General features: G+C 53.0%; 5 protein-coding genes across 5 annotated transcripts; 2 read left to right on the plus strand and 3 right to left on the minus strand.

Moving 5' to 3' along the window:
* Positions 1-2,620: 2,620 nt before the first annotated feature.
* Positions 2,621-3,547, minus strand: LOC135999435 (olfactory receptor 14A16-like). The gene has a single exon (XM_065652990.1). The coding sequence runs from the start codon at positions 3,545-3,547 to the stop codon at positions 2,621-2,623; it is 927 nt and encodes a 308-aa protein (XP_065509062.1).
* Positions 3,548-28,232: 24,685 nt separating this feature from the next.
* On the minus strand, positions 28,233-37,556 carry LOC135999436 (SUN domain-containing protein 3-like). The gene is made up of 10 exons (XM_065652991.1): positions 37,514-37,556; positions 37,214-37,422; positions 36,606-36,690; positions 36,102-36,217; positions 35,106-35,273; positions 34,503-34,595; positions 33,681-33,803; positions 30,289-30,339; positions 29,236-29,610; positions 28,233-28,322 (listed from the first exon to the last, which is right to left on the minus strand). Exons 1-10 carry the CDS (start codon positions 37,554-37,556, stop codon positions 28,233-28,235), a joined length of 1,353 nt encoding a protein of 450 aa, XP_065509063.1.
* Positions 37,555-45,535, plus strand: LOC135999437 (olfactory receptor 6E1-like). Its single transcript, XM_065652992.1, has 3 exons — positions 37,555-37,559; positions 37,866-37,975; positions 44,511-45,535. The coding sequence occupies exons 1-3, from the start codon at positions 37,555-37,557 to the stop codon at positions 45,533-45,535; spliced, it is 1,140 nt and encodes a 379-aa protein (XP_065509064.1).
* A 3,714-nt stretch (positions 45,536-49,249) lies between these two features.
* Positions 49,250-50,215, minus strand: LOC135999514 (olfactory receptor 14A16-like). Its single transcript, XM_065653085.1, has one exon. The coding sequence runs from the start codon at positions 50,213-50,215 to the stop codon at positions 49,250-49,252; it is 966 nt and encodes a 321-aa protein (XP_065509157.1).
* A 12,471-nt stretch (positions 50,216-62,686) lies between these two features.
* On the plus strand, positions 62,687-63,604 carry LOC135999542 (olfactory receptor 14J1-like). The gene has a single exon (XM_065653112.1). It carries the CDS (start codon positions 62,687-62,689, stop codon positions 63,602-63,604), a length of 918 nt encoding a protein of 305 aa, XP_065509184.1.
* The last annotated feature ends 5,804 nt before the right edge of the window (positions 63,605-69,408 follow it).

Consider the following 69,408-nt stretch of genomic DNA (forward strand, 5'->3'; position numbering starts at 1 on the left):
TGTGTGGGAGGTTGGCTGGGAGGTGACCCCTGGTGCCAGAAGAGGATGATGCAAGGTGGGGCATCATGGGAGGGAGGTGCATTTTGAGGTCACATCTTTGGAAACAACCCAACTGGGCATGTGGTGAGACAGGCCTAGTGATGTCACCTGGATGCTGGGAAACACCCCCAGCAGTGCTGAGAGCTTGGGAGACGGGAGATGCAGGAGAAGGGGAAGATGACACGGCTGGAGGTGGGTTGTGATGCCACTTCTATTGCAGTTACCTGGGGTAGACGTAGGCAAAGCCAACATGCCTGGATTATTACTTGTGAGGTCACCTCATGACAGCAATGTGATTGGCCAGAGGTAGGCAGGTATCATGAGGTCATCAAGGACACCAGACGGGAAGGCTGCAGAAAGATGAGTGAGCCCCTGGTAAGGCCCTGCCCTGGGCTGAAACCACCTGTACGTGCCACGGGAAACTGTGGGACATGCATGAGAAGCTGAGGGATGTGAGAAGGGACCAGCAGTATGGGCAGCTCCGTGTGTCCCAGCTGGGCCTCACAGGTGGCTGCAGATGTGACCAGGTTGGCCAGACTGCACAGAGGGGAGCACTGGGGACTGTCTGGGCAGTCAAGTCTTGCAAGGCCATCAGTGCCTGGAGGAGCCACCAGTGATGCCACTGAAGTCCCAGAGGACCAAGGCAATGGGATGCAAACTATCAAATTTGAGTGCAAATGGAGAAAACCTGAGCCCACTGGGGAAAAAGTAACTGATGATGGTTATGAATTGTGAGGAGATCGGGGCAGAGAAATTTGGATCGTGGAAGAAGCAGCCTGTGGAAGAGTGGGGAGGAGGGGGATTCAAGGGACCAGCTGCCCGTGGGGAGGTGGCTGGTCAGTGCTGTTCTGGCCAAACCCCCTGCCTGATCACCATGGTCTGTCCTGCTTATTAGGCTGGTTTCAGTTGGGGTAGAGTTACTTATCTTCATAGTCACTTGTATGGGGCTGTGTTTTAAATCTGTGATGGAAACAGTGTTGATCACACCCCAATGTTTCAATCGTTGCTGAGCAGTGTTTGCACAGAGTCAAGGCCTTTTCTGTAGGCTGGGGGTGCCCAAGAAATTGAGAGGCGACACAGCTGAGACAGCTGACTCCAGCTGACCAAAGGGGTCTTCTGTACCATATGAAGTCATGCTCATCAGTAACATCTGGGAGATGAAGGAAGAGGAGAACTTCCAGAGTGATGGCGTTTGTCTTCCCTAGTAACTGCTGCGTGTGATGGAGCCCTGGTTTTCTGGAGATGGCTGAACACTCTCTTGCCAATGCAAAACAGGAGATAAATTCCTTATTTTTCTTTGATTGCACACACAGCTTTTACTTTACCTATTAAACTGTCTTTATCTCAACCCATGAGTTTTCTTTTACTTTTCTGATCCTCCCCTCACCCTGCCACACCAACCGTGTGGTGTTGAGATGATGACCAGGGTTAAACTACAATATTTCTTAAACACTGCTCCTGGCTATTTACTGTGCGAGTGGGTTCACTGTTGTGTGTGTGTTTGGGTGTAAATGTATGCACATACTTTCTTGGTCAGTTCTAAGTGAGGCTAGCAAGAAGGAGGAAGACCCTGGGATCTGGAGAAACCCAGGGTTGGAATGTCCAAGTGGGTAATATCTCTGAGTCTGGGCTGACCCAAACCCCAGGTCCACACGGGAGGGACCACAGGGGTGTGTGAAACTGCAGGTAGGTTCTACCCAGGATGTACAGACCACTCGTGCAACCTTCACACCAGATCAGTCTGAGAGGGGGAACAGGACAGGGTCAGATGTGTTGCTCATGGTTGTGTAAGTGCTGCTGTTGGTGTGGTGGCTGTGAGGGCGCTGTTGCCTGTTGGAGCTGGTCTGTGTCAGATGGTCTGTGCCCATCTTTGTTTCCCTGCAGATACCTGCATTTAGTGCTTTCCCTTTGATGACTCCGCCTTGGGCCATGTCTCACTCTGTGGGGTCCTGTCACTGCCCACCTCAGGCACAGCCGGTCCGTGTGTATCTCACGGGCTCTCGGGGCAGCTCCAGATTCCTCTCCTGGAGGATTGTCCTCTGCCTCATCATGCACTGGGACGGTGCATATCTCCGTGACCATTCACCATCTCCACTGTCAACAGACAACAAGGGATGTGTCCTGCTGCGTCCTGCTGTTGCCCTTGGCCATGGATCCAGCGAAGCAGCAGCCCGAATTCGCAGGTTCAGAGAGGGAGCGACCACTGAGTTGCCCATGGGCAGCCCCAAGGCCACCAGGGCTGCTCCTCCATGGGGCAGCATTTGCCTCCTGGACTCTCCTGCATCCTGGGGCTGCTCCCCCAGCTCCAGAGGATTGTGAAGAGGTGGGACCTGAGACAAATTGGTTTCTCCTGATTCATTTATTGAGTTTATCAAAAACTAAGGAGCGTATATACATATGTACATGAGGTTTTTGGTTCAAGAAAAGACACGCAGGAGGCCAAGAATTATATTATTACAGCCATGAACCAAAAAACAAAGCCCAGCAAAAGCACTATGGAAAAATATAGACACATAAGAAGAAAAGTTAGTCCTGGCTATTTCTCTTGCAGCACTAGTGACATAGTGTGAACCTTAGTAACCTAAAGCAGTGAGTATTGAAATAGTTTCCTCAGGGCATCCTTGAGCTCCTGGTTCCTCATGCTGTAGATGAGGGGGTTCACTGCTGGAGGCACCACTGAGTACAGAACAGACACCACCAGGTCCAGGGATGGGGAGGAGATGGAGGGGGGCTTCAGGTAGGCAAATATGCCAGTGCTGACAAACAGGGAGACCACGGCCAGGTGAGGGAGGCACGTGGCAAAGGCTTTGTGCCGTCCCTGCTCAGAGGGGATCCTCAGTACGGCCCTGAAGATCTGCACATAGGACAGCACAATGAACACAAAGCAGCCAAAAGTTAAACAGACAGTACCTACAAGAAGCCAAACTTCCCTGAGGGAGGCATCTGAGCAGGAGAGCTTGAGGATCTGGGGGATTTCACAGAAGAACTGGTCCAGGGCATTGCCCTTGCACAGTGGCAGTGAAAATGTATTGGCCGTGTGCAGCAGAGCGTGGAGAAACCCAGTGGCCCAGGCAGCTGCTGCCATGTGGACACAAGCTCTGCTGCCCAGGAGGGTCCCATAGTGCAGGGGTTTGCAGATGGCAACGTAGCGGTCGTACGACATGACGGTGAGCAGATACAACTCTGCTGTAGCGGAGAAAAAATAAAAAAAGACCTGGGCAGCACATCCTGGGTAGGAGATGGCCCTTGTGTCCCAGAGGGAATTGGCCATGGACTTGGGGACGGTGGTGGAGATGCAGCCCAGGTCGAGGAGGGCGAGATTGAGCAGGAAGAAGTACATGGGGGTGTGGAGGTGCTGGTCACAGGCTATGGTGGTGATGATGAGGCCGTTGCCCAGGAGGGCAGCCAGGTAGATGCCCAGGAAGAGCCAGAAGTGCAAGAGCTGCAGCTCCCGTGTGTCTGTGAACGCCAGGAGGAGGAACTGGGTGATGGAGCTGCTGTTGGACATTTGCTCTGCCTGTGAACATGAGGACCTGTCATAGGAGGAAAAGACCGTGACAAGTTAGGGGAGACTTCTCTGAGCAAAATAACGATGCCATTTCTCATGGAAAACCTCATACTTGAAGGAGGCATGTGTCAGCTAATTCTCCTTTCCTACCAAATGATAAACACAGGTCATCACAGCTTAAAATGCAGCTTGGGCACCTAGTTTCCATGAACACACCTCCGGGGTAAGACCCCCTGGTTTGGTGTCAGAACTGAAACGGACCCACATTCCCACCCCAAGTCCAGAGAGTCAGAGCACCAGGGGCAGGTGGAGAAACAGGGAAGAACACTGCAGTGCTCCTGAAAAATAAAGCAAGGACAGAAAGGCAGATTGGCATGATGTGAAACCTTCTCCTTACCCGGCGGTGCTGCTGCCACTCACATGATGACACTGTAGATCAAGTACTTTTAACACCTTTTTTGTGTACCACATTCCAGAAACCCTTCACCTGGAGGTCCAGCTGCTGAGGTGGAGACTCGTGACCTGGACCCCATGGCTTTGGGGCAGAGGCTCTGCTGGGGAGGGGAGGAGACCAGGGGGTTGCACTGGGAAATGTGTCTGCACTGCAGGGGATGGCAGGGGGGTTCCTGAATCCTCCCCAGCATTTCTGGTTGCAGCTCCCAGCCCCTGCCCATGTCTCTGCTGCCTGGACCTACCCCTGCTGGGAGCTGTTTCTCTGTCCTGTGTCTGCTCCCTGTCAGTGTCCCAGAGCCCGTCCCCCATGCTCAGCTCTGTCCTGCTCACACCTCCTGGCACTGGGCACTGCCCAGGGGCAGCTCTGTGTGCTCAGGGGCTCAGGAGCAGCTCTGACAAGTCCTAACGAGAACTGGGGTCTCAGCACCTTCTCCAGGGCAGAGAAATAAATTCCCATGTCCCACTGCCCACCCAGCCAACCAAGAGTGGAAAAAACTCAAAACTTAAAATCATCCCTATGAGATAAATGCTTCCTCAGTGTCCTTCATAAGGAACATCTGCAAATGTCCTGGGGGTGAGCTGGAGCTGTGAGCTGCCCTGATCCACACAGTTCCCTCTCAACAGCAGAAGGACCCTGATCTGCTGAGGGTCGCTCCTTCCCCCCACAGCTTCTCCCATCAGTGTTGTTGGGATCTCCCCGGGCAGGCTGAGCGCTGACCCTGGCAGGCGGCAGAGTCCCTGCCCCGGCACAGCCCTGGGGTGCAGGGACCCTGCTCTGCAGGACAGCCCTGGGCACCCCTGGGTTCTCACCCAGCTTCACACCCTGCAGCTGGGAGAAGGCAGCTGTCGTGCCCTGTCCGTCCAGGGAATCCCTGCTGAGGAGCAGATCCTTCTCCTCCACACCAGCCATGGGACGTGCCAGCTCTGCGAGATAATTGCAGGATCCTCATCTGCACCACCCTGCACCCAGAGACTTACTGTGTTAAGGACTGTGAAGATTTCCCTTCGAGTGATCTCTCAGCATCCTTCCACCCCAGACTGCATTTCCCCTCTCTCCCTGGCTCCTCTCCCCTCGGTGCTGCAGGCATAGCCCTCAGCCCTGCTGCGCTTTGCAGAGGAGCTGCTCCTGGGCAGAGCTGTCTCTCTGCAGCGCTGCCGCTTGCCATGAGCTCCCTCTGTCCCAGGAGCCCAGCCCAGCTCAGCAGCACAGGAGCAGCCCATGATGTCCCTTTCTCTGTCCCCTCTGGGCTCCCTCCAGGTGTCCCTGGGGCTCCAGGGGCACATCCTTTGAAACAACCTCAAGTAATCAGTGATGTTGATTCTCTCTCTTCAGCAGTGACACTTCTTGCCAGCATTGTGTTCTTTGTATTAAAAAGTAAATTGGTATGAGAATCACCTTTCTTGTCCCATCAATAAGCAGGACACCAGGAATGTTACAGCAAAGGATCTAATATTTCCAAATTGGGGGAGGAATATGTTCCCCAGAATGAATTTAGGCATTATATTCTGGTTTTATACTCCTAGGTCTAGAGAGACATTCAGCAATCTTCTGGCCATGTCATGTTAGTGCTCTAAAGCAAAGCCTTTGCATGCATGGAGTCTTGGACACTTGGTACCAGGTTTCCATGGGGCGACTCAGAGGTTTCCTGGTGCCACAGCTGGGGTGGTTCAGCCCAGATGTGAGGCAATGGCCTCAGCCAGGGACCTGACTGGCTGAGCTGGAGCTGTCAGTGTTGCAGACAGAGCTGTGACACGGATGGAATAAACTGCCAAGGCAGGGTGGCAGAAGTTAGTTCATCTGGTCTGCAAGGACAGCAGCCTCCAAGCACAGCAATGGTCCAGATCAAAACTCAGTCTAGATCTGTAAGGCAATTCAAGAGCCCTATAATGAGCTGTTACTACTGTAGGAACAGTTAAAGGAGAAACAAACAACTTGTAGTTACTGATGAATTTAATAAGGGAAAGAAGTGATATTCTCTGTGTCTCTGGTCCTCCATCTTCACCAGCAAGGTCTCCCAGGCCTCTGTCACTGGAGGCAGAACAACCAGCAGTGGATGGGGATCAAGTCAGGGGTCGCTGGAACTAACACAATCCTTTCCAGTCTATGGGACAGGAGGGGCAGCATCCCAGGAGCTGAGACAGCAGGACCATGTCACAGTGAGGCCACTCTCCACCTTCTTGGAAAGCTCATGGAGACTGGGGGGACTCCCTGACCACTGGCAGCTCTCACACATTGGGTGCACTTTTCAAAAATGGCCAATGGGTGAGCAGGGGAACTAAGGGCTGTGCCCCAGAGCATGGCCACTGGGACCCCAATTCTGGGTGTCTGAAGGTGACAGGGTTTACCCAGGGCAGGTTGTGCCTGTCCATCCTCTTTGCTTTCTGTGAGCAAAGGACAGGGTTGCTGGACGTGGGGAGAGCAGTGGTGGTCTGTTACCTGGAAGTCAGCAAGGCATTCAGCATCATCCCCCACAATATTCTTGTGTCCAAGGTAGGCTATTATGATCTGTGTCAGTGTGTAAGTAGATGGGTAAAAACCAATCTGGATGGTCAGGCTTGGAAAGCTGCTATAGAAAGGGAGAAACTTTCCAATCCTGAGGACAGTCAAGCCCTGGAAGCTGTTTCCCAGGGGTGCGCATCCACTCTGTCCCAGAAAGTGACCAAGATGTGTTTGGATAAAGCCCTGAGTAATCTGGTCTGACCCTGCATTGAGCAGGAGGTTGGTCAAGACACCTCCCGAGGTCCCATCCAGCCTGAATGATGCTGTCCTTTCATCCCCTTCATGTTTTCAATTTAGGGACAGTTCTCAGGTTCTCTCTGACCACAGAAATAATTCACATGAGGTGCAGGGCTGCTTTACAAGTGCCCCCAAACAGCCCTGACCACATCTTGTGCATCCCTTTTCATTTGCCCCCACCCAGGTTGTTCTGTTTTGCTGTCCTCATGCCCACCTTGTTCATCCTTTCAGAGCAGGTTGCTCAACAGGTGTCAGCATCCATGTACAGAGTCTGCACACCAGCCAGGCAGCAAAGCCATCGTTACAGAAATGGAGACGACGCTCTTGACCAGCTCCTTGCACCCAGGAATCGGCACAACTTGTCTGCTGAGATTCTCGGGAACACCTGAACTTTAAGTGCAGAGCATGTGAGTCCTCGTTGGGTATCCTGGCTTGTCTCCTGACCCATGTGGTGCTTCAGGCTGTGAAGAGAATCAAAACCAACTCTTTGGCTGGGGTAGTTTCATTTTACATGTGTCACGAAGGGCAGATGAAGGGAGCTCAGAACTCCAGACTCTGCTGCACCATTGGAACTTCAGAGACTGGAAATGCAGGTGACGGTGTGTGTCAGTGCACACCACATAAACATTCTGGCTTCCTTTCTGCCGTTGCACTGACCTGGGATCTGTTCCTTGGTTTTCTTTGTCTAAAAAAGAAATAAAACTGCCCTATGTCACCTCCCCTCACACCAGAAAAAAAGGGGGAAAATTTATGAAAGAGGGGTGATTTAAGAGCAATTCTGTCCTAGGAAGTACTTTTTAAATTATAAATCTGGTAGAAGGGAGAGAAAAAGCTCTTAAAAAGAACTCCATGCAAGAGGTTAGCTACCGAGATGTAGCAGCTGTTTTGAGAAGCAAGAATGACTGATAGGAATGAAATTAAAAAACTTTAGTTCATCATCATCGTCATCAAGAATAAGGAACTCCCTGTTATTCTTATTAGTGATAGTACCACTTTTCAAAAACATCCTTGAGATTGTCTCTATTTTTCGCTGGCTCCAAAACTGAGCCTGCTCAGATTTTGAAAGGACTGCTTGAAATCTCTGCAACTCAGATCTCTACAACTGTCTCTCATCGAAGATCTTTTACCCCAGAAAGGGGAAAACTCCCAATGCAGGCACCAAACCAGTGTCCAACCTGCCTGGAGAGCCACGTGAGTGGTGCCACACAACAGCCAACCTCGGGGGCAGCTGGAGGTGATGGGAATTGAAATGGTTTTGACTCAAATCATAATTTAGGTTGGAAAAGACCCTTAAGGTCATAAAGTCCAATCGTAAATATGACACTGCCAAGTCCACCCATTACACCATATCCCTAAGCACCATGTCTACACATCTTTTCAATACCTTCAGGGATGGAAGCTCCAATCCTGAGCTGGCAGGACAACACTGTCTGCAGTTACACATAAGATACCTGTCATGGCTGTGACTTCAGAGTTTCTCACACCCTTCACTGAGCAGGGCAGGTGTTGGGAGATGGGCGCACACTTCAGTTTCCAGATGCCAGGACAGAGCCCAAGCCATCCTGCCCTTGGCCTCTGGCATCCCATTTCTAGAGATGCAAAGCTGCTGGGGCTTCTGTGGATAATCATGTTAAAATGCATCAATAATCATTCAAGTCTTTGTGTAATTTCCCTTAGAGTGTCAGTATTAAAAATAATAATAACTAAAAAAATAGAAAAGGGTTCATCTGCCTACATATAAATACCTGCAACACAGCAGTCTGCATCTGTGGTAGCCCCACTGGCAGGGCCAATCCAATAGGTATTTGCAGTATAAGGCACGACACCCCATCCATAAGTACATATCTAAGTGGTTCAGATGAAGGGTGGTCTGGCAAAAATCACCCTGTTCCCCCCCAGGTGCACAGACACTGCTCATGTGCCTCTCCAGGGAGTGGCAGAAGCTGGATGCCCTTCTTGGGACAGACTCCTTCCAGGAGAGACACAGCAATGGGAGTAACTCCTCAGGTCTTCATGGCATTTCACTCGGCATCAGTTTTTATGTATTAGGCGCTTTCCTCTGACTACTCTTTCTGCACAAATGCTCACAAAAAGACACCCATTTAGTAAAACATGGTCATAAAGGCGCTGTTATGGACAAGAAATCTCACCATGAGCTCTGGAGGGAGTGAGGCAGATGATAATGAGCACCAGGAAGAACCAAGAAGCTCAGGCCTCTTCTGAAGAGTGAGAGGCCCTGAGCAGCAGTGAGCGGCCATGTGTGGTGTGGGAGGGTCAGGGGATGTGAGGTAGAGAAGGGTGATGGCTGATGACTTCAGCAAATCCTTACAACCATGTCTGAGCCTGCAAGTGGGATGTGGCTGATGTCTGCGGGTGGAGGAGGAATAGGAGAAAGACTTTGGGGGATCCTGGAAAGCAGGCAGCCTTCTCTTGGACTAGTCATATATGGCAGTGACATTTGTATGCTGTGGGCATGGCTGTGCCTGGGAGATGGGAATGGCTGCTGCTGGGGGGGCTGTGCTCAGGCATGGCCCATGAGCTGACCTTGCTCTGCTCCTCTCTTGCACTCCCCATGCTTGGATGGTCCTCAGGAATCATCCATGAGCCCGGAGGAAGCACCAGCCTCCTGGAGTGTTGGCCCATCACTGGAGGACAAGAGTGAAAGGTCTGAGAGACACATGGGAGTGCAGGAATAGAGGGGTCTATGCGTAGCAGTAAGTGTGTTAAAGGCAAGAGGAAGACCTGAAGAGCATGAGCTGGTCATGCTAATGTGGAATAGATTGATTTTTCTTTTTTATTTTAGGGCAGCAGAAGAAGGAACGTGTGCTTTCAGTGCTGGGGCATGGATCCAAAGAGCAGATTCAAGCAAGTTTGGGACCGGGACAGCTCAGGTGATTGGTGACCATTGCAGGTCTATGAAAGAAGCTGCATGGGCTTGGGGAACCTCATAGGCATTGCCAAATCCTCAGAAAACCAGAGCCTTGTGGTAAAAGGAACAGCACTTGGCACCAAACCCACACCCAAACCACAAATACCCTCCCAGTGACCACGGGCAGAGCCTTGAGAAACATTTGACTGAAAGGGTCTCCTTTGCCAGGCCCTGGGGGTCAGGGCTTGGCCATTCTGATGCTAAACAACCATGAAGGGCTGACAGGGCACCAGAGCCACCTCCACATCGCCTTTACCACCTCTGACCATTGTCTCCAGGCTTTTCCTTCAGCAGCCTGCAGGGACAGGGACTGCTTGTGTCAGCGATGGCCCCTCGTGGGGTCCCAAACACCCTCAGAAACTTGGGGTTTGTTTCTGCCTTTCACTTCATTAGGGGTTTGTTCATTCTTTCAGTAGCTGCAGTTCAGGACCATGGCAGCAGAGGGCTCATTAACAGCCAAAACGCTCTTACAAGGCTCTCTGCAGCACTTCGCTAAAGGCTTCTGGTCTGGTGTGGATGATTAGAGAGATTTCAGAACTGTAGCCAAACAGTGAACATTTCCTTAATAAGTAGTCATAAAGCCAAATTTCTTATATTTCTGTCCCCCTCCCAATGCCCTCATTGCCAGAACAACTGGTATCAATGTCCACTAAATATTGATCTAGAGAATCTCCTGATAAAGACTGAATGTGTCAGAAAAGTGGGTGCCTAAAGCACCACTTGAGTGAGGAGACAGGATAGGACTCCTCAGGAGGAATCACACAACTCTGGACCCAGACGTGGGAGTTCCTGGGAATCTCAGGTGCCACAGCACAGCGATACTTGTGTTCAGGGAGCTGGTCAAGTGACCCATCTCCTTTTCTGTAATGGTGTCTGAGTTTGCTCAGGTAACCCCTGACTTCAGCCCCATCCACTCCTGGCTGTTCTCCAGACTCCTGCCTTCAGGAACAAAGTCCCAGGAAACCTTGCTGGTGAAGATGGAGGCAAAGAAGCCGTGAAGTACCTCAGTCCTGTCTGATACTACTCTTACGAAGTTCAGCAGCAGGCCCACGTTCGCCCTGTCTATTCTTTTACTGTAAGGAAGCAACATCAGCTCATCTTGCTGCCCTCAGCCTCCCCTGCAGGTATCAAGTCCAGGGCAGCTTTGGCATCATCCCCACATCCATGGACAAGGATTCTAAATTCCTCCTTTACAGCTTGACCTGCTTCCACCTCCCATGTGCTGCCTTTTTGCCCTGGAGCTCCATCTGGTCAGACAAGCAGCCTCATGACATAAAGTCTTCTTTTCATGGGTACTTGGAGAGATCATTCTTGTGCTTGGAGCAGGCTGTCCTGTTAGGCTTCTCGGATTTCCTGAGCTCCTTCACCCTTCAGACCTACTTCCATGTCACCACCTTTATTGGCCGCCGTCTCCCAGTATGTCAAAGTCTTCTCCTCTGGAGCCCACCAGCCTGTGCTCTGCTGCTGGCCTTCCTCCCTCCCCTCTGGTGCCTGGAATCCCACTGTTCCCTGGTCACCACAGCCAAGGTGGACACTGATGTGCACATCCCTCACCAGCTCTTCTTTGTCTCCCAGTTCCAGATCCATGTGAGCATCACTCTTGTTGGCCCAGCAGGCAGCCACGTTAAGAAGTTGGCCCAAGATCCTCTGGACCGTTGGCACCTGCCGCTTTGCCTGGCCAGTGAATGTCAGGGCAATGACAGTTCCCCATAGGAACCTACTCATTGACTTGTGACTTCCTCAGGTTACTAACAGAAGATCTTTTCCATTTCTTCTCCATGATCAAGAAGTTTGTGACATCCAAAATTTTATCACCCTGTATTGGGTTTACATGGCAAAGTCTTGGAACTGGGGTGAGTGTGGGTGTGCTACAGTTGTCACCTCTCTGAGAAGACAACAGGAGTTTGATGTCAGACAGAGCCGATATGAGCTGGCTCCAAGATGGACCCACTCCTTGCCAAATCTGAGCCACTCAGGGATGCTGGCAGCAGCTCTGTGATATTGTATTTGAGAAAGGGTAAAAAATGCTGCACAACAGCAGTTGGGAGAGAGGAGGGAGGAAATGTGAGAGAAAAATTGCTGCAAACACCAAGGTCATATCCCATGGGACCCAAGCAGGTCCCTCAGCAGGACAAAGCCTGCTCTCCTGAAATCCTGCTCGTTGCCTTGTTATCATCTTCCAGGAGCCTCAACTCCACTTTCCCACCCCTGACTGTTCCATCCCTGACCAACCCTTTCTGGTTTGTAAGTGTGAAGTCCCACAGGGCACCTCACCTCACTGACTCCTCAGTCACCCGTGTCAGGAAGATGTTGTCCATGAGCTCCAAACCCCTCCTGGATGGCTGGTACCTTGCAGCTATTGGGATATCTTAGGTCTGCCATGAGGACACGGCCCTGAAAACATGAGGCTTCTTTCATTTGTCTGAAGGAGGCCTCATCTAATTCCTCTTCCTCATCAGTGAGTCAGTAGCTGATGTCCAGTCACCACAACATTGCCCATGTGGTTCTGCCCTCTCATGCTGACTCCTCAGCCTTCAGCTGACATTGTCTGTCCCCAGACAGAGCTCCACACCTTCCTGATGTTCTCCCACATGAAGGGAAACTTCCCCTCTAAGTCCAGAGCTCTGGCATTATGAGAACCAGACCCCCAAGATGCCACAGTTTCTCCAGGAGGGGCTATTTGTAGTGTCCTGTAACTCCTCCTGCTGTTAACTTGGGAGAGACACCTTTATCAGGTTAAACCATCTGCATGCAAAGATTAACAGCTGAGCTAATTGTGCTTGAGGAACTTTGGAATTCACCCATCAAAGAGCTCTGAAGTTGTACAAGGAGAAGCGGCCAGTCCTGTATCGGGGCAGGAGAATAACCCCATCCATCAGGACAGAGCAGGACCTGACACACTGAGCAGGGACCCTGAGGAGAAGGGCCTGGGCACTACAAGGGCCGCCACACAAGCCCGTGCTGCACGCTCACCATGACCAAGGCAGCTGCACACGGGGCTGCATGAGGAGGAGCATGGGGACCCAGACACCTGGAGTTCTCATCCCATTCGGTTCAGCACTGGTGTGACCCCACACACACGGGTGTGTGCCAGTGTGCGGCTCCCAGTTTGGAGAAGCAGGGAGGAACTGGAGAGTGTAGGGCTCTGCCAAGGCAGGGTTCAGGACCTTGTGCACATGGTGTGGGATGCTGAGGGACCTGGGCTGCTCTGGCCCAGCAGCGCTGGGGAGGCTGCAGCAGTGTAGGAGTAGCCTGAGAGTGCTGGAAGGGTGGTTTCAGAGAGGGTGGAGGTTTTCTTCATAGTGGGAAAGAGCAAGAGAAAGAAATAATGGCACAAAATGCAGCTGGGGAGGACCAGGCTGGACATGAGGAGAAAGGAATGTGAGTGGAAGGGCAGTGCTGTGGTGGAGCAGGTCACCCAGAGGCAATCTGCATCAGCCCAAGGCTTTGTGCTTCAAGGAACAGCTGGGGAGGATGGAGAGAGATTAACAAAGGAAGGAAGATGCTCAGACAAGAGCAAGGTGGGCAGCAGGGGGGATGTGTCCAGCCTGCAGGGAAAGAGGTGCAGGGGATGCCACAGCATAGGACAGGCTGTCGTGGAGAGGATCAAGGGATGTAAAGAGGTTTAAAGCCCCCAACAGACATGAGCCCCTTCTCCCCTTGGCTATGGCTGTTGTCTCCACCTCTGATGCCTGTGAGGAGACACCTTGTCCTTACAGCACAGGGGCCTCATGGCCTCCTTGTCCCCAGCCAGGAACCTGGGAGGTGTGGGACCATAGTCCTGCCCTTGGCCTGGCACAGCCCCACATCACACTGTCCCAGGAAGGGCCCTGGACAACGTGGGAGGGACAGGATCTGCCTTCCCAGGGCTGGGGGTCAGGGCTTGGCCCTTTGATTAATGAAACACATCCAGGTTTACTCAGCATCAGAGAGACCTTCACCTTGCTTGTCCTGACCTGTCATCTCTGCCTCCAGTTTTCTTCTCTAACTAGATCCTGGAGTCATTTCCTCAATAGTGTTCCTCAGTGGGACCCATTAACACCAGAAGGAACTTTGGAGTTTGAATCTGACTTGGGCTTCTTGAGAGGTTTTATTGAATTTCCCCTCAGGGTTGATGTTCATGGTGTCAGCACCAAAGCCACCAGAGGGGTCATTAAAGCGCCTTGGGCTGCTCCAGTGCTGCTGAGCTGGGCTGGGCTCCTGGGACAGAGGGAGCTCATGGCAAGCGGCAGCGCTGCAGAGAGACAGCTCTGCCCAGGAGCAGCTCCTCTGCAAAGCGCAGCAGGGCTGAGGGCTCTGCCTGCAGCACCGAGGGGAGACGAGCCAGGGAGAGACAGGGCAATGCAGTCTGGGGTGGGAGGATGCTGAGAGATCACTGGAAATGAAATCTTCGCAGATATGATGCCTGTGGCTGCAGGGCATTGCATCTGCAGATCATGGTAGGATCTCAGAAAGCTGTCACATTGCAGAGCCTGCAAGAGACGTAAGTAAAACTCTCAGACATTCTCTGATGCAAAGGAAGAGGATGTGCTGCAGAGCAGGGATTGCCTTCTGCACCGTCAGAGAGACAGGACATGAATGCTGTGTTCTGCCAAGGATGGCTGTGGGGTGTAAATGTAAATGTGCAGGCAGGGGTGCCCAGGGCTGTCCTGCAGAGCAGGGTCCCTGCACCCCAGGGCTGTGCCAGGGCAGGGACTCTGCTGCCTGCCAGGGTCAGCGCTCAGCCTGCCCGGGGAGATCCCAACAACACTGAGGGGAGAAGCTGTGGGGGGAAGGAGCGACCCCCAGCAGGGCAGCGTCCTTCTGCTGCTGGCTTCTCCGTCGGTCAGGGCTGCTCTTCCAATAGGAGGTTTCTAGGAGAAGATCTATACAGGTATTACTACAAAGATAAGGAGTTTTCCCAAGTCTGTCCTTTCAGTTTCCTATTCCAAGACTTGGGGAGTGGGGGGATGGAGGAAAGGATAAATGAAAAAGGAGCTCTCCAGTTTTAACAAGTCACTGAGACTCCTGAACTGCAACTCTGAGTGATCAGCCGATCTGCCAGCGGCCTTGTAACATCCCTTCAGCCACCCCTCTGCCCATGGACAGCAGCAGCATCACCTTGGCTGGACACATCTGACTTAGTCTGACCCGTCCTTTTTTGCAGCCTGCAAACCTCTGCTCTCAGCAGTCCTGGTGGCTTTTCAGGGTAACATGGCAGTGTGATCAGCCTCCATCTCAGAAAGGTGCCAGCCCAGGGCAGCTGGAGCAAGACAGAGGGACAGAGCAGCTGCCCTCACTCTGCATGACCCACAGGCATCCTCTGGTCTCGCAGGACTTGCTCTGTTCTCCCTGAGTGCAGCAGAAATGCTGAGGGTTTCTGACACCCAACAACACTCTCCAGGGGAGTTGCAGGATTGGATTAGATGATCTTTCAAGGTCCCTTCCAATCCCTAACATTCTGTGATGCTGTGATTCTCTGAAGCTGTAAAAAAACCTTTCAAATTTCATTTTACCATCCTGTTTCATTCTCTGTCACTGTGCAGATGCTGACAGGCCCTTATGCACCAGCAGCAGTTTCAGATGACAACTTTGAACCCCAGGTGTGTCGCCTGCCCCCCGTTCCATGACCCCTGCTGCAGAGCAGGGCTGACTCCTGGGCAGCCAGCGGGCACAGGCCCTGCTCCTCACGGCACCTCCAGCCAGCACCACCCAGGGCTCAGCCACAGACCCGAAGGAAGGTCTGGAAAAGGACAAGGGGTGTGGAGCAGGGGAGGGTGTGTGAGAAACGGCTTTGATTTTGCTCAGAGAAGTCTCCCCTAACTTATCACTGTCTTTTGCTCCTGTGACAGTGCCCCATGCTCATCAGCAAATGTGCAACAGCAGCTCCATCACCCAGTTCCTCCTACTGGCGTTCACAGACACACGGGAGCTGCAGCTCTTGCACTTCTGGCTCTTCCTGGGCATCTACCTGGCTGCCCTCCTGGGCAACGGCCTCATCATCACCACCATAGCCTGTGACCAGCACCTCCACACCCCCATGTACTTCTTCCTGCTCAACCTCGCCCTCCTTGACCTCGGCTCCATCTCCAGCATTGTCCCCAAATCCATGGCAAATTCTTTATGGGACACCAGGGACATCTCATACTCGGGATGTGCTGCACAGCTCTTTTCGTTTGCCTTCTTGATACTAGCAGAGTATGCTATGCTCACCATCATGTCCTACGACCGCTACGTTGCCATCTGCAAACCCCTGCACTACGGGACCCTCCTGGGCAGCAGAGCTTGTGTCCACATGGCAGCAGCTGCCTGGGCCACTGGGTTTCTCGTTGCTCTGCTGCACACGGCCAATACATTTTCACTGCCACTGTGCAAGGGCAACGCCCTGGACCAGTTCTTCTGTGAAATCCCCCAGATCCTCAAGCTCTCCTGCTCAGATGCCTCCCTCAGGGAAGTTTGGCTTTCTGTGGTTACTCTCTTAGTAATATTTGGGTGTTTTGTGTTCATTGTGCTGTCCTATGTGCAGATCTTGAGGGCCGTGCTGAGGATCCCCTCTGAGCAGGGACGGCACAAAGCCTTTGCCACGTGCCTCCCTCACCTGGCCGTGGTCTCCCTGTTTGTCATCACTGCCATGTTTGCCTCTCTGAAGCCCCCCTCCATCTCATCCCCATCCCTGGACCTGGTGGTGTCTGTTCTGTACTCAGTGGTGCCTCCAGCAGTGAACCCCCTCATCTACAGCATGAGGAACCAGGAGCTCAAGGATGCCCTGTGGAAACTGATGACTGGATTTCTTCCGAAGCTATAAACTGTCTCTGTCTTCTTCTACATACGAGTTATAGTCTAACTCATTGCAGGTTCATCCTGTGTGCAGTATTTTTTGTCTCTAGTTGTGTTTTTCTCTTATGATAATACTGTAATTCCATTTTTAGTTCACTGCCTGCTTTTCTTTTCTCACTGAGTGTCTGTGTCCATGAGGAATCATGCTCCCTGTGTTTAAGCAAAATAAAGGGCTCTCTGGCAAACTGTTTTCTGCTGACATCCGAACTCCAAGACCTTTTTCAAGCTGCAGGGACAGTTCCTGTGTGCATGGGTGGAAGGGGAAAGAGCTCTCGCTTGGCAGCACTGCCAGGGAGCACCAGCGCTTGGCCTTCCAGAGCTGTTCTCGTTCCACTCCCACACTCTCCTTCTCATCCCTTCTGTTGGTGCAAGGCCTGAGTGCTCTGGCAGCCTGGTCACCGTCCTGCTGTGTGCCAGTCCTGTGAGTGCAGGCAGGGACAGGCAATGGGCACTGCTGTGACAGAGCTGGCCTCTGTAACAGTACTTCTATAAAGAAGAGTGATCTCCTCAGGGCAGTGCTGGAAGGCTTAGGTCTTCTTACAAACCTTCTCTCAAAAACTTGCCCACGAAAGTGGCCACAGATGCAAACACCAGTGTCCAGCTGCACAGTGTGTGTGTGCAGGGCTGGGCACTCAGCAGTGTCCTCTCACAGCCAGGCCTCCTGCCAGAGACCTGCAGGACCAGCAGAGCAGGGGCTGGGCTGTGCCCCTGTGCACTGGACACCCCACGGAAGCTGCCCCAGGGCATCGTCATGGACTGGCCCCTCACAACCACCATTTCCAGCACTGGCCTCCCTCCCCAGCTCACAGAGGTTGTTCTTCCCTCCATGGAGGGGCACTGAATGAGTAGGTCAGCAGTCCAAGTTTGTATTGTACACATGAGATGTGAGCACGCACATCGTGTACGTGAGGTGACACGAACGCAAGTGAGCTCAAACACCATCAACTATTCCTTGGGGTTCCCTGAAGGCCTGTGGCACAGACAAGGTCTTGAGGTCACTTCATATTGGGAGGAACATCCCGTGGGAAACCGCCTGAATGCAGCACTGGGATGTGCTTCCTTGAACTGAGGTTCCCGTGTCCATTCCTCATGATGTGGGACATCTCAGATGAGTGCAGAGCAGGGTGACACACCACAGGGCTGAGATGCCTCCCGTCCTTTGGGAGTGGCAACAGGAGGCCAGATGGACAGTGTGACTCCTGCCTCTGTGTGTAAAATGGAGAGACTCTGTCTCTGAACATCCCTGGGTGCAGAAGGAGCCCACGAGGCCAGCTCAGATGTCAATGCTTGACGGAACCCTGGTATTTCTGTGTGTGACTCCAGGAACAAACCCCAGTGAGATTGATCTCAGCTGCCTTGGACAGGCTCATTGCAAGTGCTCCAGTCTGCTATGTCGCCCTTACCCGTGATTCCAGATTGTGCTCTCAAAAGTGCCATAGACACCAGAATGGTTCTGGGGTCCTTAGGAAACGCAGACCTCAAACCCATCTTCAAGAAGAGCTGGACTAAGAACTGGGAGAATAACAGGCTGGCCACCCTACCTCCCTCTCTGGGAAGGGGATGGGACATGTCCTCCTGCAGCCATTTCCAGGAACGTGAAGGACAAGGAAGGGATTGCTGAGCCCCAATGGAGAGGGGCAAGAAAGGCATGTTGTGTGCAGGGCGTTTGCAAGGCCTCAGACATGGTGTGCTTCTGGGCAGAGTGGTGCTGATGGGGCTCAAGAAGTGGATGCTGGGTGGGAAGTTGGCTGAACCATCAAACCCAAATATCATGAGTGGTACAAAGTCCTCCGAGCAGACAGTTACCAGCGTCATCTCTCAGTGACCAGCATTTCGGCCAACACTGTTGAACGTCTTTATTCTCCAGCTCTATGATGTAACACAGTACACTTTCAGCGCCTTTGAGGATGATGCAAAGCTGGGTGGAGGCCTTGAGCAACCTCCCCTGGTTCACCCTGCCCTGAGCAGGAGAGCGAGACAAGATGAGTGAGACAAGGGCTCTCTTCAAACCTGAGCATTCTGTGATTTGGAATAATTCTTGCCTTGGAGAGGTTTCTGGAAAGAGAATAGCTAGAGAATAGGGAAAAAAAAGAAAGGCAGAGGAGGAGATATAGAAGGTGTTAACATAAATAGAGCAGTTCCAGTGAGGAGTGCTTTTCACCCATATTTATTGTCATTTGAGGAATTAATGCTCCCATTACTTTCTCGTTTGCTCCCATTTTTGCTACTGGATCAGCTTTGTGATTTCCTTTAACACTATCAGTTTGCCCAGATTGGTGTGCTTTACAATGCAGAATTGCTGCTTCTTTTGGTTTCATAACAATTAATTAATTACGGCCCCCTCCAATTAAATACAGCTCCCTAATTAAACACACCCTCCAATTAAACACAGCCCCCCCAGTTAAACAGAGCTCTCGATTAAATACATCCCCCACAATTAAATAAAGCTCCCTAATTAAACACACCCCCCCAAATTAAACACAGCCCCCCCAGTTAAACACAGACCACAATTAAATACGGCCCCCCACAATTAAATACAGCCACCTCCAATCAAATATAGCTCCCTAATTAAACACAGCCCCCCCAGTTAAACACAGACCACAATTAAATACAGCCCCCCACAATTAAATACAGCCCCCCACAATTAAATACAGCTCCCTAACTAAACACAACCCCCAAATTAAACACAGCCCCCCCAAGTAAACACAGACCACAATTAAATATGGCCCCCCACAATTAAATACGGCCCCCTCCAACTAAATACAGCTCTGGAATTAAACACACTCCCCCAAATTAAACTCACCCCCCAATTAGTCACAGCCCCCCCAGCATCGGGAGGGGACCAGGAGGCTGGGAGGGGGCAGATGGGGAACCCGCAGCCGCTCCCCGCCATGGGTGTGCAAGGGGGTGTGTGCACAGGGAGCGTGGGCACCAGGAGCAAACGTGCCAGCGGGTGTGTGGCCGGGGAGCACGTGGGGACACGGGGGTGCTGGGGACCGGCTCGGGGTCCCCCCCAGGCTCCCCCAGCTCCAGGCAGCGCCCCAGGGTCGGGCTGAGCCCGCAGGCCTCAGTGTCACGGCCGGGACAAGGGGGGACACTGGGGACCCCAGGGTGGGCGCCCTCCCCGGGCAGGGGACCCAGGCGTCCGGGACGGGACACCCCCCGCCATGGAAGCCAACGAGCTCTCCAGACTCGTGCCCACCCCTCAGGAGCACGAACGGCAGAGCCAGAGCAGCGCCCGCTCAGCGCCGCTGCCCGCCCCCATGGGCAGAGTGCCCGCCGCGCCCAGCTCACGAGCATCAGCGGCCTCCGAGCGCCCGTGCTGCCCCTCGGCAGTTACCGAGATGCCCGGGCACGGCCCCCGGTGGCTGCTAACGAGCCGCCGGCAGCCGAACCGGCTCCTCGCCGCTGCTCCCGGCCCGGCGTTGCACAGAAGCCGCCCCCTCAGGCCCGTCCCCGCCCGGGCTCACGGCAGCGCCGCCGGGCCGCTGAGGGAGGGACCCGGCCCCTCATGAGCCGCGAACGTCCCCGGCAGGGCCGTCCCGGGCTCCGGACAGGGCCCGGCGCCCCCGGGCGCCATCCCGGGCGGGACCCGCCCGTCCCGCTCCCCCGCAGCCCGAGGCCGCCCCGGCAGCGCCACGTTCACCTCTGGCCTGGTGTGATGAGTTGGCTGGGACTCAGACTGCTGAGTTGGTTAGAACTGGCATATCTCCTGTCCTATGCCCAAGTTTTGGTTATCTAATTCACCCAAGGATGCACCAAGAATGCACTCAGGATTTTGTCTCCCTGCAAGGCCTGTAAAGTCGTCAACAAACTCTTGTTTCTCTTACGCAAGGCTAAGCAAAGCTAGGCAATTGTAATGTGGGTTAAGGGTTCTAAGCGTTGTGGGTTAAGGGTTTGCTCTCTAAGCGTTAGCTCCTTAAGTGTTAGTTCTCTAAGTATTAATTAGTTAAGTGTTAATTAGTTAATTCTCTGTATCGAGGATGAGGGGCAACGGGCACAGGCTGAATAATGGAACGTTCCATCTGAATTTTAGGAGCAACTTCTTTACACCCTCAGGGTGACACAGCACTGGAACAGGCTGCCCAGAGAGGTTATGGAGTCTCCTTCTCTGCAGACATTCAAGACCCGCCTGGACACGATCCTGTGTGGTCTGTTCTGGTGACCCTACTCTAGATGTACCTGCTTTAGCAGGTGTGTTGGACTAGATGATCTCCAGAGGTTCCTTTCAACCCCAACCTTTCTGTGATTCTGTGGTAACTGCAGAACAGCCTCAGGAGAGCTGGCAGCGCGAAACAGCCATAAAACCCTGCAGCTCCACTTCCCTTGGCAGCCGTAGGTCTGGGAAGTTCTCTGCGTGTCGATGGTGGCACCTGGAAGGAAGGGAGGGCAGATGACTGCAAGAGGCCACAGATCAGGAGGACGCGGTGCTCAGGCGCAACTCGTGAGGCCGCTGCCAGCTCCTCATTTTTCACTCCTGTCCTCATTGCCGCTTTGGAGAGCAGCGCCAGGAGCACGGCTGGGCTGCTTGTGTCCATACCAGTGCTCTGCAGTGCCCAGTCAGACATCTCCACGGAGACTTCCGAAGCCGCCTTGGACGCTGCCTGGGTTGAGAAACAGCACGGTCAGCAGTCCGAGCCCACCAACAAGCCCAAGGAGGCTTTCTCGGCGGTTCTGCCCAGCCAAACCTCCTTCCCCAAATGCACCCTCACCTTCCTCGCGCTGCGGAGCTCCCCCCTCAGCTGAGCCACCTCCTGCAGCAGGAGCCGCATCTTTTGGGTTTGTACTGCCAACAAAGCCCGGTAATTGCTGACGGACCAGGAAACCAAATGGAAATGTTCAGCGAGAGGGGAAGTCTGTGCGGGGTTAAGCTCTTCACACCCTCTGCGCCAATCACACAATCAGCTGTTTGTCACAGGCAGACAGAAGGGCACAGATGATTCCAAGGAGAGCAGTAGCTGTGGAAAAGTACCTCTGGATCTCAGAAAGCCCCCAAAGATCTGATGGATGATGGTAGTTGACTGAGAAGAGGTGTCCACGCTGGAAACAAATGGGAAGACAGAGAGTTATCTCCTCCAAGAGTCTGGCTTTGTCTGAAAGCCCTGGGCATAGTTTTCCTTGAGGAGAGTACATCAAGGAGTCCAAAGGGCTCTGGAACGCTGGAAAGACAATTTGCTTGTACTTACTCGCTGTTTCCACTCAGACAAGCTCTCTGCATGCCATCCACAGTGCAGTGTAAGAACTCGTGGGCGTCCTCGTGCCTGCCATGCTGGAAATGTTTGCCTGTTTCTAAGAAAGAAGTTACTAGTTCTCTCCTACAAGAATGGCGTAAAACATGTCAAAGTACCTGAAATGGCTTACGGGTGAGAACTCTGACAACCGCCCAAGGCTCGATGGCACTGGCTGAGGAATGCAGGACCTTGTTAACATGCGCTTCCATTCTGCACATCATGCAGAAGCCTTCCTGGCTGCCTGAAGAGGGAGAGAAGGACGCTCCACAGATCAACAAACTATCCACAGTGACGGGAAACCTAATGGAGATCTTGAAGTTCTACGAAGGGTGTCCACTCCTCTTGACCCAAGGTGCCAATGTCCCAACAAGCACAGGACATTTTAGTGCACAGAAAACCTTCTTCAGAGGGATGTTGAACTGATGGAAGTTTTCTGTGCAATAAGCAAAGGAGTTTAACTTGCAGGAATGGGGAGTGAGACCCGGAGACAGGAAGAGGTGCCTTTCTGGAGAGGAACACATCCAGACACAACAAGCGGGTTCTACGCTTGCGTGTTCAAAGAACAGCCCTGCGGGCAGTGACAAGGAAGGGCTGCTTTTCTCCTAAATCAGCTCCAGATTCTGGGAGCCCTTGGGCAGTGCCCAACAAATGTACAAGGAAATGTTCCCAAAAGTACTGACAGGCCTGGCTGAGCTCCCCAGAGAGCAGGTGGTTGGCCAGAGGGCGGGTGTGTGTCAGGCACTGCAGGACAGAGTTGAGGAAGCTCGTGTTGCCCAGGTTGTGCAGTCCCGCTCCAGCTCTCTGGCTGTGCTGCCGGGCCATGCAAATCTTCTCTGGGGGAAAGAGGATCCTCTGTGGGGGAGCCATTCCCTCAGCAATGACTGCCAAGAAACCACATTTGAAAAGAGGTGAGATGACATTGCTGCAGGAAAGCACATTTTAAAAGTTGAGTTCTCTACAGGAGCACCCGGGACAACCAGGTCTAACCTCCGACACAGAAACATTGCAGCAAGCCCAGCACTGCCATTGAAATTTGCTGCTCAAGAAACAGTTTTGGAAAACAGCATGTTCCCCTGCTCCCTGCTTGGCCAAAAGTCCAACAAACCCCAACTCATTTCTGTGCCTTGGGCAACATGCTTTTTCCCTCTAGAGCCATGAATTGCATCACCAGGTCAAGTCTTCCCTTTTCCTGGCTGTAACTTGATGAAAAAAGCAAGTACCTGGCACAGAAAGTAACCCTACTGACATCAGATCTTGCTGCGAGCAACGACACTTTTCAAACGCGGTACATAGTGGGGGGAGTGACAAAACACATTTCCCTGTGTCTAATTGAGAATACCTTGGTAAGTCTGGCTGCTCTCGAGAAATGCCCCAGAATTCACTCCAGGCCGTCAGCACATCAGCGTTCAGGGATGGAGCACCAGACACGTCCGTTGCCTTTGGGGATTCACAAAGTCTGAGGCTGCTGGTGAAGCTGCTACTCACCAGAGTCGTTCCCCATTGCGGCCATCGCTCCTCTCAGGAGCAGAGGGCAGAGCTCTGAATGACAAAGGATGTCAGGATGTGCTCCAGAAAGAGGAGTGCCAGTGCCATCACCTGATTCCAATTGTACCTCAACAAAATGATTTAAAAAAGCCAAAATGAAACGCACAAACAGCATGCGCCACCAAGAGTGTTTCAGTGACTCTGAACTGCTGCAGAGCTGCAAGGCTGATGGCCTCACCACAACTGTCACAGGGCCCCAGTTCACAGCAGTTTCAAAGCCTTTGGAAAGACTCCGATGCACGTCACCTGCTCTGCAGAGGAGCTGCTGCTGACCTGTTGCCAGCGCTGACAGCAGAGCCCTCTGGCTCTCCAGCCCACCCCTTCCCACCTCGTGTGCGGCAGTGACCGGCTTTCATCCGCTACTCTAACGGCTGCCTTTGCCGAGCTCCTTTTCTGTTTCCCTTCCTACTGCATCAGTCAGGGTGGGCTTCTTGTAATTCTAGGCTGAGCCCAACACCTCAGACTGCACTGCCACCCCTACTTACCTGTGCCAGGATATGGTAAGGAAATAAGATTTAGCAAATAGGAACTCTACCCATAGCACGTGTGCGGGCAGCCTATAATGGTGTAATAGCTCAGAAGGTATAGACCAACCTTGACTTTTATCCCAGGATCTGGACAAATGGGAGAACTGGGCAATCACCAACCACATGAAGTTCAACAAGAGCAAGTGCCGGATTTTGCACTTGGGACATGGCAACCCTGGCTGTACAGAGAGACTGGGTGACGAGGTGCTGGAGAGCAGCTCTGCAGAGAGACACCTGGGGGTTCTGGTCGACGGCAAGTTGAACATGAGCCAACAGCGTCCCTGGAGCCAAGAGGGCCCCGTGTCCTGGTGCATCCAGCACAGCACGGCCAGCCGGGCAGGGAGGGGATTGTCCCGCTCTGCTCTGCGCTGGGGCGGCCTCACCTGGAGCATTCACTGTGTGCAGGGCTGGGGACACAGGAGAAAAGGAGATAAAGCTACTGGAGAGTGTCCAGAAGAGGCTACGAAGTTGGGGAAGGGTTTGGAGATGAAGCCATATGAGGAGCAGCTGAAGTCGCTGGGTTTGTTCAGCCTGGAGAAGAGGAGACTGAGGGCAGAGCTCATGGCAGCTTCAGCTTCCTCAGCAGACGAGCAGGAGGGGCAGGGCTGAGCTTTTCTCTCTGTGACCAGTGACAGAACCCCAGGAACGGCAGGAAGATGTGCCAGGGGAGGGTCAGTTGGACATGACGAAAAGGTTCTTCACCCAGATGGTGCTGCACACTGGAACAAGCTCCCCAGGGAGGTGTCACGGCCCCATGCCTGACAGTGTGCAAGAAGAGACTGGACGACGTCCTCAGACACACGGTGTGAACTGTGGGGTTGTCCTGTGCAGGGACAGGAGTTGGACGCAATGATCCTTGTGGGTCCCTTCCCGCTCAGCACATTCTGTGATTCTGTGTTTCTGTGATTCTGCCAGGGTGCAGGATCGGGCCCAGGTCACATCGCTTGGGGCTCCTGGGGATGCAGCTCCTGGGAGAGCTCAAGAAATGGTGGCACTTGCCCCTAATTGCTATTTTTGGTCTCTCCCCATTGCTCTCTGGCTGGCTCCCTGCACCCCTTCTGTAATTCCCCCCTTCTGTCTTTAGCCCATTGTGCTGGTTTAAATGGTATGAAATGGCAGAACCCCAACTGCATCCTGGGATGCCCACTCACCAGCTCCGTCTCTCAGGAGCCCCTTGGAATCCTCCAGCAACCCCCAGGAAACACTCTTGCCCATCAGCGAGCTGCCCCAACCCCCTGCCCATCCTACACGCTGTTAGAGCTGCCAGGAGCACGGAGTTCCAACCCTGCCCAGCCCTGGAATGCCAGTGCCGAGGGGAGGGCAGAATAACAAGGGGAGAAACACTTCAAAATTCCACGTCGACACTAATCAATCTGACACAAACGAACCTCTGACACAGATTAGCCAGATCAAGGATAGGAACGTTCATGGGGTGAGGAATCGGATTTGCAAATCTTCCACACCGATCTGAACTGACACACCATTTTTAATTTTTTTGCCTTTGTTTCTGCCCTGGTTTCAGCCGAGGCTTTCTGGTTTCGCCATCTTCCCGTGAACCTGCACTCGATAAATGCAGGTGTACTTCGGGTTTCCCCAGTTGCTCTTCACAAAAAATTTGACATAGGAAAAGGCTCTGCGAAGTGGCGCGTTCTGTGAAGAGGGAAAAGGAAACAGAGGCGTTAAGAGCAGGAACAAGCTCCCAAAAGTGCTGTGGGCCCCTGTGCCCAGCCAGAAAACGTTCACGCTCTTCCTGCTGCAGACTTGCAGGCAAACCTGCTTCGCTCCCTGGCATCTTTCCCCCGCAGGTGGACCGTACCTTCAGAGGGAAGGTCTGGATGGGCTCTTTCGCCACGTCGTACATGAATGTCCCAAGCAGAGTCCCCTCTTCTCCATCCGCATCCACTCCCTCGGGGGCAAAGCACAAGGAGAGCAGCTCAGACTCATCCCAGCACTGAGGAGACGTACGTGCTGGACCAGCCCTGTCCCGTTCCCAGCCTCTCCTGGGACTCCAGCACTCGTGTGGCACTGGTTGGGCTGGAGCTCAGTCTCCGCCTGAAGTTTTGGTGAAGAGCCCTGAGGTGCTTTGGCCAGAATAAGTCTTGAGAGAGAGGAAATCTCTAGAGCCCTTGAAGTGTTGTGCCATGGCACGGCCGGGCTCAGGAGAGAGTGGGGCACAAACCTCAGAGGATGCACAAAGTCGCTGTCACGGCTTTGCCCCAGGGCCAGATCCCAGGCAGAAGCGCCCGGCAGAGACTTACAAAGACGGCGATGTCTCTGGGGGCGCTGATGACGGACCCAGAGGGAGAGGCTTCCTTGGAGATGTGCTGCACGGTGACGGCGCTCAGATGGACTCGTGCTGGCAACCTGATGACCACCTGGCCCTGACGCCCTTGGAAAGGCCAGCAGTTCCCTGGGGAAACATCCGGCTGCAACGGGAACAGCAGAGAAATGAAGCGTGAGAGACCGCTGGGGCCAACACAACTGCTCCTGGAGCTTGAAGCGCAGGCACCGGCGTGTCTGTGGGGTCTGCTGCAGCTCGGAAGTGCCCTGAGCTCAGTCCCCAACTTGCCAGGAAGGCAAGACGCCAGCACTGAGGATTTCTGCTGCCATACCTGCAGAACAGCCTCAGGAGGGTTGACAGGTGGAAACAGCCATAAAACCATGCAGCTCCACTTCCCTTGGCAGCCGTAGGTCTGGGAAGTTCTCTGCGTGTCGATGGTGGCACCTGGAAGGAAGGGAAGGCAGAAGACTGCAAGAGGCCACAGATCAGGAGGACGCGGTGCTCAGACGCAACTCGTGAGGCCGCTGCCAGCTCCTCATTTTTCAGTCCTGTCCTCATTGCCGCTTTGGAGAGCAGCGCCGGGAGCACGGCTGGGCTGCTTGTGTCCATACCAGCGCTCTGCAGTGCCCAGTCAGATATCTCCACGGAGACTTCCGAAGCCGCCTTGGACGCTGCCTGGGTTGAGAAACAGCACGGTCAGCCGTCCGAGCCCACCAACAAGCCCAAGGAGGCTTTCTCAGCAGTTCTGCCCAGCCAAACCTCCTTCCCCAAATGCACCCTCACCTTCCTCGCGCTGCGGAGCTCCCCCCTCAGCTGAGCCACCTCCTGCAGCAGGAGCCGCATCTTTTGCGTTTGTGCTGCCCACAAAGCCCGATAATTGCTGAAGGACCAGGAAAGCAGATCTCGTCAGAGAGTGGTCCATCCCCTCTGGGGAGCGCTGGAGCTCAGCAAGGAGCACAGACACGTGTGCTCGCCCGGCTTTGCGAGCGCTCCCCTCCTCACCAGGCTGAGCAAAGCGAAGGCCGGAGGGAAGGACAGGAGCCCCAGCTTTAGGAAAATGGGTAGCACGAGTTGTTGGCTGAGGCTTCTGCACAGACCCAGTTCCAGCTCAGGGGACATCTCTTACCTCCGAGTCTGCCGTTCTGCCGCAGACCCACACGTCTGCTCCTGAAAGGGAAGAATCCCCCATTAGAGTCTCCACTACCAGAGCTGCCAGGGCTCCCCAGGGGAGGCTTCCCCAGGAGCCACGGCACAAGCTGCTCCTTCTTTGGGTCACCCTGCACGGAGGCAGGAGAGCCCATGATTTCTCCAGCCGCTGTCCTCAGTGCTCCCTCGCAGGAGTCACCCACCTCCATCCATCCCTTTGCCTGTGTTGTCCACCCTGGCATCGAGGTCACGCAGTAAATGCCAAGAGCCACCAGGAGCAACAAGAGGATGACTCGGAAGAACCTCACGTCCCTCAGGAAGTGCATCGTCTGCATGTCCATCGCAAACCGCTTCTTTGTTGGGGCCATCTTGTGCCTGAAAAAGAGGGAGTCCAGGGGCTGCCAAGGAGCCAAGTCTTGAGCAAACCCCTTCACAGCTGGATTTGCGTTTTTAGGCTGAAAAGCTGCCGTTTGGGAAGCTTGCTGCTGACTGTGCCCAGCAGGAACATGATTTCTGTCCACACTGCTCAACACTACTGGCAGCTCTTCCCCAGAGGAAGAGCTGCAGGAGCACCTTCTGAAAGAGAAGGAAAATAATCCATAAAGAACAAATGAAGACACTTGTCAGCAGCCTTGGGGTGTGGACCTCGCTCTCTCTCTTTGGCTGAGAAAGCAGGTTTGTTCTCACATGGAATCACAAAATAGTTTGGGTTGAAGGGATCTTCAAAGCTCATTGAGTCCAACCTCCAGCTTGTACCGGCCCTGGACATCCCCTTCCCCCTGTTCACAGCAGAAACCTGTACTACGTACAACGTGAAGATGCACACGCTCAGCAGACGTGTCCACAGGGAGACCAGGGCACCTGCCCCATGGCAAGTGAGGCTGAAGAGCATGCCTGGGAAAAAAAACCACCAACAGAGAAAAGTCAGGCCTGTCTCTTGAGGTCTCCTCTCCAGGAGCTCACGACCAAGCACTTCACAGCGAGCAGCAGTGGCTGAACTTACATGCAATTTTTGTGGCCTTATTGCTCCACTTTGCAGACCCCTGAGTGGCTGAGCCGGGACTTGACTTCCACAATCGTGTCACCAGCTCCAACCTCGTGCCGGGGCTCCTGCGGGAGGACAAAAGGAGATGCCGCTTGCCCACCAGCCCCACGCTGTGTGAGCCGAGGCCCTGGCCAGAGCTCGGCCTCGGGAAGCCTCGCAGGGGACGTCTCAGCTGCGGGGACAGAGGCAGCACAGCTGGGCTGCTGCCAGGGGTCCCCCCTCTCCTTTCCCCATCTCCTCAAGCTGGTCCATCCCACACTTGGCAGGATCTGGCAGGATCTCTCACAGGGTCTCTGGTGCAGAAGAGAAGAACGTGCTCCATCCTGGCCTCCCCACAAGCCCCTGCTGCACCCTGGCTTTCGGCCAGGACAGCGAGCTGGCCGTCCAGCCCAGAGCCCTCCCCACAGACGTGGGGATTCGCAAGCCACGGGGTCTTCTTCATAGAATCACAGAACCATTTTGCTTGGAAGAGACCCTCACGATCATCGAGTCCAACCGCTACCCCACCCCTGTCACTGCCCCATGTCCCTGAGAACCTCATCTCCATCTGTCCAACCCCTCCAGGGATGGTGATTCCACCACTGCCCTGGGCAGCTGGTTCCAATGCCTGACAGCCCTTTGGGGAAGGAATTGTTCCCAAGATCCAACCTCAACCTCCCCTGGTGCAACTTGAGGCCGTTTTCTCTCGTCCTGGCGCTTGTTCCTGGGGAGCAGAGCCAGAACCCCCCTGGCTCCAAGCTCCTTTCAGGCAGTTCAGAGACCAGGTCTCCCCTCAGCTCCTGTTCTCCAGGCTGAACCCCCCAGGTCCCTCAGCCGCTCCCATCCCACTTGTACTCTGGCCCCTTCCCCAGCTCCATTTCTCTCTCCGGAAGCCTCTGCCATCTTCCCACATTGCTCCCCGCCCCACGGGCCGTGTCCGGCCACGTCCCAGCTCCCACCCCAACCCGCCGCCCCGGGCAGGAGCAGCCAACTTCTTACCCGCTCGTCTGGCAGCAGCTCGGTCCTGCTGCCTCCCCTGCCGGCTCTTGGTCGGCCTTGATCCCCGAGGAGCCTCTGGAGGCCCCTTGGCGTCTTTTCTGGGATGCCTTTCTCCTCGCCATGGCTGGCAAAGGTGGGCTCCCCAGTCGGCGCAGCCCTTGGCCCGTCCAGGCACCAACCGCTCCAGCAGCCCCAGAGCACCCACAGCACCAGCTGCCTGCCCAGGGCAACAGCCACACGGCAGCTGGGGGCTCCTTCCCCAGGCGGGAAGGCCACGCTGGCCAACTCTGACCTCACAGCGGCGGCTCTGACGTCACACTGGGGCTCCCCAGGGCTGAGCAGGGCGGGGACACGCTGGGGCGACACGGCTGCCGCCTGCCCGGGCACAAACGCACCCTCGGCAGAGGAGCCGGATGGAAAACGGGGACGTTCCCGGGGGGAGGAACGCGGTTTCCAACAGCCTGCAGGGAAGGAGACGGGACGAGCGCAGGTTCTGAGCTGCAGACAGGCAAACTTGGGCCTCGTCCTGTGGCTTCGAGTGGGGGAGCTGGCGGAGGCATCGACCCCCAGCCAAACCAGCAGCAGTTTGGTGCAGGCTCCAGAAGAGGGAAAGGCCGGAGCTGCAGCCGGGCCCAGAACTCCCACGGGGAAACCCCCGAGGGTGCAGAACAACACACTGAACTGCTACGAGAAGTGGCTGCACGGAGCCTCGTGCAGACCTTTCCCACCGGCTGCCACTGGGCTACAAAACAGCCACTTTATTCCATCAATAGGACAGCCTGGGGAGCTGCTGGGAGCTCTCTGCTGAGCAAGCTGCCCATACAGCGATGGTTTTACTGCTCACGGGTCAGTCGATGAGCCCAATTTAAGTTTTGCATCAATCCCTTAGCTTAATTAAATGCATCCTAGATAGAACGAATCACCCAGAATGATAAGGTTGTGTGATTTTTAATATCCTCTTGGCTTCGTGGTACTCAGTGAGCTGAATTTGCTGAAATGTGAAGCTGTAAAATTCCGCTCGTATTCACCAGAACGGCTCCAGACTGCACTGACCACCTGTGGGATCAGGTCTGGTTCGCACTTTGCTGGGAAGAACGGAATCGACTGGGGAGAAAATAACGACTTCAGGGCTAAAAGGGAGACATGACAGGGCCTGTTCCGCACTTCTCTGGGAAGAAAAGGATTTATTCAGACTGAACAGAACCTTCGAGGTGATGGACCAGAAACAACATTGGCAGTTTAACAAAACAAAGGCCGATACGAGATCAGTGAAAGATCCCACAAGCAGCAAGAAGAGCCCAGGCTTAAATATCGCTATTGGACAGACTCATGGTGTGAATGGGCTGGGAAGATCTAAGAATCGCCGGTTTGTGTGCTTTAGCAACAGCCAGAACAAGCAGAGCTGTCGGGAGGGCCGCTCCAGAAACGGGAAACTCCCAGGGAAGCTCCGCAGGGCAGAGGAAGCGTCTGAGAGTTGGACGCAAGGATGGAAAGAAAGACGAATCCAGAGATAGGGCTGGTTATAGGGAAGCCAGAGCTCTCATCTAGTTGAGACTCGCGTGGAAGGACGAGCTGTCACGGCTTCAGGAGCAGCTCCGGAAATGAAGAGAAGCTGCAGCAGCACCAGGCCTTTGTGTCCCTCTGGCCGCCGTTTGGAGCCCTGAGGTGATTCTGGTGCCCCTGGGGCAAAATGGGGCAGTTTCTGGCAGTTGTGGGGTGATGTGTGACAACATGTGACCGGGGAGGGGACGTGGAGCTCAGCATCTGGGGCTGCCCCTCCCCCCGTCCCCTTTTATAATGTTGATTGATTGAAATGAAAGCGACTTCAGGAAAAATAAAAAGCCCCAATTTGGGGGCAAGAGGGGAGGGAACCCGCCGCTGTGGGGCCAGGACCAACCTGGGGGTCACTGGCCCCAACTGAAGGGTGCAGGGGTCCAGGTGTGATCACCCCAGCCCCCAGTTTTCAGGTGAAACCAGATGTTTCCAGAGTTCCTTTCCACACACAACTTTATTGCCATGACCCAACACCCTTCCCAGGCACCTGGGTCCCCTGATATGTGGGACCCGGACTCCTGGGTCCCTCCAATATGTGGGTCCTGCACTCCTGAGTCCCCCCAGATGTGGGTCCGGGACTTCTGGGTCCCTCCAATGTGTTGGTCCGGGCAGGGAGGGGATTGTCCCGCTCTGCTCTGCGCTGGGGCGGCCTCACCTGGAGCATTCACTGTGTGCAGGGCTGGGGACACAGGAGAAAAGGAGGTAAAGCTGCTGGAGAGTGTCCAGAAGAGGCTACGAAGTTGGGGAAGGGTTTGGAGGGGAAGCTGTATCAGGAGCAGCTGAAGTCCCTGGGTTTGTTCAGCCTGGAGAAGAGGAGACTGAGGGCAGAGCTCATGGGGCTGCAGCTCCAGCAGGGGAGCAGGAGGGGCAGGGCTGAGCTCTTCTCTCTGTGACAGTGACAGAACCCAGGGAATGTCAGGAAGACGTGCCAGGAAGGGTCAGCTGGACACGAGGAAAAGGTTCTTCACCCAGAGGTGCTGGACACTGAACAGGCTCCCCAGGGAGGGGTCACGGCCCAACCTCACAGTGTTCAGGAAGAGACTGGACATCGTCCTCAGACACACGGGGTGACCTGTGGGGTGTCCTGTGCAGGGACAGGAGTTGGGCTCCATGATCCTGTGGGTCCTTCCAAATCAGGACATTCTATGATTTTATGATTCTGATCTTGGTCTTCACCACCATTGGTCGGTACGGCTGTCAGTCTCCTCCCCTGAGCTGATCCTGCAGCTGATTGGCTGCCTGGGCCATGAGTCTGCCTGGTTTGGGGCCCACCCTCCCCTGAGGTGATGCTCTCTCTGATTGGCTGCCTGTAGGGTCGGTCCCCCCAATAGTGCCCGCCCTTCCCCCCCCACCCCCCCCCCACCCCGAGGCACTGTTTCCTCTGATTGGCTGTCTGGGATTTTCCCCCTGGCTCCTCCCATCAAATGATTGGTCAGACTGCTTGTCAATCATCCATGAGCACCACGCTGCCCGAAGGAGAACAGCAACACTGGCAGTGACTCCAGCTGGGAAGAGATGATTTGAGGGCAGGTTGGCAGCAGACCCTGAGGCTGTGCCAGGGGTGGCCACATCTGTGTCATTCCAGCGGGATTTTGGAAAGTCCTTTCCCAGCTGTGAGCGCCAGGCCAAGGGCACGGGGTAGAAACAGCCCCAACCTGCGAGGGCCCCAGCCCCCCACTGGCCTCTGTCCCCAAATTAATAAAACTTCTAAACAGACTCTCCCTATACCTGAATTATCTTCATTTTTAGAAACAAACAAACGAACAAACAAACAAACAAATGTGTCCTTCTGGATGAGGATGGAGCAGGTTCAGGATCAGTACCGGGGTGCTGCAGGAGCAGGTGTCTCCAGCACGGACAGGCTGGACGGACCTGTCGACCTCAGCACCCCTGGCCCCACCATGGCCCAGTTCAGCAGCCCTGGGCCCGAGGGCTCAGCCCAGGGACAGCCCCACAACCAGGGTCAGAGCGGTTCCTGCTGCTGCCCCGAGGGTCACCAGCGCCAGTCAGCCCTGGGCCAGAGTGCAGGTGTCTGAGCTGGGCTGAGGCGGAAGGGGCTGGAAAACAGCTCATCGGGAGGAGGCGATGGGAGAAGGTGCCGTTTGTGTGGCACCGGGGATGAACTGACACCCTCAGTTTGGTATCTGGATCCGTGCTGGGCTTGCACATGGACTAAGCCCCAGCTCAGAGCACAAAGTGCTGTTCCCAGCCCTGGGTGCCAAGCGCTGATCCTGCTCTCTCCTCCCTGGTGTGACCCAAGCGCGCGACTGCCCTGCCTGCTCCTGCCTTGGGGTTGGGAAACTCGGGGTCAAAAGGAAAGACAGACTCATGTGGTTATGGGGTATCTTAAGTGTCCTGGGATTGCTTTGCTAATCACTCTGTAACGTCTGCTGAGCTATTAATTCGATTATAGGCACAGAGAGGCAAATGAGCCATGAACCAACTTTCCAGTTAAGGTTTCCTTCTTACAAAAACACACACTTCCATTTTCTCATGGGCAACAGACTGAAAGATGGACGCTGAAGCAGCATCTGCCTCTTGTGTAAACAGGTAACAACAGATGGTTCCATTCATCCTCAGTTGGTTCCTGCACAGGAAACCTCTCCCTTAATTTAATCTTTGGTGTACAGGCAGGCCTTTCTGATGTTCCTGCGTAGGCAGCAAGTCTGTGGCTGTCAGGCTTTCTGCAGATTTGTGACTGAGTTTTCCTGTTTCTTTTAATAAGGACAATCTTTCTGTGGACTCCTGAAGTCTCCCATAAGCTGGTGGTTCGAGAGAAGGACGGGGAGCTGCAGTTAGCTCAGGGAGGAGCAGTCAGCATCACAGGCAAAGCAGACTGGAACTCGAATTGGTAAAAATTAATGGAATTTATTGACGGAAGAAACTGGCACCTCTCCCCTGTCTTTGGGCGGATCACCGTGCACCCTGAACCGATACAGGCAGGTGTGGTCCGGGTGGCCCCAGTTGCTCAGCACTTGCAGCTGGATGTAATTCACGACCCCAGGGAGCTCGTTCTGAAACGACAAGAAGAAATGAGTCGCCTTTTCCCCTCTGGCACGTGGCCACTGACAGAAGTGCCGCAGCGACGACCTCGTTCAACAGCTTCCTTCCTGCTGCCCCGTGAGGGCTTTGGACCTGTCGTGGTCGAGACATTCTTATCTTGCTCTACGTCATTGGGCCATAAAAACAGTGAAGGAAGAAGCAAATACCAGATGCCTCAGCAAATACACTGGAAAGATCTCGCCTGCTTTGGGACACAGGCTTCCACAGTCAGAAGAACCAGTGGTGGTATCAGGAAAATGCCTCATTGTCTTCTCTAGAAAGCCAAGGAAACAGAATGGCCTCCCTGTCACTGCTCACTGCCAGCACCAACAGAATCCTCAGGAAGCCCAGTATTTCTGGTCTTTAACTGGCAGACCAGCAGTCGTGCATCCTACGGGATGTGGCCTCTTGTGTGCACTTGGGGTCCAGACAGTCAAGCTGATTCCAGCTTCAACTGTGGCGCTTCTAAGTGCTGAAGTTTAAACCCAAAATGAAAGAGAAGAAGAGCGGCAGTCCAGCCATCTGCCACCAGGAAGTTAAAGCACAAGAAAGGCCAGCGTGGCACATGCTCAAGGACAGGGCTGCCTGTAGCCCTTTGGCAGGGAAGCCTCTCCCCATCCAGCCGCATTTCTCCTCCTCTCCTACAGTTCTCCCCCTCTTTGTCCCCATACCTTCAGCTGGAAGGTCTGACTGGGGTTCAGCGGTGCCAGGAAGGTGAACTGTCCCAGGAACGTTCCCTGCTCCTCGTGTTCTTCCTTAAAGCCCTACAGAAAGACAGGGGTGGAGAAAACAAGAGCGTCTGGTATCACTATGGGGAGACTGAACTTCAGTTGGTAAAGTACGGGGTTATTTCAACTATGTAGTCCAAGGACAATGAGCACAAGACGAGAAGCTGCAGGTGGGCAGCACGCCACACTTGCCTACTCAACGAGTCCAGGCTGCCAGGCAGAAAAGGAGCAGATGCTCCCAGTGAGAGCGAGGAAACCTGAGGATCACAAATGCCACTGGGGTTGGAAGCCAAGAAGGTCTAGGACCATGCACTGTCCGGCTCCTTTTTCCTGTGGCTCCTCGAGTAGCATCTTGCCCCAGAAGCTTCCTTTTGAGTGGACCATTGAATAGAAGAGGAATACAATGGGAAGGGAGCGACTCTGAGGAGCCTGTTTCTTCTGAGAGCCAGGAGGAAGCTTCAGGCCACTGGACTCTTTGACCCATCTTCACCCCCTGCTTAGAAATGTTGTGCAAGCCCCTGCCCCCCGTCTAGAGAAATCACTCACATAGACAGCAAAGTCCTTGGGAGCTGAGGAGAGACTTTCTCCATGGAACGCTGTCCCCGAGACATGGTCCATGGTGACTGCCCTGGGAATGACTGGCACAGACAGCTTGATGAAGACATGTCCCTGACTTCCTGGGAAGGGCCAGCAGTTTCCAGGATGATTTTCCGGCTGAAAGGAGAAGAAGAAACTACATTGACATGGAGAAGGTTGCCCTGGCTCTCGTTCCTGCCATGAGCATCAGAGGATTAAGAATTCATTTGGCCAATCAGTTCTGCTCTGAAGCGCAGCCAGTGCCTTCAGTCGCACCCTGTGGGTACCGAACAGAGCAGCAGTTGTGAGAATTCACGTATCACAAGACCCTTCTGCAGAAAAGCCCTTCGATGGCTGGGGGCTGGGTGTGCTCCTTATAGAAGCTCAGCGGCCTCTCCTGGTCCAGAGCCCTCACCAAGAACAAGCCAGGGACGGTGTGGCTGAAAGGCCCCTGCCCAGAGCAGGTGGCAGCTCCGGGCCCCCCTGGATGAACCTTTCCTGTCAGGGGAAGCCCTCGCTGCCTCTCATCCACTGCACCCTCCTTCCCCTGGCACCAGCCAGCACTGCCACGCAGGCAGCTCAGGAGCAGGGCCAGGACGGCCTGAGAGCCCAACGTGGGGCCCTCCAGCAGCGCAGGCTCTCAGCACCCGCTGGGGCTCACTAAGAGCACATCCCAGAGCTCTGCGGGCATCTCTGCCCTTCTCCTTCCTTGCAGTGCTGACACTTTGCACAGCGACTGGGCAGACACAGACTGCAGGAGCAGCCTGGCCTGGCAGAAGCTCCCGCGGAGAACCTGGGGCACTCTGGGAGAGGAAATAGCAGGGAGACACAGGAGGAGAGCAGGTCCATGCGAGGAGGAGGCAGGAGAAGAAGCTTCGAGGAGCAAAGACGGGGGAAAGGCAACTCTGAGCAGCGTGGGTGGTTCATTCTCCCGACCTTTGTTTTACTGCTTCTTGGTGCTCCTACCTCCAGAATAAGCTCAGGGGACCTCATATAATGCATCACCGGCAGGGAATACAGGAAGATTTTGGTTTTGTCATTCCGGAGCGATGGAGAAGTCCTTGAATGAATGACAGCAGCCCCTGGAAATTAAAACATGAGCATGATCATCAGGCAGTGTCAGGAGGAATATTGCAGTGTTGACTTGAAAAAGGCTTCTCGATAGTCATCCATGTCCTACAGTGGGTTCCCCTCTGTCTTACTGGCACAACCCGTCTGGGACACGTAGCAGGGAGTCATCAAACTGTCATATGGGGCCATGGAAAAAGGCAGGAATGTGAGCTAGGCTTTCTGGGCTTCCCATGGGGTCTGGCCTGTTACAGCCTCTGTCAGTGGGGGCACTTTTAGGGTACGAGGTGACCCTTGACTTCTCGCCCCTTCTCTCCTACCCCTGGGCACGTTCCAATGCGCATCTTGTCAATCTGGAAGGAAGCGCTTTGGAACTGGTTTGTTTGTACAGTGTCACAGCACCTGCTGATTTCAGGGCATAATCAGGCATCGGGACGTGGATTTCTTCCATCTTCTCCAGGGCTTGATTGATGATCTCCTGAACCGCCTGGGAAGGAACACAAAGGAGAGCGACTGTTGGAAGGAAAAGGAACGGGGCAAGCAGCTCCCCTGCAAGGCCAGCCAAGGTGAATGGGGACAGGGCCCATCTCAGATGGAAGGAACACCCAAATTGCCTGGAAGCCTCCCAGGTTTGCTCTGCAGGTTCAGAAAGGGGGGGCTGCTCACTCCAGTGCTCTGAATGCTGGAGCTGTGGGAAGGGGCTTTTCCTGTGGAGAGGCCCCAGGCCAGGCAGCACGGACAGACAAGCCTTCTGGGCATGAGATAGGACTGGCTTAACTCTGGACCTCTGAGACCATTCTTTCTTTCCAGTCCTCCCTTGAGGAGGATCCAAGATCTGGACACAGAGGAAGGAACGACTCAGCTGTCATTCCCGTCAGGGCTCTCTCATCTCCATAAGGAAGTGTGGAGCAACAGGAAAAGGAAGCGTGGCCATGGCAGTGAATGGAGTAGGATACGTGCCGGAGGGAGGATAAAACCCCTGAGTAGATCCTTCTGCCTTGTGCCCTTACCCGTCCGGTAAAGCCTGGGAGCTTTGCCTGCTTCACGCCTTCCTGTAGAGCCCGCTCCGCGACATCTTTTGCACTCCAGCGCAGATGATAAAGTTGTTCCTGCAGGTTATGGAGCTGGTCTGGTAGGGGCAGGGCTTCACTCGGGTCTCCTAACTCTTCTGTGGTGCTCCAGATGGTTAAGGTGCCAAGTTGTGCGACGTGGTAAACACCTGTGGGACACACACCAGAGCTTAGAACTTGGTCTAAGGCTGCGTTATGCCTCGGGCTGCCCACGCCCCTGTCTGTGTCTGTTCCACGTGCCATAGTTGTCTTTCGTCTTGTTGTCTTTGACAGTGGCCATCATGGCGTACGGGCTCCGCAAAAGATGGACGTTCCCTGCCCTGGACTGTGCTCCTTGTCCTGCAGAAGATTCTCACCCCCTGGGGCAGGAGAGCTCAGCCACGGCCTCTCCCTCGGCTGAAGAGAACTGGCTCAGCCCTCCTGGGGAAGGCAAGTCAGCCCTTCCTCACCCCCACACCCGTCCCGCTGGAGCAGGGACTGGCACAGCTCTGTCGGGGACTTTCTGCTCTCAGCTGAGCTCCTCTGGTCACGGCGGGGGAAGCGGAACAGGACAGAATGGAGCCCCGAGTACCTCCTAAGGCACTGTCCACAGGTCGGAGCTCTGCACAGACTCACCGAAAGAGAACAGACCGAGAATCAGCACCAGGGTCACTGTCTTCAGCGCCATCATCATCCTACAGAGCAGCAAGGAGGAAAAGGCTGGTGAAGCTGGCGGTTCCCGTGCAGATCAGCAGCAGACTGGAGAGCAGCAGCAGGGGCTGCAGCCCTTGAGCCTGGCGTTCCTGGCGTGTGCGTTGGCTTGGTCGTGCACCAGCTCGAGTCACTGCTGGGCTTGTCACCAGCTGCACCAGTGGGGGATTTGTCATGGCAGTGATTGTTTCGTTAGGGACAAAGGGCTCAAGATTGACTCCGGACTAAGAGCAGGAGCTGCAACGGGAGCTGTGGCCACACTGCATGTCTGTGGGGCTGGAGAGGGATTCTTTGGAAATGGAAGGGACACAATGAACACCTGTTTCTCCTGCCCACCATCCCATCGGCACTTGTGCTGATCCTGTTCTCCACCCTCCCAAGAGAAGGTTCAGCCTGTGCCCCTACAGTTCAACAGCTGCCAGGCGGGGGTCTGTGTCTCCCCTCCCGCAGCATTTCTTTAGCAGCCGGGTTATCTCTGGCCCTTCTCTTGGCATAACTGCAGACAAATGCAGACTGGGGAAAGAGGGAGGGAGGGCTGAATGTCAATGCGTGCTGGCAAGCAACGGGCAACCAAGGAAGCACCAAAGAAGCACTCTGCTGGCTGGGCCCTGCTGCCCTGAGCCTGATCTGCCAAGTCACAGCACACAGCGCTCTGCAAGGGGGAAATTCCTCCCGCCTGTTCCAGGAGGCTCTCAAAAGGCTCACAGCGTACACTCATCAGGAATGAACAATCCCCTTTTGTTCTCCTAGAGAACTCCTTGCACCCTTCAGAGGATCATGTTCCCCTTTCCTAAGGCAGAGCCCTGGTGAGGAACTGACTGGGTTTCCGAAAGAAACCTCCTCTGTCAGGAACACAAGTCAAATCCACGGCCAACAGAGGAAACGCTGGTGTCCTGCTGGTCCAAGTGGAGAGGAAAACCAAGCAGGCTCAGGGACACAACCCACCCTGCAGAGCACAATACAGCACTGAGCTGAGCTCTCACAATTACTACGGCAGGCTGTATCGGGGCCACCACTTGGGACTCCATCCATGCGATTCAAAATAGACCTGTCCCTCATTCTGCAGAGATCAAAGGCTTTCTGGGCCTTGCCCCTGTGGTCATGAAGAGACTGAAAGGCGGCTGCTGCCTTCCACCAGCTCCAGACCGAGCTCTCAGGCTGCCCTCATGTTCCTCTCCTGTCCACCCTCCACCCACCCCAGCTGACGAGGTGGAAAAAAATCACCTGGGCAAAGGGGAGGAGGATTTTTAAAACATACCTGTTCAGACCTTCGACCTTCTCTGGCTGGCTCTTGGTACCTGCTGAGGTGCAGGTAACAAGCATCTTGCTCGCTCAGAAGTGAGCCAAGAACTCTGCGATCTCTGTTCCGTCAAGATCGAGAGTGACAAAGGCGCAGGGAGACCCCTGGTTTTATACCCTGCTGTGCCCACCTCAGCGCTGATGCTGCTTTGTGACATCAACAGCAGTGGGTGATGTCACAATGGAAGAGGCTGCGCCACGTTTGGAGGCAAAGTCCAGCCTGATAGGAGTGGGTCTTGCAGTCCTCTCTGCAAGGGAAGAAATCCTGCACCATGGGGGAAAGGTACAGGAACATGTTACTTCAGAAAACAGACTCTGTCAACCACTCTTCCTCTTGCTTACCAAAGTTCAGACAGTGTTAGAAAACAACAACTAAAAAGCACCATCACTAAGGCAGTGATGTTCTCTGCTGATTCGCTGCTGCTGACATCTTGAAAACAGCACAAGGTCTCTTGTTCTTCAGTGCAGAGCACGGAGGTTGGAATTGGAGCTGCAAAGAAAAGCATATTCAGCCAGTATATTTGAGTACATCAGGACAAGTTCAGTTCACATAACTACTGCCACAACTACACCCGGCTCTGCCGTCTGCAGAAGGAGATCAGCTCCTAAATGACCCCCAGCCCTGCAGACACAGATCTTCCCCAGGGCAGTGCTCAGGAAATACCAGGACACAGGGACACCTGGTCATTCAGCTGAAGCTGCTGGGGATGACAGAGGTAAATCAGACGAGAGAGAAGACAGAGGAGCCAAGAGAGAAGGAAACACATGGGGAAAAGGCTGGAGAGATGGAGAGATCAAGACAAACAGGGACGAGGAGCCGCGACAAGACAGGGAGGAAGAAAGAAGAGGATCGAGGAACAGGACAGAGGAACGGGAGATGGAGAGAAGAAGAAGAAAGAAGGTTGGGTAGAGAAAGACAGGGACAAGGAGGGGTATGTACAGATGGAGAAAAGGAAGGTCAGAGAGCAGAACAAAGGGACTGAGAAATAAAGCGAAGGTAAGATGGGGATGGAGAGACTGACAAAGGGAGAAAACCCACAGTGAGCTGGAGGAAAAGGAGGGTTGAGGAGCAGGAAAGAGGAAGAGAGGAGAAACAGAAGGCAGAGCCAGCTGGACAGGGGTCCATTGCCAGAGGAAATGGGACAGGTAGCGGGGAAGAATAAAGACAGAAAAGATGGGGACAGACAGCAGGACAAAGGGACAGCGTGAGGGATTAACGGCACGGACTCTCAGTGCGGGTGAACCAAGAGACACCTACATTTATAGTTAGTAGCTGTTGTACACGCATTGAACTTTCTGCTGTAATTGGCTTACGGCAGCTGTGCACGCGCTCAAAGTTATCTTGTGATCGGTCTGCTTGATCTTTCACACGCTCCGGCAGTTTGGCTGACACATCGTAAATATCTTTTCTTGTAGAAAACCATTGTGGTTTGTCATTCTATTTGGGTCAAGGTCGTTGCAGTAAGTCAAGATGAGTGTCTGTAAGACACTCCACAAGAGTGAGAGGATAAAAGGTGCAGGGAAGAGGATCAAGGTGGAGAAAGAAGCAGCAGATAGAGAAGGATGAAGGGAAGGGAAGGGAAGGGAAGGGAAGGGAAGGGAAGGGAAGGGAAGGGAAGGGAAGGGAAGGGAAGGGAAGGGAAGGGAAGGGAAGGGAAGGGAAGGGAAGGGAAGGGAAGGGAAGGGAAGGGAAGGGAAGGGAAGGACAGGGAAGGGAAGGGAAGGGAAGGGAAGGGAAGGGAAGGGAAGTGCTGGGCCGGGGGCTGCTCAGCCTTGGGGCAGCTCCACGGGCGCCACGGCAAAGCTCAGCCTGGCCGCCCGCAGAGCCGCCGCCTCCTCAGCCTGGGCTGCGCCGCCATTGGGCGGGAGGGCTGTCAGTCTCCTCCCCTGAGGTGATCCTGGATCTGATTGGCTGCCTTAGGGGTCGCTCCCCCCACAGTGCCCGCCCCACCCTGAAGTAATGTTTCCTGTGATTGGCCAGCTGGGATCTCTCGTTTCCCCCCCTACCAAGTGATGGGTCAGGCCACTTGTCAATCATCCATGTGCTGCACTCCCACCAGCTGTGATTGGTGCAGCCAGCACAGCCCGCCCCTGAACGCTGCCCGGTTTATTCAACTCTCACCACCTTTCCTGCAAGCCTCAAAGCCTGATTGGCTGGTTACATGTCAATCACATGACTTGCCCCGCCTCCTCAAATGCCATTGGCTGTCCTGGCTCCACTGACTCCCCACTGACTTCCGGTTGGTTGTTGCCAGGCAACAAGCTCCACCTAAAACTGAAACTGTGGGCCCTGGTCAGAGGCCGTGGGTGATAAAAAATGTTGGGACTCTAAACATGAGGATCTGGGCCCCAGGAAGGAGGCTCTGGGCACTCAAAAGGACGGGCAGGTGCTACAGATGGCGCTTTGGGCCCTGAACACGAGGGGACCCTCTTGGTTCCCACCCGAGCTGGGTTTGGTGCCCGTGACCCCACGGAACAGACACCTGTGCTGTCCGCAGTGGCCACGGAACAGACGGAGCCCAAAGCCACGGACTCCATGAGCTCAACGGGGAGCTGTGACATTTATGGGCGTTTCACAGGGCGGCCCATGGGCTGAGGGCAACTGTGTGTGTGTGACAGCAAAGGGTGGGCAGGGGAGCGGTGGTTGGTGAGGACGTGTTGGATCGTGTGGGACCTGAGCCTGACGCCCATGGGGTGGAACAAGGGCTGGAGAAAGGACCGTCGTGTTGAACCCCAGCCGGTAACTGAGCCCCACGCAGCCGCTCGCTCACTCCCCACGGCGGGATAGGGGAGAGGATCGGCAGGGTAAAAGTGAGAAAATTCATGCATTGAGATATAAACACTTTAATAACTGGAATTTTTAAAAAATAGATGAAAATGTAAGAAAAATTAAATTAAAATATGCAATAACAAGAATTATACCTAAAATAATGAAAAAGAAAATATCAAAGAGAAAGGATCATAGAATGTCCAGAATTGGAAGGTGCCCACAGGATCATCCAGTCCAATTCCTGTCCATGCACAGGACAACCCCACAACCCTGGGTTGCCCCAAGGGGCCAAACTGCTGAAGTAGGGTAGGGAGAGGGGTTGGAGGTGATGGGGGTGAGCATGGCAATGAGAGCTCTGGGGATGAGGTGTTCAATTTAGGGATTAGGGATTAGAGCTCGCTGTTCAGGGTTAGGATTTAGGCATCTGGTAATCTGCCTAGGTGCGTGGTTAGTGTTAAGGGTACGGGCTAGCTTTGTGAGGTACATTGGTTTTTTTAGGGTTGTGGTGAGGGCTAAGGTTAAGGCTGGTATTTTAAGGCTAGGGATACAGGTTAGGGGTTAAAGTGAGTAAAAGGATAAGACTAAGAATAAGGGGGTTGGGTTTGGGGTTTTGCTAGTATTTTTAAACTAATTTTTGTGAAAATCTTCATAATCAGTCAGTTAGTTTGTTTTGACAGTACCATGGGCAAGTGTCAGCAAGCTAATTAAACACTGTGTCTCTATGTGAATGTTTTTATGCAGCCATTTCCCAAAATACGTCTCCTGCCAATGGTTTGAGTTGAGAAACACTGTTCAGAGGATCTTCTCAATTTGTATTGGCACATTTTATATCTCTAATTCTTTCCCTCTGTCTCTTTTACTTCCTTGCCTGTTCTTTGAAGAGCTCTCTGAGGAAAAGATTAATTGAATTATGGAATACCATAGATTGGAAAAGACTCCTTTGCAAGGATCTTTGCAAGAGTGTCTTCAACTGGATCAAGTGAGGCTCCCCGTACAACAGTTCTGCTGAGTTCTTATAATTGGCCAGCCTGTTGTCCTGCACATCCTCTCTGGCATGTGCAAGCAAGTTAAGTAATTACTGTTACTCAATTTTATTCAGTTTTGCAGCAGAAACTGCTACAGGGATCTCTGAAACAGTCAGATTCTTCACCCAGGATGTTAATAACTACCTGTATGCACAGGAAACAGGCCCAGGCACAGCAGGATCTGCCCGTCTCCAGCACTGTCTGGAATCCCACCTGGAGAAATCCCACACGAGTCAGGCCAACATTTAATTTGAAGGTGACTAATTTTTGCTTATTTTGGAGGTGGTTGATATTGAAGGAGGTTGACTGAACTCAATCACTTGGTTTCAAGTTGATCCATTGTCTCAGACCAGTTCCTCCTGTTGTCTCTGTGGACAATGAGATGGGAAAGTCCTTGGACCACCCAGGTGACTAATGACTGAAGAGCTCTGCTTGCACACCCACACAACTTTGTTTCACCACCTCAAACCCACCATCTCCTCCTCTCCCTCTTCTCCCCTTGCATTTTGAATTATTCTGGTTTTGGAGCCGTCTGCTCTACTCCTTTCTATGTCTGAAAACAAATGGAAAGATGAAGGGATAAACACCAGTCTTTATTGTATATGTGGGATTTTTTTGTCCTTCTTTCTCCTACATGTGTAGTTTGATTTAAAAAACAAAATAAGTTTAGGAATCGGAGATTTGAGACTTGAATAGTGAGTTTCACCTGCTTCACAACAGGTGCCTGTGAGAATTTGTTTTCCCAAGGCTCCCTGTATAATCAATGGAGACAGGAGAAAACTCTCAAGGCTGGGTCCTCCCAACCTATAGCTGGCACACAAAAGAAAAGTTACAGATCTCTTCCAGTCACTATTCTCCTGGTCTGTGTTTAGATCAGGATATTTGATAGTAATAGCGATGAGCAACTGTTTGGAAGTAACTGCATTTCGGTGCAGATGGATGTCAGATGAGACTGTGTGGAACCATAACTAAAGAAGATGAGTTATATTTGGTCCCTATTCTGCCCTCCCCTCCCCTTTCCTGAAGAAACAGAGAGCACAAAGCTGTGGAAGAAAGCACGGGATTACGAAAGAGATGCTTGATACTGCTTATTCTGAAATCAAAAGATACTCAGGGATTCCTAGTCCAAAAAGGCAAGTACTGAAAAGTAGAAAGAAAAGCTTTCAGCATCCATTTGATTTGATTTGATTTGATTTGATGTAATAGTTTGGCATTTGTGCAATAAATGAGATGACTTAGGCACATAGGTGTGACAGATATTTGGAAAAGACCTGTGTGCATTTGGAATTTGCCAGGAATGGGATAAAATAGCTAACAGACTTTAAAATCCTCTGTTATGAAGGAAGCATTCTTTATGAGTCTTTGAAAAAGGTAGAAAGAAGACAAAATGAAATTTGATGCAGAAATATCAGGGTATGAGAAGTGCTTGAAGTCCTCTATCTGTGTACTATAGGAAGACTGCAAGAAAGGAAAGAAGCAGAGAGTTTTGGGGAGCCTTTCACCCAGACTGTGGAATTATCACACTTGTTTTTTGCCATGTTCCTGTCTCGGCATGACGAACCGAAATTCAACGTGGGACCAGAAAATGGAACTGCAGTTACTGAGTTCATCCTAGAGGGTTTCTCAGGGCTCGATCAAAGACTGCAGCTTGTACTCTCTCTGGTCTTTCTGCTCATATACCTGACAACAGTGATGGGGAACGCCACCATCATTTTCCTCGTGTATGCAGATCGCCGCCTTCAAACCCCCATGTACTTTTTCATTGGCAATCTGGCCTTCCTGGAAATCTGGTTTACATCCTCCACAAGCATCAAGTTGGTTGTGATCCTGGGTTCTGGGAGGAGAACAATCTCACTAAGCAGCTGCTTTGCCCAATCCTCTTCCTATTTTGCCCTGGGCTGTACAGAGTTTGTTCTACTTGTTGTCATGTCCTTTGACCGCTATGTTGCCATCTGCCAGCCTTTGCATTATGCTGCCATGATGAAGCCACAGCTCTGCATCCACCTGGTTGTTGCTACTTGGGTCACAGGCTTCACACTCTTCAGTTACCGCCTGGTCATCCTCTCCCAGCTGACTTTTTGTGGCTCAAATGAGATCCATCACTTTTTCTGTGACAGCTCCCCCTTATTCAAACTGTCCTGCTCTGACACCAGCCTGCTTTGGAAAATAGACTCTGTTTTCATATCATTTGTCATTCTGGGTTCCTTATGTTTAACTCTGGCATTTTACCTGTGCATCCTTTTCTGTATTCTACATCTTCCAACAGCCTCTGGGAGGAAAAAAGCTTTTTCTACATGTTCTTCCCATCTCACCACCTTGGCAATTGGATATGGGAGCTGCATTGCTCTCTACGTGTGTCCTTCAGTAGGTGTTTCCTTGGAGAACAGCAGATTTGTAGCGTTGCTGAACACCATTCTGTACCCCTTCTTAAATCCATTCATCTACAGTCTTAGAAACAAGGCTGTGATACTGCCCTGAATGAAGCCGTTGCCCGTACAAGAGCACAGCTTTTCCCCTAATCATGAGGCATTTCTGGACAGCAATTCCAGTGATCTGCTATCATATGTTAAACAATACCAATGCATATGTACGTAACCTCCAGACAGAGATACCTCAGGAGATTGATAGAATCATAGAACCCTTTCAGTTGGAAGAGACCCTCAGGTTCATCGAATCCAACCATAACCCAATTCTAGCACTAAACCATGTCCCTAAGAACCTTGTCTAATCACCTTTTAAACACCTTCAGGGGTGGTGACTTCCCCACTGCCCTGGGCAGCCTGTTCCAATGCCCAAAAACCCTTTCCAGGAAGAATGTTTTCCTAATATCCACTCTGAACCTCCCCTGATGCAACTTGAGGCCGTTTCCTCTTGTCCTATCTCATTGCATTGTGTTAAGTGATAAAAAGCTCCTCTGCACACACAAAGAAGGCACTAACAATGGCAGGATGAGCAAGCCAGTTAATACCCTGCCCCAGCTGCTCTCAGCCCCATCACTGGGGAGCCACCAGCTCATCAGGAGCCCATCTCCAAAACCAAGAAGAGCACAGAGGCTCATTGGCAAGTGGGAACCCAAATTACAGGCTCTGGGGAATGAACATCTTGTCCCGAGGCTACCCTGGGAGAGCCCTCAGCCTCATTGTCCAGGTGTGAAGCCCATCAAGAGGAGCCACTGAGAGCGGCTCTCTGGATCACCATTTAGACTAACAGGATTGTTGCCTAGGGGTGCAGGACACATGGTGGGATGCAGGGGAAGAGCATCTTTGGATTACACAGGACTTACCATGGGAAGTTTGGAGAAGGACCCCAACCAGTGCAGTCTGTCCTGTCTTCTCATTAAACTTAACTTCTAAATCTTTGCTATGTGAGCAAATCTCTTCTCTGCGTGAACGTGTGAGCGTGGGGGTGTGAGTGTAGCAACTGGAGCAGGACCAGGGGGTCAGACAGCCTGTATGTCATTGGTGCCAGCAACTGAGAGACCAGAGTGACTGGACATAAGTGTGCGCGCATGTGTGTGACTGGGGTTGTCTGTACCAGTATCTGGAATGGGGCTGCGGCCCTGGGGGCTCATGTGTCCTGGTGTCTGCAACTGGCAAGGCCGGTGTCCTGGGGAGGCTACTGAGCAGACTGAGTGTTTGAGCCCCGCTGCTGGAAGAATCCACCCTGAACGGGTATATACATAAAATAGACTGGGCTAGACTAGAAGAGTTCAGTTGGAAGGGACCTACAGCGATCATCTAGTTCAAATACCTGACACATTCAGGGCTGACCAAAAAATAAATCATGTTATCAAGGGCATTGTCCAAAGGCCTCTTACACACTGACAGGCTTGGGGCATTGACCACCTCTCTAGGAAGCCTGTTCCAGTGTTTGACCAGCCTTGATAAAGAGATGTTTCCTAATATCCAGTCTAAACCTCCCCTGGCCAAGCTTTGAACCATTCCCACATGTCCTATCGCTGGACACCAGGGAGAAGATCTCAGCACCTCCCTGTCCATGTCCCCTCCTCAGGAAGCTGTAGAGAGCAACGAGGTCGCCCCTCAGCCTCCTTTTCTCCAAACTAGAGAAGCCCAAAGTCCTCAGCAGCTCCTCAGAGGACAATCCTTCCAACCCTTTCACCAGGTTTGTTGCTCTCCTCTGGACGCATTCAAGGACCTTCACATCCTTGTTGTAATAACATGTGGGGCCCAGAAATGCACACAGCCCTCAAGGTGAGGCCGCACCAACGCTGAATACAGCAGCACAGTCACCTCTTTTGACCACATGGCCATGCTGTGTTTGATGCACCCCAGGATGTGGTTTACCGTCTTGGCTGCTGGGGGACAGTGTTGCCTCCTGTTGACCCTGTGGCCAACCATCACACCAGATCCCTTTCTGCAGGGCTGCTCTCCAGCCACTCTCTCCCAATCTACACTTGCACTCAGTGTTACTCTATGCCAGGTAGAACAATCCAGCACTTGGACTTGTTCAATTTCATGCCGAGTGCTGGGTCCTGCAGTTGGGTCACCATAACCCCATGCAACACCACAGACTCAGGGAAGAGCGGCTGGAAATCTGCCAAATGGAAAAGGATCGGGGGATGTTGATGGACAGTGACTGAACATGAGCCAGTGTATGCCCAGGCGGCCAAGAAGGCCACCAGCATCCGGGCATGCATCAAGAATAGTGTGTCCAGCAGGACCAGGCAAGTGATCATCCCTCTCTTCTTTGCACTGGTGAGGCCACACCTTGAATGCTGTGCTCAGTTTTGGGCCCCTCCCTACAAGAAAGACCTTGAGGTGCTGGACAGAGTTCAGAGAAGGGCAACAAGGCTGGTGAAGGGTCTTGAAAACAAGTCAGATGGGGAGCAGTTGAAGGAGCTGGGGCTGTTTAGCCTGGAGAAAAGAAGGCTGAGGGGAGACCTTATCGCTGTCTACAACTACCTGAAAGGAGGTTGTAGCATGGAGGGTGTTGGTCTGTTCTCCCATGTGGCAAGTGGTGGAAGGAGAAGAAAGAGCCTGAAGTGGCACCTGGGAAGGTTCAGTTTGGATATTAGGAAAAATTTCTTTGTGGAGGAGTTTGTGAGGCATTGGAACAGGCTGCCCAAGTATTGTTTGAGTCACCATCCCTGGACGTTATTAAAAGACATATAGATGAGGTTCTTAGGGACATGGTTTAGTGCCAGAGTTGGGTTAACGGTTGGACTCAATGATCTGGAGGGTTTCTTCCAACCTAAATGATTCTATGATCTCATTGGGATGAGAAACATGGTGGGGCAGCTCACCCAGATAGAGTACTGATATGGATGGATGGATGGATGGATGGATGGATGGATGGATGGATGCATGGATGGATGCATGGATGGATTGGGACAGAGAGGAGGATCAGCCTCCTTATCAGCCCAAGGGCTGGGGCCAGCCATGGCATGATGGAAGCAAGGCCAGTCCCCCTTTGTCCTCTGCTCTTGTTTCCAAGAGATCCTTTACACCCATTGCTGGCAGCCCTCCTGTGCCAGCCCCTCTCACCAGCACAAGACTCCAGGCCCAGGAGCTCTTCATGCTGCTCCTGCTACTGCAGTGACAGAGCAGCCTACCCTGAGCTGGGGAATGCAGAAATAGGTTTCCGTGCGTCATTTATTCCCCTGTTGAAGCACAGAGCACTGGGAGCAGGCTGTGGTGCCTGAAAACCACAGCGAGGCAGTCCAAGGCAGATCACTGAAGGTCCTTCACCATCTCCAGGAACACTGGGCACCCACAGATGAACACTCGAACCAGCACCATGACGTAACATGTTGCCTCATGTCCTCCCCTGAGCCCATGAAAAACCCAAGCACAGCAGCATGGCCTTGTGGGGGAAATGTATTCAGGCTGACCACAGCTTTGGAAGAAAAGCCCAAGCTCCAAATACAGAAACTGAGGAAATCCCCTTTTACAGGACATTTCAAAAAGATGGCCCCAATTTCAGAGATACAGTGATTTCAAAATGGGTCCATCTTTTTGAAACACCCTGTATTACAGAGATGGGACACAGGACATCGTGGTCCCAGAAACAGGTGAACAGGCCTCTGAGTCTGAGAGGCTGGCTTCATGGCTCTGGAGAAGTGCCACGGATGAAGAAATTTCTTGACAAACATGGCTATCACAGATAAAATGCTCAACACAAAGGAGGTTCCTGAGATGAATTGGAAATCACTTCTGAAGAGACATGGGTAACTTATTGCTGCTGACAGAAAAATGATTGAATCAGCTTCTTCAGTGCCACTTTCAGCTCCTGGTTCCTCATGCTGTAGATGAGGGGGTTCACTGCTGGAGGCACCACTGAGTACAGAACAGACACCACCAGGTCCAGGGATGGGGAGGAGATGGAGGGGGGCTTCAGATAGGCAATCATAACAGTGCTGAGGAACAGGGAGACCACGGCCAGGTGAGGGAGGCACGTGGCAAAGGCTTTGTGCCGTCCCTGCTCAGAGGGGATCCTCAGCACGGCCCTTAAGATCTGCACATAGGACACTACAATGAACACAAAACACCCAAATCCTAAACAGACATTAACCACAATAAGCCCAGCTTCCCTGAAGTAGGTGTCTGAGCAGGAGAGTTTGAGGATCTGAGGGATTTCACAGAAGAACTGGTCCAGGGCATTGCCCTTGCAGAGGGGTAGTGAAAATGTATTGGCAATGTGAATCACTGCACAGAGAAACCCAGTGGCCCAGGCGGCTGCTGCCATGTGGACACAAGCTCTGCTGCCCAGGAGGGTCCCGTAGTGCAGGGGTTTGCAGATGGTAACGTAGCGGTCGTAGGACATGACGGTGAGAAGTGAATACTCTGCTCCAACCAAAAAGGCAAATGTTAAGACTTGAGCAGTGCATCCTTGATAGGAGATGGCCCTGGTGTCCCAGAGGGAATTGGCCATGGACTTGGGGACAATGGTGGAGATGCAGCCCAGGTCGAGGAGGGCGAGGTTGAGCAGGAAGAAGTACATGGGGGTGTGGAGGTGCTGGTCACAGGCTATGGTGGTGATGATGAGGCCGTTGCCCAGGAGGGCAGCCAGGTAGATGCCCAGGAAGAGCCAGAAGTGCAAGAGCTGCAGCTCCCGTGTGTCTGTGAACGCCAGGAGGAGGAACTGGGTGATGGAGCTGCTGTTGGACATTTGCTGTCTCTGGGCACAGGGCGCTCTCATAGGAGAAAAAGTCAGTAACAATTTAGTGGAGACTTCTCTGACATAAACCAAAGCCATGTCCCACACACCCTCCCCTGTGACACACAGATACACTTTTCTTTTTCTACAAGACCTTCCTTCAGCACTGTGGCTGCAGCCCTGCTTGGTGCTGGCCGAGTGTGCAACCAAGTGAAAAGGGTCTCTACCCATGGACTCTTAATAAGTCAGCCCAACTCTGCAGAAATTGGCTTGGGCAGGGCTCAGTCCTGAGGTTCAAATTTTTCAGATGAAATCACTGCTGATACAGTCTGTCCTGTCTGCACTCTCAGTGATAAAGAAAATGAATTGTAAAGGCATTCTAAAAGTCACAGGTTTTCTTACAGCTTCACCACCATCTCCCCTGGACAGTGTTCTCGGACATCAGAAATCCTCAGCATTTCTGCTGCACTCAGGGAGAACAGAGTGAGTCCTGCGAGACCAGAGGATGCCTGTGGGTCAGTGCAGAGTGAGGGCAGCTGCTCTGTCCCTCTGTCTTGCTCCAGCTGCCCTGGGCTGGCACCTTTCTGAGATGGTGATCAAACTCCCATGTCACCCTGAAAAGCCACCAGGCACTGCTGAGAGCAGAGGGATCCACCTCAGACCATGACATGTCTCACGCTTTCGTCAGGTCTCAGCACCCCACTTCTATCCCAGGACACACACGGCTCCTTTCACAAACCAAACTGCATTTCTTCCATCATAGCATCTCTGCACTTCTGCATGAGTAATTCAGATAATGCTAACATGCTATAGGACAGGTTTGCATCCTGGAGGGAAGCTCACACCTTGGAAAAAAAACACTCAAGGAGACAGTCAAGAGTCCTAATGATGGCATTTGATTCAGGGAGACTCAGCTCATTCCCCAGCCCCACACACTGCATTGCCCACAGCCCCACAGCTCAGAGGAAAGCTGGGACACGTGTTCCCATGGACACAGCTGCAGGAAAGGACCCACAAGATCAGGCTGTGACTGCAGCTGAAACTCCCATCCCCAGAGAGCCTGACAGCAAGAACCAGATCACAACAGCAGTGACCCAGAGCAGTGGAGCAAGAAGGAAACTGCGGTGAGGGTGGGTGTGAGAGAGGCCAGGGCAGAGGCAGCCGGGCACTCAGACAGCGTCACCCTTCCCCAGCTGTGCAGCCACCTCCCACACACCAGCATTGCCGGGCAGCTGCTCTCAGCCCCTGTGCTCTGCAGAGGGAACTGGAGCTCTGGCTGCACAGGAGCTGCTTCATGCCTTGGAGCCCCCGGCCCTGAGGGCAGAGGCTTTGCTGGGTGGGAGAGGAGGCGAGGGGGCTGCTCACAGGAGGGATCTGCACTGCGGGGATCATACGGAGTTTTCTGTGTTCTCCCTCCCATAACAATTCTGAGTTTAGTTACCTCTCATTTCTGATCATTTCCCTATTGCCTGGAGAATCTCCTCCTGGGAGGTGTTTCCCTGTCCATGTCTCTTCCCTGTCAGTGCTCACAGACCATCCCACCCTCTGTGCCCTCACCCTGGCCCTACAGATCCTGCCTGTTCACAGGGCACTGCCCGGGGGCATCTTCCTGTTTGCAGACTGGGGAAAAGGACAGGTCAGAGTAAGACTGACAGGTACAGCCAATGTGATGCAGGTGCTGTGCACAGGCAGAGCAGCAGCTGAAGGGATGTTCTGAGGCTTCTGGCAGATGTGACGATTAATCGGAGTTGCAGTTCAGGAGTCACAGTGACTTGTTTAAGCATGAGAGCTCATTTTCATTTTATACTTTCCTGCACCCCCCAACCCTTGGGATAGGAAACTGAAAAGGCAGGCTCAGGAAAGCTCCCTATCTGTCTGGTAATCCTTGCATTGATCTTGTGCTTGAGGCATCCACTTGGAAAAATCCTGGGGGTGATCTGGAGCTGTGAGGAGCCCTGACCCACACAGCAGCCTCTCCACAGCACAAGCACCTTTCCTGCCCTGATGGGGGTTTCTCCTTCCCCGCACAGCTTCCCCCCACAGCCCCGTGGGGATCTCCCCGGGCAGGCTGAGTGCTGACCCTGGCAGGCGGCAGAGTCCCTGCCCCGGCACAGCCCTGGGGTGCAGGGACCCTGCTCTGCAGGACAGCCCTGGGCACCCCTGGGTGCTCACCCACCTTCACAGCTGTTCAACACTGCCTGCCAAGAGCCTCCTCCTCACAGATCCCTCAAGCTGTGCCTGTGCTAACTTGAGGAGATGCCTCCAGAAGCTGCACCTGCATTGCCCTGCACCCAGAGACTTACCATGGCAAGGGCTGCAAAGATTTCTCCTCCATGAGCTCTCAGTCATCCTCCCCATCCTGATCACCTTTCATCTATCTCTGTTTTGCTCGTCTCCCTGAGAACCCCAGGCAGAGCCCTCAGCCCTGCTGTGCTTTGCAGAGGAGCTGCTCCTGGGCAGAGCTGTCTCTCTGCAGCGCTGCCGCTTGCCATGAGCTCCCTCTGTCCCAGGAGCCCAGCCCAGCTCAGCAGCACAGGAGCAGCCCATGATGTCCCTTCCTCTGTCCCCTCTGGGCTCCCTCCAGCTGTCCCTGGGGCTCCAGGGGCACATCCTTTGAAACAACCTCAAGTAATCAGTGATGTTGATTCTCTCTCTTCAGCAGTGACACTTCTTGCCAGCATTGTGTTCTTTGTATTAAAAAGTAAATTGGTATGAGGATCATCTTTTCTTCTCTCATCATTAGGCAGGACAAAAAGAACGTTACAGGAAAGGATCTAATTTCTAAAAACTGGGGGAGGAATATGTTCACCTGAATGAATTTAGGCATTATATTTTGGTTTTATACTCATAGGTCTAGAGAGATATCCAGCAATCTTTTGGCCACATCACATCTGTGCTCTGAAGCAAAGCCTTTGCACACATGGGATCTTGGACACTTGGTACCAGGTTTCCACGGGGCAACTCAGAGGTTTCCTGGTGCCACAGCTGGGGTGGTTCAGCCCAGATGTGAGGCAATGGCCTCAGCCAGGGACCTGACTGGCTGAGCTGGAGCTGTCAGTGTTGCAGACGGAGCTGTGACACAGATGGAATAAACTGCCAAGGCAGGGTGGCAGAAGTTAGTTCATCTGGTCTGCAAGGACAGCAGCCTCCAAGCACAGCAACAGGCCAGAGCAAAACTCAGTCTAGACCTGTAAGGCAATTCAAGGGCCCCATAATGAGCTGTTCCTAGTTCAGGAAAGGAGAAACAAAGACACCTAGTGGCCACTCATTGATTTAATAATGGAAAGAAGTGATATTCTCTGTGTCTCTTGTACTCCATCTTCACCAGCAAGGTCTCCCAGGCCTCTGTCACTGGAGGGAGAACAACCAGCAGTGGATGGGGATCAAGTCAGGGGTCACTGGAACTAACACAATCCTTTCCAGTCTATGGGACAGGAGGGGCAGCATCCCAGGAGCTGAGACAGCAGGACCATGTCACAGTGAGGACACTCTCCACCATCTTTGAAAGCTCATGGAGACTGGGGGGACTCCCTGACCACTGGCAGCTCTCACACATTGTGTGCACTTTTCAAAAATGGTCAATGGGTGAGCAGGGGAACTGAGGGCTGTGCCCCAGAACATGTCCACTGGGACCCCATTTCTGGGTGTCTGAAAGAGAAGGTGACGGGGTTTACCCAGGGCAGGTTGTGCCTGTCCATCCTCTTTGCTTTCTGTGAGGAAAGGACAGGGTTGCTGGATGTGGGGAGAGCAGTGGTGGTCTTTTACTTGGAAGTCAGCAAGGCATTCAGCATCATCCCCCACAATATTCTTGTGTCCAAGGTAGGATATTATGGTTTGTGTCAGTGTATAAGTAGATGGGTAAAAACCAATCTGGATGGTCAGGCCTGGAAAGCTGCTATAGAAAGGGAGAAACTTTCCAATCCTGAGGACAGTCAAGCACTGGAAGCTGTTTTCCAAGAGTACGCATCCACTCTACCCCAGAAAGTGTCCAAGATGTGTTTGGTTAGAGCCCTGAGTAATCCGGTCTGACCCTGCTTTGAGCAGGAGGTTGGTCAAGACACCTCCCGAGGTCCCATCCAGCCTGAATGATGCTGTCCTTTCATCCCCTTCATGTTTTCAATTTAGGGACAGCTCTCAGGTTCTCTCTGACCACAGGAATAATTCACATGAGGTGCAGGGCTGCTTTACAAGTGCCCCCAAACAGCCCTGACCACATCTTGTGCATCCCTTTTCATTTGCCCCCATCCAAGTTCTTCTTTTTTGCTGTCCTCATGCCCACCTTGTTGATCCTTTCAGAGCAGGTTGCTCAACAGGTGTCAGCAAGGGCAGATGAAGGGAGCTCAGAACTCCAGTCTCTGCTGCACCATTGGAACTTCAGAGACTGGAAATGCAGGTGACGGTGTGTGTCAGTGCACACCACATAAACATTCTGGCTTCCTTTCTGCCTTTGCACTGACCTGAGATCTGTTCCTTGGCCTTCTTTGGCTAAAAAAGAAATAAAACTGCCCTATGTCACCTCCCCTCACACCAGAAAAAAAGGAGGAAAAATTATGAAAGAGGGGTGATTTAAGAGCAATTCTGTCCTAGGAAGTACTTTTTCAATTATAAATCTGGTAGAAGTGAGAGAAAAAGCTCTTAAAAAGAACTCCATGCAAGAGGTTAGCTACTGAGACGTAGCAGCTCTTTTGAGAAGCAAGAATGACTGTTGGGAATGAAGTTAAAAAACTTTAGTTCATCATCATCATCAAGAATAAGGAATTCCCTGTTATTCTTATTAGTGATTGTACCACTTTTCAAAAATATCCTTGAGATTGTCTCTATTTTTCGCTGGCTCCAAAACTGAGCCTGCTCAGATTTTGAAAGGACTGCTTGAAATCTCTGTCTACATCTGTCTCTCATCGAAGATCTTTTACCCCAGAAAGGGGAAAACTCCCAATGCAGGCACCAAACCAGTGCCCAACCTGCCTGGAAAGCCAGGTGAGTGGTGCCACACAACAGCCGACCTCGGGGGAAGCTGGAGGTGATGGGAATTGAAATGGTTTTGACTCAAATCATAATTTAGGTTGGAAAAGACCCTTAAGGTCATAAAGTCCAATCGTAAATACGACACTGCCAAGCCCACCCATTACACCATATCCCTAAGCGCCATGTCTACACATCTTTTCAATACCTTCAGGGATGGAAGCTCCAATCCTGAGCTGGCAGGACAACACTGTCTGCAGTTACACATAAGATACCTGTCATGGCTGTGACTTCAGAGTTTCTCACACCCTTCACTGAGCAGGGCAGGTGTTGGGAGATGGGCGCACGCTTCAGTTTCCAGATGCCAGGACAGAGCCCAAGCCATCCTGCCCTTGGCCTCTGGCATCCCTTTTCTTGAGATGCAAAGCTGCTGGGCCTTCTGTGGATAATCATGTTAAAATGCATCAATAATCATTCAAGTCTTTGTGTAATTTCTCTAAGAGTGTCAGTATTAAAAATAATAATAATTAAAAAAATAGAAAAGGGTTCATCTGCCTACATATAAATACCTGCAACACAGCAGTCTGCATCTGTGGTAGCCCCACTGGCAGGGCCAATCCAATAGGTATTTGCAGTATAAGGCATGACACCCCATCCATAAGTACATATCTAAGTGGTTCAGATGAAGGGTGGTCTGGCAAAAATCACCCTTTTCCTCTCCGGATGCACAGAGCATGTGCTCATGTGCCTCTCCAGAGAGTGGCAGAAGCTGGATGCCCTTCTCGGGACAGACTCCTTCCAGGAGAGACACAGTAATGGGGGTAACTCATCAGGTCTTCATGGCATTTCACTCGGCATCAGTTTTTATGTATTAGGTGCTTTCCTCTGACTACTCTTTCTGCACAAATGCTCACAAAAAGACACCCGTTTAGTAAAACATGGTCATAAAGATGCTGTTATGGACAAGAAATCTCACCATGAGCTCTGGAGGGAGGGAGGCAGATGATAATAAGCACCAGGAAGAAGCAAGAAGCTCAAGGCCTCTTCTTGATAGTGAGAGGCCCTGAGCAGCAGTGAGCGGCCACGTGTGGTGTGGGAGGGTCAGGGGATGTGAGGTAGAGAAGGGTGATGGCTGATGACTTCAGCAAATCCTTACGACCATGTCTGAGCCTGCAAGTGGGATGTGGTTGATGTTTGTGGGTGGAGGAGGAATAGGAGAAAGACTTTGGGGGATCCTGGAAAGAAGGCAGCCTTCTCTTGGACTAGTCATACATGGCAGTGACATTTGCATGCTGTGGGCATGGCTGTGCCTGGGAGATGGGGAACGGCTGCTGCTGGGGGGGCTGTGCTCAGGCACGGCCCATGAGCTGACCTTGCTCTGCTCCTCTCTTGCACTCCCCATGCTTGGATGGTCCTCTGGAATCATCCATGAGCCCGGAGGAAGCACCAGCCTCCTGGAGTGTTGGCCCATTACTGGAGGACAAGAGTGAAAGGTCTGAGAGACACATGGGAGTGCAGGAAGACACGGGTCTATGCGTAGTAGTAAACGTGTTGAAGAAGAAGACCTAAAGACCATTGGCTGATTGTGCTAATGTGGAATAGATTGATTTTTCTTTTTTATTTTAGGGCAGCAGAAGAAGGAACGTGTGCTTTCAGTGCTGGGACATGGATCCAAAGAGTGGATTCAACCAAGTTTGGGACCGGGACAGCTCAGGTGATTGGTGACCATTGCAGGTCTATGAAAGAAGCTGCATGGGCTTGGGGAACCTCACAGGCATTGCCAAACCCTCAGAAAACCAGAGCCTTGTGGTAAAAGTAACAGCACTTGGCACCAAAGCCACACCCAAACCACAAATACCCTCCCAGTGACCACAGGCAGAGCCTTGAGAAACATTTGACTGAAAGGGTCTCCTTTGCCAGGCCCTGGGGGTCAGGGCTTGGCCATTCTGATGCTAAACAACCATGAAGGGCTGACAGGGCACCAGAGCCACCTCCACATCGCCTTTACCACCTCTGACCATTGTCTCCAGGCTTTTCCTTCAGCAGCCTCCAGGGACAGGGACTGCTTGTGTCAGCGATGGCCCCTCATGGGGTCCCAAACAGCCTCAGAAACTTGGGGTTTGTTTCTGCCTTTCACTTCATTAGAGGTTTGTTAATTCTTTCACTAGCTGCAGTTCAGGATCATGGCAGCAGAGGGCTCATTAACATCCAAAATGCGCTTACAAGCCAAGGCTCTCTGCAGCACTTGCCTAAAGGCTTCTGGTCTGGTGTGGGTGATCAGAGAGATTTCAGAACTGTAGCCAAAGAGTGAGCATTTCCTTAATAAGTAGTCATAAAGCCAAATTTCTTATATTTCCGTCCCCCTCCCAATGCCCTCATTGCCAGAACAACTGGTATCAATGTCCACTAAATATTGATCTAGAGAATCTCCTGATAAAGACTGAATGTGTCAGAAAAGTGGGTGCCTAAAGCACCACTTCAGTAAGGAGACAGGATAGGACTCCTCAGGAGGAATCACACAACTCTGGACCCAGAGGTGGGAGTTCCTGGGAATCTCAGGTGCCACAGCACAGCGATATTTGTGTTCAGGGAGCCGGTCAAGTGAGTCATCTCCTTTTCTGTAATGGTGTCTGAGTTTGCTCAGGTAACTCCTGACTTGAGCCCCATCCACTCCTGGGTGTTCTCCAGACTCCTGCCTTCAGGAACAAAGTCCCAGGAGACCTTGCTGGTGGAGATGGAGGCAAAGAAGCCATGAAGTACATCGGTCCTGTCTGATTATACTCTTACGAAGCTTAGCAGCAGGCCCACGTTCGCCCTGTCTATTCTTTTACTGTAAGGGAACAATATCAGCTCATCTTGCTGCCCTCAGCCTCCCCTGCAGGTATCAAGTCCAGGGCAGCTTTGGCATCATCCCCACATCCATGGACAAGGATTCTAAATTCCTCCTTTACAGCTTACCCTGCTTCTGCCTTCTGTGTGCTGCCTTTTTGCCCTGGAGCTCCATCTGTTCAGGCAAGCAGCCTCATGACATAAAGTCTTCTTTTCATGGGTACTTGGAGAGATCATTTTTGTGCTTGGAGCAGGCTGTCCTGTAAGGCTTCTCGGATTTCCCGAGCTCATTCGCCCTTCAGACCTACTTCCATGTCACCACCTTTATTGGCCGCCGTCTCCCAGCATGTCAAAGTCTTCTCCTCTGGAGCCCACCAGCCTGTGCTCTGCTGCTGGCCTTCCTCCCTCCCCTCTGGTGCCTGGAATCCCACTGTTGCCTGGTCACCACAGCCAAGGTGGACACTGATGTGCACATCCCTCACCAGCTCTTCTTTGTCTCCCAGTTCCAGATCCAGGTGAGCATCACCCTTGTTGGCCCACCAGGCAGCCACGTTAAGAAGTTGTCCCAAGATCCTCTGTACTGTTGGCACCTGCCGCTTTGCCTGGCCAGTGAATGTCAGGGCAATTACAGTTCCCCATAGGAACCTGCTGATTGACTGGAGACTTCCTCAGGTTACTAACAGAAGATCTTTTCCATTTCTTCTCCATGATCAAGTAGTTTGTAACATCCAAGACATTATCACCCTGTGTTGGGTTTACATGGCAAAGTCTTGGAACTGGGGGTGAGGGTGGGTGTGCTACAGTTGTCACCTCTCTGAGAAGACAACAGGAGTTTGATGTCAGACAGAGCCGATATGAGCTGGCTCCAAGATGGACCCACTCCTTGACAAATCTGAGCCACTCAGGGATGCTGGCAGCGCCTCTGTGATATTGTATTTGAGAAAGGGTAAAAAATGCTGCACAACAGCAGGAGGGAGAGAGCAGGGAGGAAATGTGAGAGAAAAAATGCTGCAAACACCAAGGTCATATCCCATAGGACCCAAGCAGGTCCCTCAGCAGGCCAAAGCCTGCTCTCCTGAAATCCTGCTCTTTGCCTTGTTAGCATCTTCCAGGAGCCTCAACTCCACTTTCCCATCCCTGACTGTTCCATCCCTGACCAACCCTTTCTGGTTTGTAAGTGTGAAGTCCCACAGGGCACCTCACCTCACTGACTCCTCAGCCACCCGTGTCAGGAAGATGTTGTCCAGGAGCTCCAAAACCCTCCTGGATGGCTTGTACCTTGCAGATATTGTGATATCTTAGGTTTGCCACGAGGACACGGCCCTGGAAACACGAGGCTTCTTTCCTTTGTCTGAAGGAGGCCTCATCTAATTCCTCTTCCTCATCAGTGAGTCAGTAGCTGATGTCCACCCACCACAACATTGTCCATGTTGTTCTGCCCTCTCATGCTGACTCCTCAACTTTCAGCTGATATTCTCTGTCCCCAGGCAGAGCTCCACACATTCCTGCTGCTGTCCCACATGAAGGGAAACTTCCCCTCTAAGTCCAGACCTCTGGCATTACGAGCACTAGCCCCCCAAGACCGCAAAGTTTCTCCTGCAGGTGATATTTGTAGTGTCCTGTAACTCCTCATGATGTTATCTTGGGATAGATGCTCTCATCAGGATAAACCGTCTGCATGTAAACACTGACAGCTGGAGCTTCTTCTCCCCTTGGCTGTGGCTGTTGTCTCCAGCTCTGATGCCTGTGAGGAGACACCTTGTCCTTACAGCACAGGGGCCTCATGGCCTCCTTGTCCCCAGCCAGGAACCTGGGAGGTGTGGGACCATAGTCCTGCCCTTGGCCTTGCACAGCCCCACATCACACTGTCCCAGGAAGGGCCCTGGGCAACGTGGGAGGGACAGGATCTGCCTTCCCAGGGCTGGGGGTCAGGGCTTGGCCCTTTGGTTAATGAAACACATCCAGTTTTACTCAGCATCAGAGAGACCTTCACCTTGCTTGTCCTGACCTGTCATCTCTGCCTCCAGTTTTCTTCTCTAACCAGACCCTGGGGTCGGTTCATCAGTAGTGTTCCTCAGGGGAACCCAGTAACATTACAAGAAACTTTGGAGTTTGAATCTGACTTGGACTTCTTTAGAGGTTTCTTCAACTTCCCCTCAGGGTTGATGTTCATGGTGTCAGCACCAAACCCACCAGAGGGGTCATTAAAGCACCTTGGGCTGCTCCTGTGCTGCTGAGCTGGGCTGGGCTCCTGGGACACAGGGAGCTCATGGCAAGCGGCAGCGCTGCAGAGAGACAGCTCTGCCCAGGAGCAGCTCCTCTGCAAAGCGCAGCAGGGCTGAGGGCTCTGCCTGGGGATCTCAGGGAGACGAGCAAGGCAGAGAGAGATGAAAGGTGGTCAGGATGGGGAGGATGACTGAGAGCTCACTGGAGGAGAAATCTTTGCAGCCCTTGCCATGGTAAGTCTCTGGGTGCAGGGCAATGCAGCTGCAGCTCCTGGAGGCATCTCCTCAAGTTAGCACAGGCACAGCTTGAGGGATCTGTAAGGAGGGGGCTCTTGTCAGGCAATTTCGAACAGCTGTGAAGCTGGGTGAGCAGCCAGGGGTGCCCAGGGCTGTCCTGCAGAGCAGGGTCCCTGCACCCCAGGGCTGTGCCGGGACAGGGACTCTGCCGCCTGCCAGGGTCAGCGCTCAGCCTGCCCGGGGAGATCCCCACGGGGCTGTGGGGAGAAGCTGTGGGGGGAAGGAGCCACCCCTATCAGGGCAGGAAAGGTGCTTCTGCTGTGGAGTGGATGCTGCGTGGGTCAGGGCTGGACACAGCTCCAGATCACCCCCAGGATTTTTCCAAGTGAATGCCTCAAAGAGAAGATCAATGCAAGGATTACCAGACAGATAGGGAGCTTTTCTGAGCCTTTCTTTTCAGTTTCCTATCTGAAGCGGTGAGGGGTACAGGAAAAGAGAGAAGGAAAATGAGCCCTCTTGCTTAAACAAGTCACTGAGACTCCTGAACTGCAACTTTAAGTGATCGGTATGTCTGCCAGAAGCCTCATAACATTCCTTCAGCTGCTGCTCTGCCTGTGCACAGCACCAGCATCACATCTGCTGAACCCGTCAGCCTTAGTCTGACCTGTCCTGTTTTCCAACCTGCAAACAGGAAGATGCCCCCAGGCAGTGCCCTGTGAACAGGCAGGATCTGTAGGGCCAGGGTGAGGGCACAGAGGGTGGGATGGTCTCTGAGTGCTGACAGGGAAAAGATATGGACAGGGAAACACCTCCCAGGAGGAAAATCTCCAAGCAGCAGGGAAATGATCAGAAATGAGAGGAAACTAAGCCGAGAATTGTTATGGGAGGGAGAACACAGAAAACTCCGTATGATCCCCTGCAGTGCAGATCCCTCCTGTGAGCAGCCCCCTCGCCTCCTCTCCCACCCAGCAAAGCCTCTGCCCTCAGGGCCGGGGGCTCCAAGGCATGAAGCAGCTCCTGTGCAGCCAGAGCTCCAGTTCCCTCTGCAGAGCACAGGGGCTGAGAGCAGCTGCCCGGCAATGCTGGTGTGTGGGAGGTGGCTGCACAGCTGGGGAAGGGTGACGCTGTCTGAGTGCCCGGCTGCCTCTGCCCTGGCCTCTCTCACACCCACCCTCACCGCAGTTTCCTTCTTGCTCCACTGCTCTGGGTCACTGTTGGTGTGATCTGGTTCTTGCTGTCAGGCTCTCTGGGGATGGGAGTTTCAGCTGCAGAGTCACAGCCTGATCTTGTGGGTCCTTTCCTGCAGCTGTGTCCATGGGAACACGTGTCCCAGCTTTGCTCTGACCTGTGGGGCTGTGGGCAATGCAGTGTGTGGGGCTGGGGAATGAGCTGAGTCTCCCTGAATCAAATGCCATCATTAGGACACTTGGATATCTCCTGGGAGTTTACATAGATGCTCTGAACTACCCTCCAGGATGCAAACCTGTACTACAGCATCCTTGTGTTATCCGAAAGCCCCACGGAGAAATGCGGAGCTGCTGTGACAGAGAAAATGCTGTTGGGTTTGTGAGATGAGCAGTTTCCGGGCTATAATTTGGGGTGTTGAGATATTAGGAGAGGGTGAGACATGTCATGGTCCGAGGTGGATCCCTCTGCTCTCAGCAGTGCCTGGTGGCTTTTCAGGGTAACATGGCAGTGTGATCAGCCTCCATCTCAGAAAGGTGCCAGCCCAGGGCAGCTGCAGCAAGACAGAGGGACAGAGCAGCTGCCCTCACTCTGCACTGACCCACAGGCATCCTCTGGTCTCGCAGGACTCGCTCTGTTCTCCCTGAGTGCAGCAGAAATGCTGAGGGTTTCTGACACCCAACAACACTTCCCAGAGTGTGAGGGGAGAAGGAGCTGTAGAAACGCCAAACCTCTCAAACTCAGTTTCTCAGCCCTGGGGGTACAGATGCTGACAGTCCCTTCTGCAGCAGCAGCGGTTCCATCTGACAAAGCTGAACCCCAGGACTGGCCCCTGCCCCACCCATCACACAGGGTCAGGCTGACTCCTCAAGAGCCCCTGGGCAGAGACCCTGCTCTTCATTGCACACTCATCAAGCACCGACGAGGGCTCCAGCCAGGACGTTCTCCTGGAAAAAGAAAAGGGTCTCTGTGGGAGGGTCTGTGGGAAATGGCTTTGGTTTTTCCCAGAGGAGTCTCATCTAAACCGTCACTGTCTTTTCCTCCTTGCACAGGTCCTCATGCCCACAGGCAGCAAATGTCCAACAGCAGCTCCATCAGCCAGTTCCTCCTCCTGGCGTTCACAGACACACGGGAGCTGCAGCTCTTGCACTTCTGGCTCTTCCTGGGCATCTACCTGGCTGCCCTCCTGGGCAACGGCCTCATCATCACCACCATAGCCTGTGACCAGCACTTCCACACCCCCATGTACTTCTTCCTGCTCAACCTCGCCCTCCTTGACATGGGCTGTATCTCCACCACTGTACCCAAATCCATGGCCAATTCCTTCTGGGACACCAGGGCCATCTCATACTCGGGATGTGCTGCACAGCTCTTTTCGTTTGCCTTCTTGATAGTAGCAGAGTATTCTATGCTCACCATCATGTCCTATGACCGCTACGTTGCCATCTGCAAACCCCTGCACTACGGGACCCTCTTGGGCAGCAGAACTTGTGTCCACATGGCAGCAGCTGCCTGGGCCAGTGGGTTTCTCAATGCTCTGCTGCAAACGGCCAATACATTTTCACTGCCACTGTGCAAGGGCAATGCCCTGGACCAGTTCTTCTGTGAAATCCCCCAGATCCTCAAGCTCTCCTGCTCAGATGCCTACCTCAGGGAATCTGGGCTTATTGTTGTTGGTGTCTGTTTGTTCTTTTTGTGTTTCGTGTTCATTGTGGTGTCCTATGTGCAGATCTTGAGGGCTGTGCTGAGGATCCCCTCTGAGCAGGGATGGCACAAAGCCTTTTCCACGTGCCTCCCTCACCTGGCCGTGGTCTCTCTGTTCATCATCACTGCCATGTTTGCCGACCTGAAGCCCCCCTCCATCTCCTCCCCATCCCTGGACCTGGTGGTGTCTGTTCTGTACTCAGTGGTGCCTCCAGCAGTGAACCCCCTCATCTACAGCATGAGGAACCAGGAGCTAAAGGATGCCTTGAGGAAACTCATGGCTGGATAATTTTCAAAGGCTTTAAACTTCCCATCTTCTGCATATCACTCATGACATAACTCATGACAGGTCCAACCTGTCTTTTTTATATTTCGTAATTGTAGATGATTTTTTGGAGTTAGGGGAAGGCTTGTTTGGTTTTGCTTTTTTAACTATGATAATACTGCCCACAAAGAAATGTTATTATTCATCCCACTTCTAATTATCTCTCCACCTTTATAGTTCAAGTGAAAGACCTTGTAAATGAGAAGTTGTGCTCTCTGTGTATGTAAACAAAATAAATGACCCTGCAGTGAACAGTTTGTCTGAGATCTTTCCTCTGCAACCTTTGTGAATATCAATACAAGGTGTCTGTTGGCAAAGATGGAGGAAACAGTCCCAGCAGAGCAGCTCTGCCAGGGAGCACCAGCCTTGCTCTTTCCAGAGTCCTTCTCTTTCCACTTCCCCACTCTCCTTCTCAGCCCTTGTGCTGCTGCAAGGCCTGAGGGCTCCCAGGGCTTGGTCACAGTTGAACTGTATGTCGGTCCTGTGACCAGGACAGGCAATGGGCACTTGTGTGACAGAGCTGGCCTCGGAACAGCATCTCCAGCAGCAAGGGGATCTCCTTAGCACAGTACCCGAAGGTTTAGATCTTCTTCCAGAGTTGTTTTAAAGAACAGGCCTAAGGAACAGACTCTCAAGGGGCTCATTGTTTGGCTTGTTTCTCTGTGGGCTCAGTGTGATGGGATCAGGGTCCCAGTGTGGCTTTCGAGGGACTTCGGGCTGGTTGTTCAGCAGTTGCTTGTTGGTGGCCAGCACCCACGCACATGGTGAATAAGGCAGGGTCCCTCTGAGCACCCTCCGTGGCCACCCAAGAGTTTGTGTAGGACACGGTCAGTGGCAGTGACCACCATCAGCTGGGGCTGCCTCCCAGTCTGGCCAGTACGGCCCCGCGGAGTCACCACAGCCCGGGCACCACAGCCCACTCGATCTACAGAGCAAAACCCGCAGCTCGGGGGCTGTGGGGAGCGTGGGGACAGGGTGCAGGAATGGCAGCCAGGCCAGTGCAGGTGTGCTCTCCCTAGGGAAAGGCTTTGTGGGGAGATGGGATGTCCCAGGAGAAGAGCAGGACACAGTGTGTGTGCAAGAGAGACATGGAAACAGTTTGTCGTGCTGCCGGGTGCCAGCTTGGGGCCATTGCCTCTTGCAGCCACCATTTTGATCATTGTCCTCTCACCAGGGCTCAGAGAGCTTGTTCTTCCCGCCATGGAAAGACACCGAATGACTAGGTCAGAAGTCCAGGTGTGCACTGAGGGGAGATGTGAGCATGCACATCCTGTGCGGGGGCAGATGTACCCTAATAAGCACAAATACCATCAGCTGTTCCTGTGGGTGCCATGGAGGCCTGTAGGACAGTGTATTGAGGTCACTTCATGTTGAGTAACTTCCCCAAGAAACCACCGGCATGCAGCACTGGGATGTGATTCCTGGAACCGAGGCCAGTGTGACCTCCCTGGAGACCTGCTACAGCTCCAGCACCCAGACCCACTTGCTGCCCAGTTTTGTGGCTGACAACGGCACCATCTCTGCTCACAGATGTGTTAGGACTATTTTCTGCAGCTCTTGCATATGCTGAGCATTTGCATTTCAGAACCATTTCTCCCCTTCCTGTTCACATGGGCATCCCATGAATGCATCACTGCTCTCTACCCCAGTGTAGACAGGCACAAGGCTTTCTCCACCAGCTCCTCTCACCAGTGCCACTGTTTTCTACAGCATCCTCATCCTTGACTGTGGGATGCCCAGAACAACCCTCCCAAGACAGTTTGACAAAGCCTTTTTTCTACACCATCCCCACATCCCTGCTCCCCCTCATCCACAGCTTAAGGACCAGAAAGGTTGGGCACTGAGCAAAATGCTCAGGAAAGCTTTGAGGTGCACAGAGAGCCCATCGACATATTGACAAGCTGCTCTCTTCTGAACAAGCCCAGAAGACCTGGACAGCATTTGCCGTGTCCCAGAAACTCGCCTGGAAGGTTGGGTTATGGAGAAAATTTTTGGTGCGGGAAGGGGCAGACAGGTGCTGGTGGAACTGGCTGGTGTGACCGTGAGACATGTCTCAAACACCTCAGAAAAGTCATGGCTCTCAGGGAGGTTGCATAGTCCTCTGAGAAAGAAAACATCACAAATGACTTACCATAGAATCATAGAATAATTGTGGTTGGAAGAGACCCTTAAAATCATTGAGTCCAACCATAACCTAAATCTGGCACTAAACCATGTCCCTAAAAGCCCCATCTGTCTGTCTTTTAAACACCTCCAGGGATGGCGACTCGACCCCCTCTCTGGGCAGTCTGTTCTGTTGCTTCAAAACCCTTTCTGTGAAAAAATGTTTCCTAACATCCAATCGCAACCTTCCTTGGCACAAATTGAGGCCATTTCTTCTTGTCCTCTCACTTGGTACTTGGCAGAAGAGACCAACACCCTCCATGCTACAACCTCCTTTCAGAGAGCTGTAGAGAGTGATAAGGTCTCTCCTCAGCCTCCTTTTCTCCAGACTGAATTGCCCAAGGTCCCTCAGCTGCTCCTCATAAGACTTGTGCTCCAGCCCCTTCACCACCCTTGTCACCCTCCTCTGATCTCTCTCCAGCACCTCGATGTCTTCCTTGTCATGAGGGGCCTAAATTGACCACAGTACAAGGGGATGATCTCTTCTCTAGTCCTGCTGGCCACACTGTTCCTGATACAAGCCAGGATGCTGGTGGCCTTTTTGGCCACCTGGGCACACGCTGGCTCAGGTTCAGCTGCTGTCAATGAACACCAGCAGGTCCTTTTGTGCCAGGCAGCTTTCCAGTCACTCTTCCCCAAGCCTGTAGTGCTGCCTGGGTTGTTCTGACCCAAGTGCAGGACCCAGCACTTGGCCTTGTTAAGCCTCCTACAATTGGCCTCAGCCCAACGATCCAGCTCATCTAGATCCCTCTGTATGGCCTTCCCACCCTCCAGCAGATCAACACTCCAGAACAATTTGTCGTCATCTATGAAGTTACTGAGGGTTGACTCGATCACCTCATCCACATCATCGATAAAGAGATTAAACAGAACTGGCCCCAGTACCAAGCCCTGGGGAACACCACTCGTGACCGGCCACCCACTGGATTTGTCTCCATTCACCGCAACACTTTGTGCCTGGCAAAAGCATCCTTGTATTCCTCTTAAGCCTCCCGTCACTCCTTCCAAAGCTTATAAATTCTCTTTTTATTCCTAAACTGCAGACACAATTGTCTGTTCAGCCAGGCCGGCCTACTTCCCCGCTGGTTTGCCGTCCGGCACACGGGGACAGCTGCTCCTGCGCCTCTGAGATCACCTTCCTGAAGAGAGACCAGGTTCCTGGACACCTTTGTCCTTCAGAACTGCCTCCCAAGGGACTCTGACAACCAGCCTTCTGAACAGCTCAAAGTCTGCCCTTCGGAAATCCAAAGTAGCAGTTCTGCTGACCACCCTCCTGCAGTCCAACTCCTGTCCCTGCACAGGACACCCCACAGGTCACACCGCGTGTCTGAGGACGGTGTCCAGTCTCTTCTTGAACACTGTCAGGTTGGGGCCGGGACACCTCCCTGGGGAGCCTGTTCCAGTGTCCAGCACCCTCTGGGTGAAGAACCTTTTCCTCATGTCCAACCTAAACCTCCCCTGGCACATCCTCCTGCCGTTCCCTCGGGTTCTGTCACTGGTCACCAGAGAGAAGAGATCAGTACCTACCCTTCCTTCTCCCCTTGTGAGGAAGCTGTAGCCACCATGAGGTCTCCTTTTAGTGTTTTCTTCAGCTCTGATGCTGAGAAACCCCTTGGTTTGCTTTCTGCAGCAGAAAGGAGAAGCCATGACCTCCAGGCAATGGGAAAGGGGATCCTGCCCCTCACACACGGCTCAGGGCTCTGCCTGGGACCGTGGGATGTGGGTGTGCAAGGCCAAGGGAAGGACAGCTCTGGTACAACAGCTTCCAGCTTCCCCATCGGGCTGCAAGGAGGAAGTGAGGCCCCAGTGCCATGAGGACAACATGTCTTCTCCTGGGCCTCAGTGGCAGAGACAACTGTGATGGCCAAGGGGACAAAGACCTGGGTTCTGTTGGTCCCTTACAGCCTCACCAGCGCCCTTTGCCATCTCCATCACAGGCTGTTCTACATGGTTCTACACCTGTCCCTCTTTCCCTGCAGCCTGTAGACACCCATGTCACTTCCCGCCTGCTCTCACGCCAGCATTTCTGTCCCTTCTCTGATGTGTCTGCACCTGCACTGGCTGTTCTTTGGAACACAAACCATGGGCTGATCCAGCTCCCTCTGGGTGACCTCTTGCACCACAGCACTGCCTTTTCAGTGACATTTCTTCCTCCTGATATCCTGTCCTCACCTTTCAAGTTGCACTTTCTGGCTTTTTTTTTCTCTTTCCTGCTTCTTCCCACTAACAAGGAAAGCTCAACCATCTCAGAAACTGCTCTTCATGCAGGAAACCCAACCCATTAGGATTTTTGAAGGTCTTTTACCTGACCGGAGAGAAGTAACCTCACCATGATCTTCTAAAACCCAGGACTGCTGCTGGCCTTTCAGCTTCTCTGGTAGACACGACCATGTTCCTGCTGCTGTTCCATCATATACTCAGGTGGGATGGACATGACAGCCCGTCTCCAAGGCCTCTTACTTGGTAGGGCTCGTGGGTACTTATGCAGAGGTTCTTTCCCAGCCACGTTCCTGCTGCTGGGCTGTCACCTCCAGAGACAGAACTGACCCCACAGTCCCCTTCACAGCCACACGCTGCTTACTGGATTATGAGTTACTGAGACACAACTGACCTCATAATACCACACCCATCCATCTCCCTCCTTAGCACCCAGGACCTGACCAAGACTGAAGCGTGTTCTACACAGTGCTACACGTGCCCCTCTTTTCCTGCAGGCTGTAGACACCCATCACGCTTCCTCTCCTTGTTCAAATTTGTCAAATATATTTCCTACTTACAATGTGAGTGAAAAGCACTACTCACTCACGTTCATTTCACCTCTCGTACATGATGTGCGTACTCACATCTCATCTGTACAACACAAACTCGGACTGTTGAACTACTCATTCTGTGTCCACCCATGGAGGGAAGAACAACCTCTGTGAGCTGGGAAGAGAGGCCAGTGCTGGAAATGCTGGTTGTGAGGGGCCAGTGCATGATGATGTCCTGGGGCAGCTTCTGCGGGGTGTCCAGTGCACAGGGGCACAGCCCAGCCCCTGCTCTGCTGGTCCTGCAGGTCTCTGGCAGGAGGCCTGGCTGTGAGAGGACACTGCTGAGTGCCCAGCCCTGCACACACACACTGTTCAGCTGTACACTGGTGTTTGCATCTGCATGTCACTTCAGCATGTTCTACAGAGAAGCTTGGAAGAAGAGCTAAACCTTCAGGCCCTGCCGATAGGAGATCACCTTTCTTTCTGGAAAGCTGCTCTGAGGCCAGCTCTGTCACAGCAGTGCCCATGGCCTGTCCCTGCCTGCGCTCACAGGACTGACACACAGCAGGACGGTGACCAGGCTGCCAGAGCACTCAGGCCTTGCACCAACACAAGGGATGAGAAGGAGAGTGTGGGAGTGGAACGAGAACAGCTCTGGAAGGCCAAGCGCTGCTGCTCCCTGGCAGGGCTGCCAGGCTGGACTCTTTTCCCCTCCTCCCATGCACACAGGAGCTGTCCCTGCAGCTCCAAAAAACCTTGCAGGAAGGATATATATTGAAAAACAAGTCACTACAGACACATTTATTTTGTTTAAAGGCAAAGAGAGCACGGCTCCTGATTTACACTAGTGGTTAT

Source organism: Caloenas nicobarica, chromosome 28, assembly GCF_036013445.1.
Source record: "Caloenas nicobarica isolate bCalNic1 chromosome 28, bCalNic1.hap1, whole genome shotgun sequence".
Taxonomy (NCBI): domain Eukaryota; kingdom Metazoa; phylum Chordata; class Aves; order Columbiformes; family Columbidae; genus Caloenas; species Caloenas nicobarica.

What these genes read in the sequence shown, in the direction of transcription:
- LOC135999435 (XM_065652990.1), bottom strand. Translation starts at nt 3,547, where the DNA reads ATGTCCAACAGCAGCTCCATCACCCAGTTCCTCCTCCTGGCGTTCACA.
- LOC135999437 (XM_065652992.1), top strand. An exon ending in CAGCAAGGAGGAAAAGGCTG is followed by an intron (nt 37,976 to 44,510) that starts GTGAAGCTGGCG and finishes TGTGTACTATAG; the next exon opens with GAAGACTGCAAGAAAGGAAA.
- LOC135999436 (XM_065652991.1), bottom strand. Translation starts at nt 37,556, where the DNA reads ATGATGGCCACTGTCAAAGACAACAAGACGAAAGACAACTATG. An exon ending in CCCCTGAGCTTATTCTGGAG is followed by an intron (nt 35,274 to 36,101) that starts GTAGGAGCACCA and finishes TTCTCCTTTCAG; the next exon opens with CCGGAAAATCATCCTGGAAA. An exon ending in CCAAGGACTTTGCTGTCTAT is followed by an intron (nt 34,596 to 35,105) that starts GTGAGTGATTTC and finishes GTCTTTCTGTAG; the next exon opens with GGCTTTAAGGAAGAACACGA.
- LOC135999514 (XM_065653085.1), bottom strand. Translation starts at nt 50,215, where the DNA reads ATGAGAGCGCCCTGTGCCCAGAGACAGCAAATGTCCAACAGCAGCTCC.
- LOC135999542 (XM_065653112.1), top strand. Translation starts at nt 62,687, where the DNA reads ATGTCCAACAGCAGCTCCATCAGCCAGTTCCTCCTCCTGGCGTTCACA.